At 42.7% G+C, this 64,023-nt stretch overlaps 1 protein-coding gene across 2 annotated transcripts; it reads right to left on the minus strand.

Moving 5' to 3' along the window:
- Window positions 1-6,551: 6,551 nt before the first annotated feature.
- On the minus strand, window positions 6,552-48,204 carry ATP1B3 (ATPase Na+/K+ transporting subunit beta 3). 2 transcript variants are annotated; one of them, XM_036431260.2, is made up of 9 exons: window positions 47,941-48,066; window positions 31,766-31,812; window positions 31,015-31,052; window positions 29,515-29,643; window positions 24,892-24,999; window positions 20,115-20,299; window positions 17,861-17,917; window positions 13,059-13,145; window positions 6,552-7,516 (listed from the first exon to the last, which is right to left on the minus strand). In XM_036431260.2, exons 2-9 carry the CDS (start codon window positions 31,780-31,782, stop codon window positions 7,346-7,348), a joined length of 792 nt encoding a protein of 263 aa, XP_036287153.1. In that variant the 5' UTR covers window positions 31,783-31,812; window positions 47,941-48,066; the 3' UTR covers window positions 6,552-7,345. The 2 variants fall into 2 exon arrangements, with proteins under 2 accessions (XP_036287153.1, XP_036287152.1); XM_036431259.2 differs by lacking the exons at window positions 31,015-31,052; window positions 31,766-31,812 and having other exon boundaries at window positions 47,941-48,204.
- Window positions 48,205-64,023: the final 15,819 nt, after the last annotated feature.

Below are 64,023 nucleotides of genomic sequence, written 5' to 3' on the forward strand. Positions count from 1 at the left end.
ACATTGGACCTCCTGGCAGTGGGATGGAGGCACCGAAGTGATGCAGACGCCCCAACGGCACTGCTACAGGCGGCAGCACCCCCACCCTCGTCCCGCCGAGGAGCCGGGAGCCGAGGGGCCCTGCCCCCGCCCGGCGTCCGAGTCACACTCCTGGGCTCCGGCTCCCGCTCACCTGCCTCCCGGAGGCCGCCCGCCCGAGAGGAGTCCGTCTTCGAAGCTGGTGCTGGTCAACGGGTAACTCCTGGCTCCAGGGCTTCCGGAGAGTTCTCCTCCCCCGTGAGGAGGCTCAGGACAGCTGCTACCTCCCTGCGGGCCCACAGAGGGCGCTGGTCGGATACATGGGGCCTGGCTGTGGCGGAGAGACAGGCCTGGCGGGGAATCAGGTGGCCCGGGATCGAGGGTTGTTCCACATCCCCCCTCCGGGCTGCATCTCCTCTGAAAGGCTTCTCAGCGCCTGGGGGGCCAAGGCATGAGCTCTCTGTAGGGCTGGGGGTTGGCCCGAGGCCGGTTCCTGCTGGGGCATCTGGGACCACCCTGTCGCCCTGACAAGGGGCAGAGACGAGCTGGGAGAAACGCGCGGGCACAGGAAGCTCGCACTGAAAGCCAGAGGGACGCCGGCGGCTGCGGCCCCTCCAGGTGCCCGGAGGACCACACCCCAGCATCTGCCGCAGCTGCTGGTAACCAGAAGCACCATCTCTTTTGTGCTGGGTCTTGTTTAGGTTTTGTTTGCAAAACTCCACAAATACCAGCTTACCCCCCAGGAGTGCCTGGTTCAGACGGAGTTCTGCTGGCGATACATGGGTGACTTCTACTTATTTGATAAATGTGGATGAGCTGCCGTTTGAGGAAATTTAATCATATTCATTCTACCCATAACATAATTCCTATGCATAATCCTATATCAAAATCCCACTTTTCCTGCCGGGTTTTGTGCTCAGTAAGCAGTTTGAGAACACACTCTGCGGTTGATGACTTTCGTGACCAGTTTTTGAGAGACATCACCCTCAGTCTCCCTCCTGTGAGACTGTGTGTGTGTGTGTGTGTGTGTGTGTGTACCCGCACAGACACTGTGGGTGGCTGGAACGCTCCAAGACTCAGGCACGGAGTTGGCGCCCATGTCACTTACATGTCAGGAATTCTCCAGGTTCGCTGTCAGCTGTGAGGACAGCCAGTGAAGACCTTCGTTTACTGGGCATTAGAAATCCTCTGAGAATAACCTTCCAAGGACTTCCATCTTTATAAATTCAGGGTCTGGTACAGTAGCTGATGTATGATGCTAGACTCTCAGTCTTCATTGAAAGAATGAATGTGTGAACTGTTCTCCCCAGCATCACATGTGGGCAGCTGTTAACAAGAGAACGTGTGCAGGAGAAACCATGGAGCATGGGAGGCAAAGAACAGATGAGTGAGAACTACAGCAAGCAGCCCACCTGGGACAGCTCCCCCGGGAGAAGCTGGCTGCAGAGAAGGAGTGTGACCATCCCAGGTCATGAAACCACCAAATCACTTGCAAAGAGAGGCTCTCAGCTCTGGGGTCCGAACCAGAGTTCCCCACACTACCCGCCCCGCATCTCTGTATCCAGGGAGGAACTGGATTGTCTGGCATCCGGGCAGGAACTCGGGGACGACTTTCTCCCAGACAGGGGTACTCACAGGGGTCATTGTTCCTGTGCTGGGACCTCCACTATCTGAGTCCCCCCACCCCCAACTCGCCCACTATCTGAGTTTTCATCGGCATAGCTCACACTGTTTGCTCCACCCTGGGGACTCCCTGCAACCCTGACCCATTCAATTCTGACCCATTCAATTCGCAACCCCACCCAACCTGTTTGCAGTGGCTTTTCCATGTGAATGCTCAGGCCTTAGACTTTGCTAAAATCCCAAACAAGCCGCAGCTGGTGTCAGCGCGCCCCAAACCTTCCAAAAAAAGGCCTAAGACCCGGCTCTAGCACAAGCCTGCCTTGCCTCACAGCTGGGCCTCGCCTGGGCACCTCCGAGTCCAATACAAGTAACCCCTGCAGGGCAGCCCCAGGCAGGGGCTAACTCTGGAACTCTCTGCAGGCCCTAGAGCCAGGTACAAGGTGGACAGCTTGACAATAGCAGATTACAGCCCTACACATCCACAAGCGACACACTCGGGGGGCAGACTCGGGGAGCACCAAAGCCCCACTGAAGCAAGGCCTGCTCCATAGGGGCGTTTCCTACACAGGAGCTCTGCCAATGGAGTCACCGCTGGTCCTCACAGCCAACTGGCCAGGAGGTCAACTCCTCCCAGTGATACCAACAGCAATCCAGGCTCAACTACAAGACTGTGCACACAGCCCACACAGGGGAGCACCTAGAGTGCCTGGCTCAGGTGACGGGGGAGGCTGGGCCACCGGGCCCCACAGGACCACCTGCTACACAAGGCCACTCTACCAACTCCAGGAGACAGAGCAGCTCTACCCAGTACAGAGAAACAGACACAGGGAAGCAGCCACAGCGAGGAGACAAAGAAACATGTGACAAAGGAAAGAAATGGAAGCAAGCAAACTATTGGGTACAGAGTTCAAAGCCATGGTTATATGAGACTTCAAAGATTTTAGTGAGAATACCAAAGACACGAGAAAGGAGCAAAGAATAATTTACAGGCATTCAACAGTAGAGGAGTCCGAGAATCAAATAAATGATTTAGAATATGAGGAAGTAAGAAACACCCAAGCAAAAGAAGAGCAAAAGGAAAAACCCCCAAAATATGAAGACAGTGTAAGGAGCCTCTAGGACAACTTCAAGCGTACCAACAAATGAATTATGGGGGTGAGATGAGAGAGAGCAGATGAGAGAGAGCAAGATATTGAAAACCTTTTTGAAGAAATAATGACAGAAAATTTCCCCTACTTGGTGAAAGAAATAGACTTACAAGTCCAGGAAGCACAGAGTCCCAAATAAGAGGAATTCAAACAGGATCACACCAAGACATATCATAATTAAAATGTCAAGGGTTAAAGACAAAGAATTTTAAAAGCAGCAAGAGAAAAGCAGTTAGTTACCTACAAGGCTCAACTACAACTGTCAGCTGATTTCTCAACAGAAACTTTTCAGGCCAGTAAAGTGGCAAGAAATATTCAAAGTGATGAATAGCAAGAACCTACAACCAAGATTACTCTACAGCAAAGCTATCATTTAGAATTGAAGGGTAGATCAAGGCTTCACAGACAAGAAAAAGCTAAAGGAGTTCATCACCACCAAACCAGTATTACATGAAATGTTGAAGGATATTTTTTAAGAGGAGAAAGAGGAAGGAGGAGAAAGAGAGGGAAAAGTTAAAAATATGAGCAATAAAATGGCAACAGATACACATCTATCAAGAATTGAATCTAAAAATCAAAATTAATAAGAAATCAAATGAGCAAAATAAATAATAGAAATAAAACAGAATCAGAAGCATGAAGTTGGAACAGACTGATTAATCTCAGAGTGAATGAGGGTGGGAAAAGAGATGAACCAAAGATCTTACCTATAGACACAGAGCAGGGTAATGAAGGCCTGGGGTGGGGTAGGAACCGGGTGGAGGGGGAAAATCAGGGGAGGGGAGACGTCTGTAAAGGGAGGGACAAAAAATATTTTAAAAAAACACACAGCCATATACTTGTAGCACACTTATAAACATCACAGTATTCTCTTCCAGCTAATATGGATTTTTAACTTCTGCTTGCTATACAGGCTGACCTTCTTGTCCTTTGGAGTTATTTTTTAGGACTCATGGGCCTTCTGCAATCCTTTATTGTCTTAAGAGTACAACAAGCAAGTGTCCTGAAGATCATGTTGGCAGGCATGGTTACTGCCATCCCTCTGGGTGGCTCCCGCCTCAAAGGAATTTATGATCAGTTGCAACTTGTCTCCTCAGAGAGACTCCACCGACCAGCTGACTGCTGGCAGCGAGCCAGCCCAGTGCACCTGGGGCCGAAGGCAAGCCCTCCTGTGACCTCGCACACCAGCCCCCTTCGGCCCCAGCACTTGGCTTCCAGAGGCCACTGCCCTCTAGTAAAAGCAGAGAGGACACCTGCCACTCAGTGCGCCCACCAGATATGGTTTTACTCTCGCTGTGGCTGCAGCTGTTGGGTGCAAGCTCCAGGTCAGGGACCTTGTTCTGATGCCCAGTGTATCCCAACCTCCTAGTGCAGGGCCTGGTACACACTAGGTGCTCAATAGACATTAAAACAAGCAAACAAACCCAACCGAGGCCCTTTCTTCTCAGTAAGTACTGATGGCCACTTTGCACAGCTCTCTTCACGCAAGAGGTGCCTGCCCTACACCTCCAGGGGGTGCCCTCCAGTCCGGAGGTCTTGAACCTCAAGAGGGGAGCCCTTGGGAAGGGATAAGTACATGGACTTCCATGCTGGCACTTTGTGCATAATTTTCTCCTTCAATCCTTACAGCTCTCGATTTACAGGGAAGAGAACTGCGTAAGGTTTGTAAGCACCAAATGCAAACCAGGATTTAAAGTCAACTCCTCCTCCCTCTGCCCCCAAACGAACGCTCACCGACAGGTCCTGTGGGAAGGTCTCTTCCAGGAGACGCCACAGATGCTGGGAGAGCTCCCAGGAGGCACCTCACTGCCAGGCTCCCTCCCTAAGGAGGCGGAAGCTGCCTGTCTACAGCCCCTGGTGCAAGCTGTGGTCTATGCACAAGCAGCCGACACCACACAGCAGGTTGCCGGATCTGCAGAAACTCTCATTGGGAATCAGAAGCCGCACTGGACACCCAGCGAAGCTCCAAGGAAAACCTACAATGTGGCAGAAATGGGATGCAACTGTCCAGGCCTCCCTTCGCTTCCAGCCACGCATCTGGCCCCAACCCAGCTCCTACACCCTGCCCCTCCTTAACCGGGACTGCTGTCACCGTGGCAACAGGCCACAGGTCTCAGAGCCCGTTTCCTCCTAATTCAACATCCGAGACCATTTTTTAAAAAAAATCTTTGTAGCCTCAGAATCCAGCAAATCATTACCCGACACACAGCAGGCCTGTGAGTTAACTCCCCGGATTTTAACAGAAAATGAAGAGGAAGACTTGGGTTGGTCAACCAAGGTCAGACAGCAGTCAGTCCGGGCGACGCCAGAACCACGCAGGCACAACTACAATTCAGTGACTTAGGGGCATTCCCATTTTTCTCTCCCAAACCCAACACTCCCTCACTTTGGATATTCTTGTTTCAGTCTGAGAACAGGCTTGCTTTTACCTAAGCTCATTAAAGCAAAGTAAACCCATAGACTACTTTAAAACACACCAGAGAGCCGAAACCGGTTTGGCTCAGTGGTAGAGTGTCGGTCTGCGGACTGAAAGGTCCCGGGTTCGATTCCGGTCAGGGGCATGTGCCTTGGTTGCGGGCACATCCCCAGTGGGGGGTGTGCAGGAGACAGCTGGTCGGATGTTTCTCTCATCGACGTTTCTAGCTCTCTGTCTCTCTCCCTTCCTCTCTGTAAAAAATCAATAAAATATATTTTAAAAAAACAAAAACCACACCAGAGAAATGTAATTATATGCTCAATCCTATGAATGTCACATAAGCCAGAGTCGACAGCTGCTGGGGATCTGGCTCTGCGCTGGTGTCACTGCATTTCTGACCCCCATTTCACTCTCAGGAGACAGGACCGAGGACAAGCGAAGCCCGCAAGAGGCTCTTCATGAACAACTGCAAGAATCGTCGCCTTCAGTTGCTGAGACGTCTGAAGTGAACCTGTCACTAAGGTCTGAGGGACAGCTCCGGATGGGGCCGAAGGGCCAGTGCCCGTGGAGGCCACCTCACCTCGGGACCCCAGGCCCTCCTGCCAGCCGAGGCCCGGAGCACCGTGTCCGAGCCAGCCAGCGGGGCCCGCTGCTCCTGAGTCGCACCAACACAAAGAAAACCTTGGAAATATCAGTTTTGTGTTTTAAGGAGAAAATAAAATAGGCTTAAAAAAAGGGGGAATCGTACAGTAAGCACACCTTTTCGGTAAAGGAGAAAGTACCTCCCATTGTGACAGAGGCTTGTAATAGACTCCTGAGGAGGAGGGAAACTTTCAATGACACCAACCAAATGCTAAAACAGAACTCTGCTGTTCGGTTGGAAGTTTTGAGTAAGTTTCATGTTTTATAGTTTACAATTCATGTTTTTTAACAGAGACAACAGTCTACTAAATAAAAGTAGTAACAAGGTATTTCACAATTTAAATCTTAGGAATTTAATTTCATTAAAACAGGCAGGTGCATAGCCCGAGCTGGTTTGCTCAGTGGATAGTGTTGGCCAGCAGACTGGAGTCCTGGGCTTGATCCCGGTCAAGGGCACATGTCCGGGTTGCGGGCTCAATCCCCAGTAAGGGGTGTTCAGGAGGCAGGTAATCCTTGATTCTCTCTTATCATTGATGTTTCTCTCTCTCTCTCTCCCTCACTCTTTGAAATCAAATAAAAAAAAGAATTTTTTTAAAATAGGTGCATATTCATACTGGGTAACCTAAAAATGCTGCTTCATCTATGGTCTAAAATATTTTTCATAACTGATTTAGTTCCAGCACTAATAATCCCATCACTTTTTCTTTACATGTTTTATAATGAGCAGTTTGTGTTCTTTTACTTTTTTAATGGAGAGAAATATTGATTTGAGAGAAACATATCAATTGGTTGCCTCCTGCATGCACCCCAACAAAGGCCTGGGCCAGGGAGGAGCCTGCAACCAGAATTGTGTCCTTGACTAGAATCGAACTTGGGACCTTTCAGCCCACAGGCAGACGCTATCCACTGAGCCAAACCGGCTAGGGCAACAGTTGTTGTTCTTAATAAAAAAGATCCACAGACTAATTTAGCATGTAAAAAATAATGTTACAATAAACCCAAGACAACCTTTCAAATCCGCTTTTATTTTCTTTTTTTTCCTCCTCAAACACAGAACTTTTCTCCCCACACGTTTCTTGCAGCTGTGAAGTCACTTCATGTTGGTCAGGTACCATTTTACCCCTAAAACTTGGTTGGCATCAACCAATATATGACAGTTAACCAGTGTTAAATCTATAAAATATTTACTTGGCACAGCACATTAAGCTTTAGACACTTGGCAATTAAACCACATAAAAAAATAGGACAAGACCCACATGTTCAGAATCAGGTGTTCACAGTCCCCGTCTGACGACTGTACAATGTTCCAAAGGCAGCAGAGCAACAGGCAGTTACTTCAGAGGACACCGAACACAGACCGGGAAGCACATTACAACGTTACCGCAGCGTCATGTACCACCCACCTCTCAGGTGGTCTCATACTCTAGAATGTCAGGTCCGGCTGATGCAAAATAAAGACAGACAACACATTTACTCTGTGGACATATTCTAACTCCTACTATGCACGCATTGTGATTTTGAAAGCAACTCGTCCTAAAAACTTGTCACGATCATCATAGTTTTTCAGGTTTTTTGATCCAACAATCTTGCACTCGACTGTTACTTCTTTTGGGGTACTGCTAGCAGTATAGTTGAACTGGACAGCAACTAATGGCTGCAGATAACTCGCCTGGTAAATAAAGGAAAACATAATCAATTCAAATTCAAAGTAACCTCATCTACACTTCATCAAGAATTGGTTTATTCTGTAAAATTTTAAAACCAAAATTTTAATCTATTAATTAGATCTATTATATCCCATTCACTACTATTCCCCCCTTAAAACTGGATGTCCATTTATTTTCACTTAATTTTTATTGATAAGAGTATTTATGGCTATAAATTTTCCTGAGTACTGCTTTATTTTTTAATAATTTCCATGACCTTGAGAGTCAATAGTCTTTTTTTTTTTTTTTTTTTAAGTATATTGTATTGATTTTTTACAGAGGAAGGAAGAGGGATAGAGTGTTAGAAAAATCAATGAGAGAAAAACATTGATCAGCTGCCCACTGCATACTCCCTACTTGGTACATGCCCTTGACCAGAATTGAACCTGGGACCCTTGAGTCTGCAAGGCCGATGTTCTATCCACTGAGCCAAACTGGTTAGGGCATGAGTACTGCTTTAAAAGTATCCCATGGGCTGTGATTATCTTGTTTCATTATCAGTATTTTTTAGATATCCTACAATTTTGGTTTGAATTTTCCCTTTCACTCAAGCATTGTTCAATAAAAATATTGACTACCTCCCTTTTTTGAGAAGGGCTCTTTAATTTTTTTTGATTAATCCCCACCCAAGGATATTTTCTCCCACTGATTTTTAGAGTGTGGAAGGGGTGGGGGCATTGATGTGAGGCATTGATGCCCTGAGAGGGAACTGAATCCATGACCCTCTGGTACATGGGCTGGTGCTCTAACTACTGGGCAGCTGGCCAGGGCTAGATTTCTCTCCCCCCCTCTCCCTCTCCTTCTCCTTCTCTCTCTCTCTTTATACACACACACACACACACACACACACACACACACACACAAATATATTTTATTTATTATTTATTTATTTATTTATTTATTTATTTATTTATTTACAGAGAGGAAGGGAGAGGGATAGTTAGAAACATTTATCAGCTGCCTCCTGCACACTCCCTCCTAGGGATGTGCCCACAACTAAGGTACATGCCCTTGACTGGGGTCGAACCTGGAACCCTTCAGTTCGAAGGCCGATACTCTATCCACTGAGCCAAACCGGTTATGACTAGGATGTATTTCTTAATGATAAATCTTTGTGACTGTTCTAGGTGTGCTTGAGGATATGTACTGTATTACCTCCATATTATTTCGTTTGATAAATGTGCATAAGATCCATCTTACTGATTACATTAATTAGGTCTCTTATATCCCTACTTATGATTCCCATGTAACATGGCACAAATATATTCAGTTGCCTGACTATCATTATGATTTCTAAATACAATTCTTCACTAAAAGGCACCAGGGCCTGATTCCAGGATTGGAAGGGAAAGTAAGAAGTGCTCCAAGAATCCTGGGGACATGTCAAAAGGATGGAGAAGCCAGCCTGAACCTGTCCCACCAGCCAAATCTGGGACAATTTTAGTGACCAAATAAGTGATTATAACAGATTATATATAACACTTGAATAAAATAAGAATCCATGAAAACATGATGATACACATAAATAAGGGATAGAGAGTAGAATGCCAACTAGTAAGTGAAAAAAGGAGATGGATTAGAAAAACATGTGGGCCCTAGCTGGTTTGGCTCAGTGAATAGAGCGTTAGCCTGTGGATCAAAAGCTCCCAGGTTCGATTCTGGTCAAGGGCACTGCCTCAGGTGCAGGCTCCTCCCTGGCCTGGGCCCTGGTCCGCACATGTGGCAACAGCCAATCGGTATGTCTCTCTCACATCAATGTTTCTCTCTGTCTTCCCCTCTCTAAAAATCAATGGAAAATTATCCTCAGGTGAGGATTTAAAAAAAAAGTAAAACTTCGTTAAAAAACACACAAAAAACCCAAAACACTGGGAACTGCTCTCTTATTAACTGATTTATGCAGGAATCAACAAATGCTAAGGCTATGAGAGAAACAATTTTACAAAAGGCTCAAAAGTATTCTCCCCAGATAATATTTATTGATTACAGTGGAGAAACCTGGTTGATACCAGTTTGTAAGCAGGAGTTCAAGGTTACTATCACCATTAATGGGACTAATCAACACCAAGTCTCTCCTGAGGGGTATTCTGAAAAGGACATAGCATTTCTTCTGAGGCAAACCTGCCAAAAATGTTCAACCTACCCTTAATCATGAAGAACACTAGGCAGGCTCAAACTGAGCAACAAACAAAACAAAGCTGAGAGGCCTGTCCCTGGTGTGAGAACAGCTCCAGGTCACAGTGACTGAGGTGTTAACTGTGATATCCTGGGGCCAGAACACTTTTCCTTCCCAATGAAGACACTGCTACAGAAATCTCAACAAGGCCTGCGATTGGGTAATAGTACTCTAATCATGTTAACTTCCTTTGATGACTAGGTCATGATTAATACGATGATGTCTTTATTTTTAGGAAATGACTCTCAAACATTTAGTGTAAAATAGCATCGTGTTTATAACTTTGTCCCAAATGGTTTGGGGAAAAAATTATATCAATATATAAATGGGGACTGATAAGAAAACTGAGGTAGCCCTAACTGGTTTGGCTCAGTGGATAAGAGTATTGGCCTGGGGACTCAAAAGTCCCAGGTTTGATTCCGGTCAAGGGCATGTACCATGGTTGCAGGCACATCCCCAGTAGGGGGCGTGCAGGAGGCACCTGATAGATGTTTCTAACTCTCTATCCTCTCCCTTCCTCTCTGTAAAAAAATCAGTAAAATATATTTAAAAAAGAATAAGAAAAAGAAAAAGAAAAAAGAAAACTGAGGTAAAATAGTAACATTTGGGAAATCTGGGCCAAATGAATTCTATGGGAATTCTTTTTACTATTTTAACCACTTTACATTTTGAAGTCATTTCAAAATAAAAAGTTTTCTATGTATACATACAGTATGATCCCAATTTTATTTTATTTTATTTTTTTATTATTATTTTTTAATCAATCTTTATTGTTCATATTGTTACAAAGGTTCCTCATTTCTTCCCCCCTCCACCAGGTTCCCACCCCACCCTCTGCCCCCTCCCCATCCCCCATTGTCCTCATCCATAGGTGCAGTTTATGTTCAGTCTCTTCCTCCCTCCCTTTCCCCGATAGTAAATCCCTTTTCAGATAGTAAATCAGTTATTTAGCATTTTCTCATATCAATAATACCACCATATGCCCAATGATACATTTCACACAAAAGACATTTCCAAATAGGTCAACCAGCCTCATCCAGGCCCCACCCAAGGCACTCACAGATCAACATAGATCAACACCCCAGCCCTATACTAACTCAATACATCCAGATCTAAGCCTTCATCACTTGATTCAGCAGACCCTCAAGTTCCCACAAAAGTTTCCAGCCATGTCTGAGAGGTAGCCGTGGGGCAGGGGCAGGCGAGGAGCGAGCTGTTCCAGGCCTGGCTGCTCCAGGCCTGGCCTCTGTTGCTCTGGTTCGTTCCACAACAAGCTGCTACGGGTCTGGTCACCACCACTCCTGACCTAGTTGCTCTGGACCTGGCTGCTGCTGCTCCAGGCCTGGACACACCCGACCCGGCTGCTCCGGGCCTGGCCGCTCCCAGCCTGGCAACCGCTGCTCCGGGCCTGGCCGAACCCGACCCGGCTGCTCCGGGCCTGGCTGCTCCCAGCCTGGCAACCGCTGCTCCGGGCCTGGCTGCACCAGACCCGGCTGCTCTGGGCCCAGCTGCCCCGGGCCCGGCCGCTACGAGTCTGGCCGCTCCCAGCCTGGATGCTCCGGGCTTGGCTACTGCTGTTCTGGACCTGGCTGCTCCCAACCCGGCTGCTCCCAACCCAGCTTCTCCAGGCCCGGCCACTCTGGGTCTGGGTGTTCTTGGACTGGCCACCCTGGGCTTGGCTGCCTCCACTTCAGGCCTGGCTGCCACTGCCCCAGGTCTGGCTGTCCAGTGCTGGCTGTTGTTGCTCTGGTTCTGGCTGCTGCTGCTCTGGGGCCTGGCCGTTGCTGCTCCGGGCCCGGTTGCCACTGCTTTGTGCCTGGGCACTCTAGGCCTGGCCGCCGCTGTTCCAACATTGTCCTTTTTTTTTTTTAAACGCATTTATGTTGCAATGTTGGCTGGTGAGTTGAGTTCTGACTTAGTCTTTGATTTTTCAAGATCTTCTTTGTATTCTTTCTTAAGTAATTTTACTATCTTTTGCTCTCACTTGATTTCTTCACATTGAGAACTTTGGTTTCTTCCTCCTTGTCCTGGGAGCTCAGCAGGTTGGCCTGTGGCACCCCTTTGTTCTCCGCGGGCTCCCGCGCTGCTCCAGCCTGTTGCCGGGGTCAGTGCCGCCCAGGAAGCAGCCCCCGGCCTTGGCTCCATTGCCCGTGCTCAGAAGTCGAAGGCTCAGGGGCACCCCCTCCCTGGGGGCCCCGTCGCTCGGCTCCCTGCCGGCGCCTGGCTGGCTGGTGTCCGGCAGGGCCTCCTGCTCCCTGTCGCATTCCTCCAGTCTGGAGCTTTTTTTTTTTTCTCCTTCCCACTAGGGGAGTCTAGGATCAGAGTCAACAGACTGTCCTCTGCGCGCAGTGCGCGGGACTCTGGGGGCTCCGCTTTTCGCCACTCCTCTGGGATTCCGCCTCACAGCCCCGTCTCCCCCTGCCCGAGCCTGGGTCCCCAGGGTCTGGTCCAGGACTGGGGTTCAGAGCAGTCCGGACTGAGGCTCAGCGCTGCCGGAGGCTTTGTTTCTTCCCGCTAGGGTAATCCAGCATCAGAGTCAACATTCAGTCCTCTGCGCACTATGTGCGTGCGACTCCGGGGGCCCTGCTTTTAGCTGCTCGCTTGGGATTCCGCCTCACAGCCCCATCTCCCCCTCCGGATCCTGGGTCCCCAGGGTCTGGCTCTTATCCGGGGCTCAGCGCTGCCGGTTCGGGGGTTCAGCCCAGGCTGGGGGTTTTATTTCCTTCCTGCTAGGGAACGCCAGGCAGCACCCAGGCCTCTCCTCCTCTCCGGCTGCGACCTCTCCACGCTCGCGTGCGTGCGAGCGCGCAGCATGTCTCCGTACCTTAGGCTTTTTTTCAGCTCCTCTGATTTTCCTTCTGGTTTTCTCTTTCCTTCTTGTTGTAGAATTTTCAGTCAGTCAACTACCTGTAGCTCTGGGCGATGTCCACTCTACATTTTAGTTGTATTCCATTGAAATTGTTGTGTGCTGTTGCGGTTAGGTGTCTACCCGAGCAGCCATCTTGGATCCTCCCCCTGATCCCAATTTTATAAAATGAATTGTCTACATATACTTAAAAAATGAAAGAAATTAAGACTTTTTTTTTCTTGACTACTCACTTCTCTATGTTCTCTAAATAAACACATCCTAAATAATTAAAGTGATAATGATATTTTCTACTTGAATATTTTGTTTTAAATTGCAGACACGGAATCTTCATTTGCCATCACTGTTGGTGTTTAAAAATAAGCACAAATGATGCACAAGTTACAAGACAGGTCTACCTGTCCCAGACAAGTGACATTTTTTATACAGATGTGCCTGTTCCCACTGTGAACTTCTAAATACTTACATGCAGTTTTTTCCCATAATATGGAAAATATTTTAAGTCTATGTTTCCCTCAGAAGGATAAACTGGTAGAGTTGTTGTGTTTTCACCCTAAAGTTGAAAACAAAAAACAAAAAAAAAACCTTCTTTAGGTCACACACACACAAAAAAGCAAATTAAAACATGTATTTATCACATAGCAGTATCAGTTATAAACAGTATGAGACTACAATGCTATTCCAAGGACATTACCCACAAGTGTAGTTTTGAGGAGACTTACTCATCTTGACTTAAACCCCCTGAAACAAACTGTCTTTATTCTTCTTACATTTCCTGTTGCCCTGTATGCTTTCCCATGAGCACCTCCTAACGTACAGCCAGATCTAGCCACACACTGTCCTCCGACCCCTAAATGCTAGTTCCTCGGCCACTTGGCAGCAGGAACACACCGCACATCTAGGACCAGTGCATTCCTGAAGCGGACAAGACGTCGAGCTTCCAGCTGGAAGCCACAACCAGAGTGTAGTGCTCAGGCCTGGGAGGCAGCAGGCCCCAAAGTTTCAGGTGATTAATAACCATGGTAACTAACCAGAGGGGGAAACGATGGTGATATGACAAAAACTATTAGGAAAACGTGAAGTAATCCAAGCAAAAAACCACACTTAATCAATATAAATACCACATTTCCCTTAAATTTATAAGCACATGTATATCAATCAAAAGTATTACAAGTCAACTGGGATTATATTCCATGTATTTATAAAAACAGATGAATAGGCAAATCTAATCCCCATCTATGCTACTTATTAGCTAACTCTGATATTCTTCTTCTTTTATTTTTAAAATACATTTTTATTCATTTCAAAGAGAAAGGGAGAGGCAGAGACAAAAACATCAATGATGAGGGAGAATCATTGGTTGGATGCCTCCTGACAGCCTTCTATTGGGGATCGAGCCCAAAACCTGGGCATGTGTCCTGACCGGGAATCAAACTGTGACCTCCTGGTTCATAGATCAACCATCAACCACTGAGCCACACTGGCCAGACTAGTATTCTTAAATTTATTAAAATCAGTGGTAAGTTTACAAAATAAAATTAAAATAAAGCCTAAATGCTTGAATTCTAGATTTGAGTGGTAATTTCCATTTTAAAAGCACATGGGGCTGAAACCGGTTTGGCTCAGTGGTAGAGCATCGGTCTGCGGACTGAAAGGTCCCAGGTTCGATTCTGGTCAAGGGCATGTACATTGGTTGTGGGCACATCCCTGGTAGGGGGTGTGCAAGAGGCAGCTGGTCGATGTTTCTCTCTCATCGACGCTTCTAGCTCTCTACCTCTCTCTCCTCCTCTCTGTAAAAAAATCTATAAAATATATTATATATATAAAAAAAAAGCACATGGGACACTGCAGCATAATTACTAGCTGTCATGAGCACATGTGCCTGGGAGGGTGACACAAAGCAGTGATGATGCTCCACAGGAAGGGCCAGCTCTGTGAGCCAGGGCACAGGGCGCTGGGTGCAGGAAGAGCAGCAAGAACAAGGCTGAGAGCAACCGAGATCTGTACCCCCTTAACATAAAAAAGTCAAAATTAGTATTTTATCTCAGAGGGAAAAAAATCATCGTTTGGTTAGAAGTGCTTTTCTGCACTGCTTTGTATAGCCTAATTCACAGAAACACAGAGGTGGTACCTAAAATATAAAAATTTCTTTTGGGTTAGTTCATCGTGCACCTCAGTGTGTATTTCCAGCCACACTTAGCTAATATTTACCTCATTCACCGAGGCCTAACAACCCTTAAGAGGGCAGGAGCCCCAGCTGGTTTAGCTCAGTGGATAGAGTAATGGCCTGAGACTGAAGGGTCCTGGGTTTGATTCCGGTCAAGGGCACATGCCAGGGTTGTGGGCTCGATCCCCAGTGAGGGGTATGCAAGAGGCAGCTGATAAATGATTCTCTCTCTCTCTCTCTCTCTTTCTCTCTCTCTCTTTCACTCTCCCAACTCAATTTAAAAAAAGGGGGGGAGCCGAGACCGGTTTGGCTCAATGGATAGAGCGTCGGCTTGGGGACTGAAAGGTCCCGGGTTTGATTCCGGTCAAGGGCATGTACCTTGGTTGCGGGCATATCCCCAGTAGGGAGTGTGCAAGAGGCAGCCAATCGATGACTCTCTCTCATCGATGTTTCTAACTCTATCTCTCTCCCTTCCTCTCTGTGCAAAATCAATAAAATATATATTTTTTAAAAAGGGGGGGGGGAGGGGGCAGGATCAATTATAGAGAGGGGAGCTAAAGTCAGAGATAAGGTCACAGACTCGAGACTGCCCACCTGTGACAGACTCTTAATTGTTCTCTTGTTCTGTTACCTAAATCATATTGTTGGCATGCTTCTACTTAAATGTGTATTTTATACCTTCCGTAAAAAGAAACATTTAGAGATGATGAAATATTGAAATGCATATCTGAATGATGACGAGCTACTGTAGGGGAAAGCATCCGTGTCATATTTTCTAAGCATATAAAATGGTACCATATTGGAAACAGCAAGTAACTAAGTACATGAGTTTATTAACAGCATCTAAGTTCTACTGAAAACAAAATAAAGTTTTAAAATTAAAGTATTTTTTTATACAATCCTAATAAGCTACTTAAAAAATACACATCAAATGTTCTAAGTAGTGATTATTTCTGGTTAGCATTTACCAATTTTTTTCTTTTGCACTTAAAAAAATTTTCTCAAATGAACATGATTCATTTTTTTAAAGAAATAAAATACTGAAAGAATGACATAAACATGTTAAAGGCCACCTGTAAGACATGCTCTGTCACCAGTGTTTGTACAGTGAATGTTTCCATCTGCTCCGCAGAGACACTTAAAATGTATGGCCTGCTGATTGCACCTGTGACTAGCCTAGCAGCAAAGTGCAGTTTTACAAGCTTTTCTTCCAATTCCGTGTGCTTTTCCTCAAAACAAAAACATTTCACAACTAAAAAAAGAAAAACCAAAGCAAAAACCCCACCTGCTTTGATTACTTTATGTACTTTACACATAACAAAAACCATCTGAAAGCCGAGTCATTAGACCAGGATCTTTCATTAGCATTTCCCCAAACTCTTCTAGAAGCAAAGGATACAGAATAAACAGGGGAAACCCACTTAAACTCCTGAGGGGAGAGTTACAGTATGAGGTTTTTGTGTTGGCCAAAGGTTTATACAACTGAAACCTGAGGAACGGGTTCTATAAGATGGTTTCCCTTGTTGGTGGTGGCTCTAAGACCACCATTCCAAGCTTGTCTCTGTAGTCTACTCACATACAAAAGCAACAGCTCCTGCACACACAGGTACACTGTCAGGAAATGAGCACTTGTATCTGGCTGAAGCCTAGCAACCCAGTCTCAGAACTTCTACAAAGACTAGTAAGCAAGGAGGTTCATAAGGAGTTACAAAGGACAGCTTCTAAATGTAGCTTAGAGCCACAAGGTTTTCTTCTGTCTTGAGAGATACCAGTTTCCTGCTGAGCTGGATATGGCACAGAGAGATAAAGGGAATTGCCTATGGTGACGTGTATACCTCCAACCTGGATGAGAAGCCACAAACTTCCTGATTTTTTATTTACTCAAAGGAGCTAGCAAGATTCTCTAATGCAGAGGTTCTTGAAGTGTGGACCCTAGACTGGCAGCATCACCTGGAAACTTTAGGTAAAATGTAAATTTTGGGCCTAACTCCAGACCACTGGGGTCAAAAACTTCAAGAATGGAAATCAACAGCTCTCTAAGGTTCTACTGAATAATATAAACTGAGAACCACTGAGCAAGAAGTTTCTGCCCAAATATAATCCCATTCATGATGAAAAGGAATTACAGATTTTTCCATAAGCAACTTGAGAAGTGATTTCAATGTAACATTTCAAGTAGAATATTTCTGACACAACTGGAGTTAGAATGTCAATATTTTGTACAATGATACAATTAAATTTAGGACTTAAAAAAGGTTTTCCCTCAGAACTCTTACTTATATATTTACATATTTCTTAGTTGCACTTGCAGCATGGAGAGAAAACAAAACAAAACACTGTGAGATGAAAACTGCACAGAAAGCAATCACACACACAAAGTTGGGACAGGAGAAAAAAACAATGCCTCTACCATGTTTCATTAAACCTTAGGTGTCACTGATGTACACCAATTGATGTACAATTTTTTAAAAATGTATTTTTTAAAATATGTTTTATTAATTTTTTCAGAGGAAGAGAGAGGGATAGAGTTAGAAACATCGACGAGAGCGAAACATCGATCAGCTGCCTCCTGCACACCTCCCTCTGGGAATGTGCCCAAAACCACAGTACATGCCCTTGACTGGATTCAAACCCAGGACCTTTCTATCCACTGAGCCAAACCGGTTTTGGCTGATGTAGTATTAAGAAAAAAGAAAAGAAGAAAAGAAAAGAATAAAAAAGAAAAGAAAAGAAACCCTCCCCCCACACACACACAAAAGAAACAAAACTACATAGACACTATTAATTGTAAATCCAACCCCAATTTCAGTGTTAAGGTAGAAAAAAGGTGAACCTCAGAATCAATGAACTGTAGTATATGGTCTTGTAGGGCAATGTCTGTAAATCAAATGCACATGGAAAGCAAGTCTTTTTAATTATAATGAGCACACAGAGAAGGGCTACCCATCAAGTTTGGTGAAATTTCCTTCTCCTAAGAATGGTGCTACTACAGAGGACTTTTATACTGTGACAGGAAGGGGGGAATGACTAAAACTCATTAGACTTTTAAAGAATTGAGACATACTAGAGCTTTAACAAAAGTTGACTTATTGAATACTGACCTTAGAATTACCAGTGCATTCTATTGCTGGTTTTCCTTGAGGCTTTAATCCAATTATCTAAGATTTGGGGGGGGGAGGGGGGGAGAAAGAGGAGAGAAAATGATTAATTAAGACATCACAAATGTAAAACCACAGGAACCAGCAGTGCAAGGGTTGAGATGAACAGTAATTCTGTATATTGAAACCTGTGCCTTTTATGTTAATTTCATTTTAGAGGAGCAGAATGGACTTTTCAATATAATAATCTTACCAGCTAGCTATCTTCCTACTGTACTAGGGCAAGTCAGTAAATACATCAGCTACCAAAGAATTGACCAAAACACAGTTGCTACTCTTAAATTAATAAACAACCAGACAGATACCTTTAAGTTTCATTATTTATATAAGCAAATAATGCAAACAATAAAAATTATAGAGGCACAATATAATTACCTTTCTTTATGAAAATGTTAGGTCACATTTCCATCATGTTTCCAGGGAGCCTGATCAGAGTTCACATCTATTCCATCCCACAAAAAGGACACTCTGGGGATAATCCCATTAAGACTCTCAGCACCATTCAGTTCTATGGAATGAGGCTACCTGCATGTTTGTAGTTGACATAACTAGCTCTTGCATGAATGATAACAGATATTTACTCATCTATTTTGTGAGGATTTTTGGCATTCTGAATTTATATGCATTTTATATGTGAATGCCTGTAAAATGTAAGTATTTCTCACAAAAGACATTACATTATGCTTACTTTGTTAATCTTGATTCTTAACAGTCTGCCTGGAACACCCTCAATCACTTACTGATGCCTAAGATGTGTCAGGCAGTGTTTCAGAACGACCTCTAGAGTGCTGTGGGAGGAACAGATGCTGTCACGGGCCTCTGGGGGAGGGGAATACGGCGGCTGGAGGGTGTCAGCATGGGTGTTTTAGGGTCTAGTTGGTCCTCCCTCCAGGGAAACTCCTTATTTAGCAGTGCCAACTTCCTAAAACTTAAGCTGTCCTTTTATTAAGGACGGTAGCAATTTGCTTATTGGATGGGATATGTAAACTCATGATCTTGAGAGATCTACACCTATTTATGAAACTACCCCTTCTCTGAGTAAATGTCCAGGAATGACATCACTTTTTCAAGGGGAGACCTTGTTGGCCTCAACAGGGTAACTATCAAACACAACTCCACAGGACAACATTCAGAGAGCAGCAGAGCCCGGGGGTTAGGGATCGCTTCATTGCAGAAGGGAAGCAGTGTCCTTTGTACCATGACAGAGTTTTATCACTTACATAGGAGAGAACGTTGGTTTTTTAATTTGCTGACGGCTATACAATTCAGGCACCTCTTCTGCACAACATAGCTAAATACCAGTAACTGGCTACAACTGAGCTCATTATAATGCAGCTTTATTTGTATTTCTACTATTTAATTGTACAGTGTATTACAAAAATGTGCTATCCTACTAAATCTAAGTCAAAACCTCATATATTCCCCACTAGAGGCCCAGAGCATGAAAAATTATGCACTGGAGGGGTGGAGGGAGTCCCCTCAGCCTGGCCTGGCCCATCTCAGTCTGGGAGCCCTGTGGTGGGAGGTGACCCGGCAATCAGGGGAAGGTGATGCCCCATCACACCTCTGCTGCTGCCACTGCCGGCAGTGCAAGCCTCAGCTGACCATAAGCAGCTGGGCAGCTGCCATCCGAGGCTTGCCTGTGCTTTGGGCCAGCCCTGGGTGGCTGGGGGGTTGAGGGGACTGGGGGACTCCTGAGCCAGGCACATGGAATGACTGGACCCACCTGGGGGCGGGCCTGGGTGTGCTGTGTGCCTGCCACCCAGTCAGGGTTGAGTGGACTGAGTGCCGCCATCTCTGAGGGCATGGCAATCAATTAGCATACTCCCTCCTTATTAGATAGGATGGGATTTTAAATTGCTTTACAACATGGTCTTCAAAGATGATATTGCACATTAGCAAAACCATGCTTTGGACATGACACCCAGAACACCTGTCTCCTGAAGCATTCATCTATGCCTGCCTGCATGCAACTCGCTCCAAAGGGGAAAAGCGGAAGTTGTTTTATTGCCTAAACTATGATCAACTTGTGAACCAATCTTGTTTGCCTCCTGTATTAAATTTTCCAAAGGTCAATAATCAGTATCACTATTAGCCCTTTACACAAGCTATCCTAAATGAGACATTAAAAATACCTGACAGCTTCTTCATAAGGGTATTAGAGAAAAGCAGCAACAGCAGCAAAATATGTACGTACTCTGTTCATTTTCACAAGAATACAAGGGTGTCCTTTGGAGTAGCCGAATTCAGGATCGCTCTCCCCACTGCATGCTTCCAGTAAGGCGAGAGGAAACTGACATGCTTCATAGACTGGGCCCTTCTGTTCAAAGAGGGCTCCATCCTGGCAGTTTCTGAGATTCTTCTGTGCTTCTGCAGTATAAGCTACAAAGGAAACATATATGTGTGCACAAATGAACCAAAAAAGATCTTAAACATAACTAGGAATATGTCCTCCTCTGGAAAACATTTTTGGAAAACAAAAATAGCGAGGCTAATTACTAGATAATTTTAGATGAAGATTAAGTCTGTTCCTTTAACTGTTAAGAGTTATCTACTGCTCTGAAGTTTATATCATTTCAACATTGGTACAAGCTGGATTATAGATCAGTATCTTTTGTCATCATGAGGTGGTCCCAGCCATGGCTACAGCATTATCTGAATGACACCTCTGCTCCTGGCCCAAGATAGAATAGTGAGGACCTAAAAGGGCTCCTTATGGAGCTTACAGTGCAGTGGGGAAGATAGATATTAAGTATAAAATCATAATCGAAGGATCTCAAGATAGACAGTGCTATGCCATCTACACTAATGGGACCTGCGACAGAGCCGAGAGCTAATGTTAACTTAAGAGAGAAAGGCGCTGTAGTAGAGATGGAGGTAAGTATTGACTCCAAAGTGGTAAAGGAGTAAAATGGTTACAACTTGGAGATGGGAGGAAAGGAGAGGGAGAAATGCAATCAGCTTGTCAAATGCTTGCTCTGCACTGGCACAGCCTTAGGCAATAATGGCTCAACAGTGAGCAAGCCTACCAGGGTGCCTGCTCTAAGTGAGTGCAGTGTGTTGGAAGATACTACTTAGCAGGTTATATACGATGCAGTAGAGCCCCAAAAGAACAGCCGGTATGTGGGTATAACTGAACTCGAGAATTTAGTCTTCATCCTGAAAGATTGCCCTGACGTTCCAGCAAAGAGACACGAGGCCTTTCCAGCCCACCCTTCAAACCTGCAGCCTTCCCAATCCTCCCTCCCTCCCCTGCTCTATTTTCCTCTTCACTACACTTACTACCTTCTAATCCACCCAGGGCAACAGTGCCACAAAGACATTTTTCTTTTGTTTATTGATGGAACCTACAATAGAAGCGTGCTTGACACAGAAAAAGCATTCATAAAAGTATGTGTTGAATGAATAGAACTGCAGCTAAAGGTGAGGCAGGAAACTACTATTTTTATTACAGACCTTTCTTGACTATTGGGTTTTTAAACCATGGTCATATCTCACAAAAAATAAGTACATATTTAATCATAAAAGGAAAGAGACTTAGGAAGGTAGCTAATGGAAGATGTGGGATTCAAAAGAGGGTTCTGGTTTAAAACAGGAGAGATGAGGGCTTCGCGTGCTGATAGGAAGGATCAGTGAGGCTAAATGTGTGTGAGGGCTGCACACGGCACTCCTGAGGCGGAGGGGGATGGGAGCCAAAGCCCGGCTGGCGCACGGGCGATCTTGGGTGACGGACGGACGCAGCTCCCTCCTCGGAGCAGGAGGGACACCAGACAAAACGGCTACAGCTGTCCGTTTGTTTTACTGATAATGGGGAACCTGAGGGAATTTCTATCCGAGTTTCAATTTACTCTTGAAGCAGAAATATAGGTTACTAGAGGCCTGGTGCATAAAAATTCATGCACTGGAGGAGGGGTCCCTCAGTATGGCCTGTCCCCTCTCACAGTCTGGAAGCCCTCAGGGGTGAAAGGTGACCCTGAGATGAGGGGAAGGCGACACCCCATCACACCTCTGCTGCTGCCACTGCTGGCAGCGCAAGCCTCGGGCAGCCCTGGGTGGCTGGGTAGCCGCCATCTGAGGCTTACCTGCGCCTCGGGCAGCCCTGGGTGGCCGGGGGGCTCAGGGGACTAGGCACAACCATCTTGTGGCTGTGGATGTCACCATTTTTTTTGCGATGGTGTGAGGGTCAATTAGCATATTCACTCTTTATTAGATAGGATTCTACCATGTGCCACTGAATGATGGGGGTCTGTTCTGAGAAGTGCAGCCTTAGGTTAGTTCATTACTGTGCAAATGTCATAGAGTTCACTTACACAAACTTGTATGCTACAGTCTACTACACACCTAGGCTACAGGGCATAGCCTATTGCTCTGTAGGGGAGAAAAAATGGTTTGTCCTGGCCTTCTGGGTTCTTGGCTAAAACATCCCTATAATAAAAGACAGATGAACAGGAGAAAAACAAGTTTAAAAACATCGCCGAAGCCAGTTTGGCTCAGTGGTAGAGCGTCGGCCTGCGGACTGAAAGGTCCCAGGTTTGATTCTGGTCAAGGGCATGTACCTTGGTTGCGGGCACATCCCCAGTACGGGGTGTGCAAGAGGCAACTGGTTGATGTTTCTCTCTCATCGACGTTTCTAGCTCTCTATCTCTCTCCCTTCCTCTCTGTAAAAAAATCAATAAAATATATTAAAAAAACAAACAAAAAAAAAAAACAAATAAAAACATCTATACCTCCTGTATACATGGGAAAGACCCAGGAAAACTGAGCAACTTGTCAAAATGGCTTGAAGCTACCACCTTAAATGCCGTCTTCAGCTGAAGAGAAAGAAGATGCTGGGCTGGGCTGTCAGCTATGGGAGGCCACCTGGGAGAGTACGGCAAACCAGGGCACGGTTGCTGCCGGTCTGCGTCTCTGTCTTCTGCATCGATGGGAGTGTCCAGAGAGAAGGTCCCCTTACAAATGGGGATCACGTGTACAAATGGAGAGGCCTTTTACCGAGGGCCACTTCGAGTTGGTTTGCTGAGCTGCTCCCATGGCTGCTGTTCCTCAAAATTAACCAACCTAAAGTAATCCTATGTCAGAGACATTTTGGTGTGACAAATTCTGTTTTCCTATAGCTCTTAGGCTACAAATTTGCACAGCACATTGCTATACTGAATAGTGCTGGCAACTGTAACACAACAGTATTTGTGTAATAGGTTGCCCTACCGGCCTTATGATGGCTACTGTATCACTAGGCAATAGGAAATTTTCAGCTCCATTACAATCTTATGGGACCACCATGGTAAATGCAGGCATTGACTGAACTACTGTTATAAATTCTAAGGGAAAAGGTAGGAAAGTAGAGGTTATAAATTATTATTCAGAGAAATTCTATAGACCTTGCCAAGTAGCAGAGCAAGTCCAAGAAGGTGACCAAGTATTCCAGTGCTATTTAGTCCTGTTGAAAATCTTCAGCCCTCCCCTTATGGCTCAGTGGGTTGGTTGAGTGTCAACCTATGGACCAGGAGGTCATGGTTTGATTCCTGGTCAGGGCACATGCCCAGGTTGTGGGCTCAATAGCCGGTCAATGACTCTCTCCATTATTGATCCTTTCATTCCTTTCTCCCTCTCTCTGAAATTAACAAAAACCTATTAAAAAAGAAAAGAAAAAAAAAAGATTCTTCAGCAGCACGTGGCTGCTTAGAGGCAGGCTCTAAGGAAGAACTTCATCCAGGAGTCTTATGGCTTCATCTAATTGCAATTCATGACCAGTAGATTAAGAGAGGCAAGGGATTTTAGAGTAATGACAAGAGTAAAAAGCCATGAACTAAGCTTGATAAGAAGGGAAATAGGGGGATTGGCTGGGATAAAAAAGGCCATGGTTTGAAAGTCCCAGTGAGGCAGAAGAATAGTGAGGGAAAGTTAAATAAGCAAACTAGAAGGACAGAGGCTGTGGTAGGGAAGCCTCACAGTGATTTTCGCAATGGAGTCCCACATGCTTAAGGAGGGCTGTAAGTGTGCAGCCAAGGAAGAGGTCAGACAATCAAGAAACAAGAGGCCAGGGCATTTGATGATTATTCATGTGATCATATGAATGTTAATACCATGGAATTAGGACAAGCAAAAAAACTGGGCCCAAGGCAGGAAAGATTTACAACTTATTAACTCCAAAAAACTCAAAATAATACATAGATTTCTTTTCTTCTTCTTTTTTTTCTTCTTCTTCTTTTTTTCTTTTTAAAGATAAGCAACTTTCCTAGTCCTTCCCACAAGCACAACACTGGATGCAAAAGATCCAAATACTTAGAAACATTATCTACACCAATAAAAGAGAAACATGCAAATTGACTGTCACTTCATAATCCCCACCAGCCAATCAGGAGAAGGCAAATTAAGAAGGCAAAAAATGGAGGCGGTCCCACCCCCCAGCCTCTCCAGGCTTCTGGGTAGCACGCATGCAGAGCGGAGCAGCCAGGCAGGGGAGGGAGCTACAGAAGCAAAGACTCCGGCAGGAGTGAAGATGGAAAGCGGTGGCCAGAGCAAAGGCCTGGGTCCCGGGTGCCGGAGGGAAACCTGTGCCGGCAGCCAGGGGAAGGAAGGCCTATTGCAGGAACCTTCGCTTTAACGGGCCTCCGGTTTTATATAATATAGCTTTGCTCTACTACTCAAATACTTTCCATCTTAATGCAGATATAAATGTTATGTCTCAATAAACTTACGTACTTCTTATAAGCTAAAAAAAAAAAATTAAAAAAAATTAAAAGCTTGTTTGGCTTAGACCCTTAAGTCTTTCCATAAGTTAGAATATTAGAATATCATGACTAATCATGAAATTACTTATAAGTCCTTAGTTGACTGTTTGACAAAAAAAAAAAAAAAAAAAAAAAAAAAGGCAAAATAAACTCTAAGAATGATGTTCTCAATGTAATCATAATTTTGTATTAGTTTCCATAACAACTAAAAAATTTTAGTTCACTCTAAGAAAAAACACTTACGCTTTAGAAACTTCTTAAGGTCTTCAATATATCCTTCATAGGACTCTCTTTTAGATACACTAAATGAATATTCCAACGCTGTCACTGGTTTTGGAAAAACCGTAAGTCCTATAAAGAGATAAAAGAAAAAGGGGTAAGTTAACTATAGTAAATTCCTTCTCTCTTTCCTCTTACTCCTAGAAGGACAGATCTCAGTAAGGCACATGAAAATTTGTGTTCACAGGTGGGTTGAAACTATCAAGAACTTCCCATTTCTGACTATTAAGGTCAACATTTACAATGAAGAGAATTCCAAATCCTCAAAGACATCTCAGACCAATTAGATACCTCTCTAAATCTGATTGGCTACAATTAATTATAATTGCTCTGTTCCTTAAAAGATGCAAGTTTTACTTTGTACTTTCTATATTCATTTTTCTATAAAATATTTTTAGGTTTTGCCTACTTGTTATTAATATATGGAGAAAAATTTTAGCAAATTAAATCTAAACACTTTTGTCATTCAAATTACAGCTGTATGGGAACATTCATTAAAAAAAAAAAAAAAAAACTTACCTTATTCAGTAAAAGAGGCCTATACAATTTTAACTCTATGATTAAATATTCTTCCTTTCATAATAAACATTGCTCTATAAAATGTTTCTCATACTGAATTTGGAGTAGAAACACCAAAAATTTATCAGGAGTCATCACCCTTCTGTATAAATCATGTTGCATGAGTTTATTAACAGAAAATGTAAGCATTATTTATCTGTAAGCAATATAAACAGGCCCCTAACTTTAAGCTTTCCTCATTTAAAAAGCATTAGATCACAAGTCCTGTCCATTGTTTTTATGCACCTAGTTAACACCTTTCAAATGCCTTTTTTTACAGACCCCTCTGCAGGGTAACCATCCTCAAGAAAACAAATAATTTTGTTAGTAATTTTGTTAACTATCCTGTAATCAATGCCCAGAGCCTTGCTTTCTTCCCCCTTCTTGTAATCTTCCTCACATTCCCTCCTTAAACTGCAAACTATCATTCTGGGGAACATCTGAGATCTTGCTTCCCACCAATCCCTTCAGTTTGAGCTAAAATAAACTCTTACTAAAATTCTCTACAGGTGTGAACGTTTCTTAGGTCGACAGTATAAATAAAACCTCTGACCATCTAATGTAGGGTATGTGTATGTCGGGTAGTTTGTTTTTCTTAAGATTTTATAGCAGGAATGAGATATACTATGCTGCAAGTAAAACAGTAACAGAGTCAAGGCAGCTTGCTTGTAACTATACAAACACCTAACTTTTGCCCTGGCTGCTGTTGCTCAATAGTTAGAGCATCAGCCTGCAAACCAAGGGTCTCAGATGCAATTCCTAGTCAAGGGAAGGCATGTACCTGGATTGCAGTTTCATTCCATGGCCTCCAGTTGGGACAAGTTCTGGAGGCAAACAATCAATGTGTGTTCTCTCTAACCCCCTTCTTCCCTCTCTTCTACTCTCTTTAAAAATCAATGGCAAAAATAACTTTGAGCCTAAACCGGTTTGGCTCAGTGGATAGAGCGTCGGTCTGCGGACTGAAAGGTCCCAGGTTCGATTCCGGTCAAGGGCATGTACATTAGTTGCAGGCACATCCCTGGTGGGGTGTGCAGGATGCAGCTAGTAAATGTTTCTCTCTCATCAATGTTTCTAACTCTCTATCCAGCTCCTTCCTCTCTTTAAAAAATCAATAAAATATATATTTTTAAAAAATAACCTGGGGTGAGGATGAACAACAAAACAAAATAAAAAAATAAAAACACTTAACTTTTAAGAATCCCCCCCAATAAAACATGCAGATTTCTATGTTATTTTAAAATTGTATTACTTTACATGACTAATTTCTAAGAGAATTTTAAAAAGATAATTCAACTTAAAGAAAACTCTGTATGAACATCTAAAACTGAATTTCTGATACCAGCTACTTCTGAAATTGTCTAGCAATGCTCTCAGAGTCCTAGTTCCTGCTATTTAACAACCTATTTGAAATTCTTAAGAATCTACAGCAGGAGAGTGCAGTACAGCTGCGTTTTGACATAGTAAACTCTAAATAAAGACCTTAGCTTACCCCAAACAAAGAACAATAGAATGTGAGGTCTATAGTAACTATTATCTCTTTCCAATTTACACCATTGGGATATGAGTGTGTGTTATGTCTATAGGGTATGGCTAGGCAGTACCTGTTTATGTTATTTACACATACATACATACATACAAACCTGCACACCAATTTGAAACTAGCATTTTTTTTTTAAATAAAACACATTGAAATGATGGTCATGGTTTAAAGAAAAAAACCACACAACTTAGAAAATACAAGTATAAGAAAAACAAAAATTGCCCATAATCCCTTTAAGAGGAGAAAATATTGTTTAGCAAACTAATGGATAGCCACCTAATATTACACACACACACACACACATTTATTTAAAGTAATGATACAGCCGAGACCGGTTTGGCTCAGTGGATAGAGTGTTGGTCTGTGGACTGAAGGGTCCCGGGTTCGATTCCGGTCAAGGGCATGTACATTGGTTGCGGGCACATCTCCAATAGTGCAAGAGGCAGCTGATCAATGACTCTCTCATCGATGTTTCTAGCTCTCTCTCTCTCTCTCTCTTCCTCTCTGTGAAAAATCAATAAAATATGTTAAAAAAAAATAAAATAAATGACACATTAAGTACCATAATACACTTGGTAAATAAGTTTTAAGAAACTGTTTACTTAACTATATTAAACATATTTTCTGGTTATATTATTTATGTAATTATAAACAGAGTTTAATATTTCTGAAATAGATCAGACTATGTTCAATGGTAATTAACAACTTTAGCAAAAAACTAATTATCTTAGAATTAGTCTAGGTTGAAAGATAACAGCTACGATGAGAGATAAGGGAAAATTAGCATGGAGCTCGTCTGATACTCATGCAAATAAACTGAAAGGGTTAAGAATTATTTATGATGTTTTAACAAATACTAGCTGCAAACAAAGGAAAAACCATTAAGTAAACTGAAGAAAAATAGTTGGGGAAATTGGTTCAGTTTGGCTGCTGGTAGGGTCAGAATCCATGCAGTGAGCGAGGATCCAGATCTGGGCTCCTGACTTGGCACTAAATGCTAACTGGGTAATTCTTTGTTGTGGTGGGTGGTCCTGTGCACTGTAGGATGTTTATTTAGCAACATGCCTGGCCTCTCCACTCACAGTGGCACCGCTCTGGTGTGACAAACAAAAATGTCTCCAGACACTGCCCAATGGCCCCTGGAGGGCAAATGCCTGCTGGAAGAGAACCACCGTTCCAAACAGAAGCCTCCGGCTAAATCCCCACCTCCTCAGGCCTGCCTGCCATCCAGATCCCACCCCTCCGTTCTGGCACATTAGTATTTCCTATAAAAATTGCCAGCACCTTGAAGACAAGGGCCATATCCAACAAAGGCAGAGCTAACGGCAATCAAAGACTGTTTCAGCCCCAGCCAGGTAGCTCAGCTGGTTAGTGTTGTTCCAATACCCTGGCCAGTGTGGCTCAACTGTTTGGGCAACATCCCTTGCACTAAAGGTTGCTGGTTGCAACATCCCGGTCAGGGCACATGCCTAGGTTGCAGGCTAGATTGCTGGTGGGGCGTGTGCAGGAGGCAGCAGATCAATGTTTCTCTCCCTCCCTCTTGCCTCTTCTCTCTTGAAAATCAATTTAAAAGTCTTTAAAAAAATAAAAAGATTCCCAGCCAGTGTGAGCATCGATCCATGAACCAAGACTGGGTCTGATTCCGGTTGGGGCTCGATCCTGAGTGTGGGGCAGGCAGGAAGCAGCCAATCAATTATTCTCTCATCACTGATGTTTCTATCTCTCTTTCTCCCTTTCCCTTCCTCTCTGAAATCAATAAAATTTATATTTTAAAAGAAGGATCAACCAATGAATGCATAAGTAAGAGGAACAACAAATCATTTTCTTCCTCCCTCACTTCTCACTAAAATCAATAAAAAACAAACCAAAAGCAAAACAACAACAACAACAAAAAACAGAAAAAGGAAAAGAGGGCTTAAATATAACCAAAAAACAGGAAGACAACATGATTTAAACAATGTTTCGGTTAAGATTTTTTTTCTGTATTAAAGTATCCTGGAGTTTTTCCCCCCCTTAAGATTGTTACAAATAAAGTAGAATCCTTTTGTTCTCAATTGATGTATCATTATTTAATATTTACTACTTCCATACTAAGCAATTAAACCATGAAGCATGCATTTTATAAGACCAAGGCTCTGACCTGAGTTAGAGCCAAAATATATACTTTATAAGTAAATTAATTCAGGACAAAGTGAACCTGCCACACGTGTTCATTAAGGTCATTCATACCTATAATTACATCAGTCAAATTTGGCTTTACTATAATTCTCAATATTTATTTCTGCTTACTTCTGGCAAAGGACGTAAAATTTATCAGCACAGGTCTTTGTATCAGTATGTAAATATTAAAGGTCTTTGTATCCGTAAGTAAATATTATACAACAAACAAAAATCAAATCGTTCACATTACCTAAGGCCAAGGTTAAACTATCTTATCTGCTATGTAAAACATTTGATAGAGATAAAAGCCACAAGTGCAAGCTCCTTACCTGGACTAGAAATCTGGTCTCGATATTTTGGAACTTCATCATTCAGAGTCTGAAGCATAACCCACATTGTGAATGTGAAGAGTGCAGCCAGGAACCCATAAAAGACTAGGTAGAAGAGCAAGATCAAACCTGTAAAAGAATATAAAATTTATGGAATTTTGGAAATACACATAATTGTGTGTGCATGTGTCCAGATAAAAAAACAAGCCAACCACGGCAAGGCCACGATCCCAAGCTTGCCATGCACACAGCCAAAATGTCTCCATATTCAGAATATGAATTTGCCCAAGCAAGGAGTATTTCAGCAGGTAGCACCCACCCATCATGTGATCCCCTCCTCTCCACTAATACGTCCAAGTACAAGTAGCTTCTACAGAGCATTCTCTAGTTCAAGGTCAGAGCTTTAACTTCCAGCACAAAGGGGAATGTTTCCCAAATTGGAACTTGATGCCCTTCAGAACGATAAAAGATGCTTTTAGGTGGGACAAATCCAATCTGTACATGTTTCTTTAAGTGGCAAACAGAAAAAAATTAGTACATCAACCCATATTTCACACAATAATTATTTGCATTAAGTGTTGAAAAGTGATTTAAAAGTAGCCAGGAAATGTGTAGGAAGGCAAATCATGAAGATGGTATCTCAATGAATATTGTTTAGGAAACACTGGTTGAATGGAAGGCTCATGCGAAAGTGAAGAGGACAAGGCCAGAAACAAGCACCCAACCAATGGGATTCACTACTCTACTGCTGAGCACAAAGCAAGACATAGCAGATGCAGGTCTCAACAGTAAGGGCTTAATCTTCTTTCCTTCACAATCTGAAAACACTATGAGAGATCTATCCTAAACCGTGACTTATTTTGAGAACACCTAAAAATAATTATTTCTCTCAAATGTCTATATTTGAAATTCTAATGTCAGATGTAGTCAACATCAGAATTACATATTATAATATTACAGTCACACGTTTATACTTTAACATTTAAAAATTGATCAATGAATACTGAACAAATCCTCAGGTATTACAGTAGTAAAGAACACTTAATTCCTCACTGTTGATTAACATCAGTTTTATTTCCCACTTGTAACAGCCTAGTACTTTGTTTTCTCACTCGATTCTAGCAGAGGGGCTAGAGCAGGGGTTCCTAACCTGCGATCTATGGGCTTCCTCACCCCCAATCTCTAGCAAGGACTAACTTCAGTGTTTCTGAAGTCTTCTATAATAATATATTTCTAAATACACACCTGTCCCCCTGCCTTCCAGCAGCTCTAAATGTTCTGATTCTCAAAAGACTCCATTCTCAAAGCAGATTGTGGCAAAAACTAGGTAACTTTTATTTCTACAGGCCAGGAAACTGCCTCCCTTTCCAAGTAACGGGGAAATAGCACACTTTCATTTTAATTTAGATTAGCATTCCCCCATCCCACCCTGCCCCAATTACCAGGAGGCCACAATAGGGAGCGGGAGGACAGAAGGAAGAAAGGAGAAGAGCATGTCACCTTCAGACAGCATCACTTCCCTACCACATGCAGCGATCCTGTTGCAGAAAAAAAAGGGAAGACCAATCTCAATGAAGTGATCAGTAAAGTACAGAAGGAAAAGAAACACATGCAAAGCCCAAAGGCTAGTTTAAGACATTAGAAGAGAAATGAGTCTTTCAGATCTAGATGTTTGTTGGAGCTACGGATAAAATTCTCCACATTGCAGACCAGAGTGAACAAATACATAAATTTATTGAGTGTGGGCTGTGCTCCAATAAAATCTCATACAAAAACAAATTGAGGATATAATAGTTTGTCAACTAATGCGGTTGATATTAAACTGGAGAAGTTCCAAACAAAAGTGCTGAGTTTAATTATTTAGCACTGTTTTTACGTCACCTCAAGATTTTATGATACCATTTTCAAAACTTGATTTTAAATTTCCAGGAAAAATACAGTAAATAAAATTTACAAACATGGTTACAAAATAAACAAACAGACAGCAGACATTGGTAAGTTGTATCCAAATATGGTTCCTAAAGAATCATTACACAATGAAAAATGTGTTCAAACTTCCTATAAAGAGTTAGGTTCATAACACAGGCACACAAATTATTAATAGCCATGTCCCAAGTCTGATGCCATATACTTGTGCATTAAGTTAACTTTGAACGTAGGGAGTGTACAAACAAGTAAATGAGTAGTTTCCAGCACTGAAGCAAGTGCTCCTAGATTAAATTTAACATCTAAAAAGTAAAATTAATCTCATTTATAAATCTCATACATGAAAAGACGACAACACTTCACCTCCTCTCCCCTAGCAACAAAAACAGAAAATAAAAACAGAAATTGTAAATTGCCACTCTTTCAGGGGTAAACTTGTAGTTAGATACGCAGATGCAGTTTCCTGATGGGCTTAACACAGTGATGGAGACCAAGCTGGGGTGTCCTAGGTGAGTAATGGGCAGACTCCTCGTGGGCCCCGAGGGAGGTTGGTACCCAGAGGGAACTGTACCTTGTTATTAGACGGAGCCCTGACCTCCAGGAAGAGAAGAGGGAGCGGGAGATTTGAGTTCAATGATGAGGTCAGTGATTTAGTCATTCCTACCTAGTGAAACCCCAATAACCACTCTGGACCCTGAAGCTTAGAGAAGCTTCCAGGTTGGGGAACCCATAATGGGGTAGGGGAAGACGAGGTCTGAAGGCTTCATCATGTATATAGGCACACTTCCTAGTGAGATGCTGTGACCTGACTCCCTACTCCTGCAAACTTCTTAGTTACCGGAGAGCAGACACCAGAAAGACAGCGCCTCTCCTCAGAGAATTCTGATAACTAGAAACTACTTCCCCTTGGCAAGTAAATTAGCATTCTGTTTCCAGTTTTAAAATGTAGAGTAGGGGCAAATATAACTTAAAACAAAACAAAACAAAACAAAACAAAACAATTACATGGGCCGAAACCAGTTTGGCTCAGTGGTAGAGCTTCGGTCTGCGGACTGAAAGGTCCCAGGTTCGATTCCGGTCAAGGGCATGTACCTTGGTTGCGGGCACATCCCCTGTAGGGGGTGTGCAAGAGGCAGCTGGTAGATGTTTCTCTCTCATCGACGTTTCTAGCTCTCTATCTTCTCTCCCTTCCTCTCCATAAAAAATCAATAAAATATACTTTAAAATAATAATAATAATAAACAATTACATGGGTAAGTACAAGTTTAAAATCCTTTCATGTTTAATTTTTAAAAATAACTTTTTGTTGAGGTATGATTCACATTCTATACATCTATTAGTGGAATTGCTAGGTAACTATGTGTAGTCTTTTGAGTAAGTGCCAGACTGTTTTCCAAAGTTTTTTTTTTTTGTGTACAACAGGAAATATTTGCTTTCGGAGAACAAGAAAAATAGGTTTATTTGCATTATGGTTATTAATTTGTACAGTTATTCAGTCTCTGGTAAGTTAATATTCAAGAAAAAATATTAATTTTATTAAGATGTTCTATTATTTTATGTTAACAATTATTAATTTCAGCCCTTTGCATTCAGCATGTCTCTATTGAAATAAACCTACATTTCTATAAACATTGAAGATTTTGGGTTTTTTTGTGGCCCACATAAACTTAAACCTTGTTTATTTGGCCCTTGTTAGCCTTTGAGTTTGACATGCTTGTCCTAGAAGGACTGGTAAAACACCTAAAGGAGTTTACATGTGCTACCTATATCCTCAATGCTGTGACAAAGTCAAAATACAAAGAGGAGGACCACAGAACCAATTACAAAATATATGAGAAAAAACTAATCCAATGAAGTATCAAATCCAACAAAGTAACTAACACCTGAGAAAAACTGGGTCATAACAGCAAATAGAGCAGGGAGAGAAGTGTACATATAATTAAAATATAAACCAGAAGGTGAAAGGATGGTATTTTAAAAATCAGCTTTCGTATTTTGATGCCGAGGGGTGGAACAATGAACTTCTCATACCCTCCTGGTGGAAATGTACCAAAACAAAACACAAAGCTATTTTATAAAGCACGGACCATTTTTCTAAAAAGTGGGCAAACTATACCTATGATAAAATTCAGCCAATATATTCCTAGATGTCTGACCAAGAAAACAAAAGCACATGTTCAGTACATAAATACTCACTGATGCTTTATTTATAATCACCAAAACCTGCCAACAACGCAAATGCACATACCAACAGATGAATAAATTCTGCCTTATCCATACAATAGAATACTATTCATTAACTACTTCTTAAAATAATTATGCTGAATGAAAGAAGTCAGTCCACTCCCTCCCAGAGTACACATACACTGCATGATTCCATGTATTTAAATTTTGAAAAAGCACAAACCAGTGTCAAAAAGCAGATCTATTTTTACCTATAGACCGGGAGAGACACAAAGGGGCTAGAGGAAATTTGGGGGACATGAATATGTTATTATATCGATTATTTTCATGAGCACAGTGTATTTATGTGCTTATATGTGAGTATATTACAAAACTCAAGTTGTATACTTTAAAGACCATTTATCAATTATACCTCAATAAAGCTATGGAAAAAAGCAAAAACTTGAAAAAATTAATTTCAAGAATTGACCAAAGAAAAAAATATCAGCCGGGACCGGTTTGGCTCAGTGGATAGAGCGTCCACCTGGGGACTGAAAGGTCCCGGGTTCGATTCCGGTCAAGGGCATGTACCTTGGTTGTGGGCGCATCCCCAGCAGGGGGTGTGCAAGAGGCAGCTGATGGATGATTCTTTCTCATCGTTGTTTCTAACTCTCTAGCCCTCTCTCTTCCTCTCTGTGAAAAATCAATAAAATATATTAAAAAAAAAAAAAAGAAAGAAAAGAAAGAAAGAAAGAAGAAAAAAAATCAGTGAGCTGAAGAATCAAACCAATGTATTCTACAACACTGGACAAAACAATAGAGGGGGAATGCATGTATGGAAATTGTTGAGACGTGGGAGCCAGAACCAGAATATCAACAAATCTAATAGGAATTCCACCAGGAAAGAGGATGGGGAAGAATGCTCAAAGAAATAACAAATTTTGTATCTAGATTGGCAAAGACTCAAAAATATTGGAAAACATTCTGTATCTAGACACAAATAGGTGATATTTCAGGACACCAAAAATAAAGACAAAAGTTCTTAAAGCTTCTAAAAAGATAAAACAGGTTACCTATGGCAAAGAAATATAACAGATAGCAGATCTCACTAAGTAAAAATGAAACAATATGTTCCAAACTGAGGAAAAATGATTGTGAACTAAAATATCAATCTACCAAGAAAACAAAAAAACATTTCCAGATGTACAAGGACTCAGAATTACCACCCTCAAATCCTACACAAAAGAATCCTATCCTATACAATAAAGAACTAACATGCTAAATTAGACCTGACTGTAGAACAATCTTCTGGAATGACCAGTGGGCTGCGAGGCAGCTGGGGCTGCAAGGGCCTATTCTTGCATGAATTTCGTGCACCGGGCCTCTAGTTGGCTACATAATACAAAAAACCCTAAGTGGGAAAAGGTAACCTCAAAATGATACATGCCACTTGCCTAAATTTAAAACACTCAGAGTTATGGAATTCTGTAAATCTATGCATAAAGTGTGTTTTTTAATGGATCATAAACATACAAAGTAAATTCATAGTGATTACCTTCTGAATAAAAGAGGAGTTAGAATTTCTTTCTTAATCAGTTCTAAGAAATATTTATATACAATAACTTTAATTGATTTCAACTGCACAACTCTAGTGTATGTTGACTACTGCATAACTTGTGAAATCACCACTACACTAAAAATGCAGAACACTTCCATCACCTCCAAAAGATTCTGTGTTCTCCCTGGCAATCACTATATCCCTGAGTCAGTCAATTATTTTTTTGTCACTATATTAGTTTGTATTTTACATCTAGTTAAAAATTTAAATTTGTTTCAATTTAAAAACAAACTAAATTCCCAAAATAGTATTATAGCAATATTTTAGTAGTAGTCTAATAATAATAATAAAAAAAATTCTGCAAGTGGGTTTAAAAGATTCCATTAAAGGCTATTTATAGAAGAAAATCTAAAATTAAAACATAATGGTTGAAAATAAAATGGCTCAAAAATAAATGTAGATGTGGTATTTTTACTGCAAGCAAACTAGAATTCAAGTCAAAAAGCATTAGTAAGGCAAAAATATTTTGTATCAACAAAATGTAAATAAAAATCAAGACAGCATAATAGCCATGAAGCTTCATGATGCTAAGTGCTTAAAATATATAAAGCAAAAGTAGAATTACAAAATTCAACACTATCAAAGTAGAGATTTTAACATACCTTTTAAAAACAATCCTCACCTGAGAATGAATGAATGAATGAATGAATGAATACACACACACACACACACACACACACACACACACAGTGTGTGTGTGTGTGTGTGTGTGTGTATCCCCTCCCCAGGATATATTTTTCTCACTAATTTTTAGAGGGGGTGTGGAGAAGAGAGGGAGAGAAAGAGAAAAATGGGTGTGAGAGACACATTGACTGGTTTGGGCCTCCCCACCCCATCCCACACCACCACCACAACAGACCAGGGCTGGGGATTCTGGAGATTGAACCTACAAAAGATACTTTATCTAAATTCAAAGTAAATATAATTTTTAAAAAATCATAAACTTCTAAATAATCCTTGGATTAAAAAGAACAATACGCCGGGACCGGTTTGGCTCAGTGGATAGAGAGTCGGCCTGCGGACTGAAAGGTCCTGGGTTCGATTCCAGGCAAGGGCATGTATCCCTGGTGGGAACATCCCTGGTGGGGGGTGTGCAAGAGGCAGCTGATCAATGATTCTCTCTCATCGATGTTTCTAACTCTCTATCCCTCTCTCTCTTCCTCTCTGAAAAATCAATAAAATATATTTTTAAAAAATCTGAAATACTAAAAATTCGAAATAATAATGTAGTCAGAGCAGAACATCAAGGAAAATCCATACCCTTCCATGAGGTACTTATTAAAAAACAAGACTAACATGAAAGCCAGGATTTTAAGTAAAGACTAAAATATATTCAAGGAAAGTGAGAGATTGAAGATAAAAGCACCATTTTAATACAAATGCAAAAAAAAAATCAATTTTCAAAAAATACTATTTTCTACACATACATGTTTTATAAGTTACCTAAGTGGTTTTTAAAATATTTATATTTTTATTGATTTCAGAGAGAAAGAAAGAGGGATAGCAAGGTAGAAACATCAATGATAAGAATCATTAATCAAGTGCCTCCTGCATTGGCCTCACTGGAGAATAAACCTGCAACATGCGCATGGCCTCCTGGTTCATAGGTTGATGCTCAACCACTGAGCCACCGTGGCAGGCACCAAGTTAGCACTATGTAAACAGCAAAAGGGAAAGCACTCACACAAACCACACGTTTATTTCAAACACTTACATAGAGCTTACACTGGAGATACAGATCAACAAAATATAATATCCAGGAAGGAATCCATATAAAAATGAGTATTTGCATGTAACAAAGCTGGCAAATCATTATCAGTGAGGAAATATATTGGGGTAAGTGATTACAAACAGCCCAAAAAATCGTTAAATTTGTGATGATGTTCATTTAAAACAAGGAGAATTTAAAAAATAAACTAATTAAGAGACAAAATAGAGTAAAAAGATGAGTGACTGAAAAGAAATGGAAACTGAGTAAACATAAAAATATGCTAAGTTGCAGTTTTTAGAGAAATCGGAAATTAAATGAACCAGATACATACCAGCATCCCATAAAACTGGCAACATTTTTAAAGTGATAATGACCAAAGCTCAGAAAGTTGAAAGGAAACAGTTTCTTTTATCTGCTGCTTGTGGGAATATAAACTAGTAAACTTTTTTAGAGGATAGTCTATTAATAATAAAAAATAAGCACACACACACACACACACACAAAAACAAAACAAACAAAAACACTACAAACTGCTGATTCCATGTCTCAGCATCCAACCTAAATAAATAGTTGCACACTGCAGCAATTTTACAAGAAGAAAAAAAAAGGAAAAATCTAAATATTCATCACAAAAAAAATACATGTATTTTAGATATATATATAACTACAATGTGGAATATTATGCAATGATTCAAAGGGATAAGATAAATCTGTTTACTGACATGGAAATATGGCAAAGACATAGTAAGTGGAAAAAAACAAAGAACAAATTCTAGAAGGTACATTTTTCCTATTACTCATATAAATGTAGAAAAGAAAATTACGTATTCCTATTCCTATAATTTCTACACACACATATACACACACACATATATAAATACATTGAAAAAGGACTGATAGGAAAATTGATAAACAATAATCTTCAGAAAAGACTCCATGATTGGGGGGAGGCAATCAAGAGAAACACAAATGTATTCATGTATTCCTTTTTCTCCAAGATTCAGTTAGGAATATTTACAAATATTCAGAAGAGTTGAACAAAATGTAAAGATCCATAAGCCCACTTTAACTCTCTATCATACTTATACTAGAGCACATGTGTCAAACACAAGGCCCGCGGGCCAAATCCGTCCCACCAGGCCTTGCAATGTGGCCCACACCGCGCTGTCATCATTGCACTCCGCTGCATTTCCATCACAATGACAGTTTATGACTGTTCAGTAAACCATTCGGCCCGAGATTTAGGCTGGATTTTAGATTTTGGCCCCTTCTCTGATTGAGTTCGACACCCCTATACTAGAGGCTGGGAGCACAGGGGGTGGGGGTGTTCCTCAGTGGAACCTGTACCCTATCCATTCCAGGGGGGATTGTCCGACCTCTCTCTCGCAATCCAGGACCGCTCTCTCCTAACTGCTCACCTGCCTGCTAACTGCCCCTAACCATCCCCTAACCATCTCTGCCCCCACCAGCATAGCTTTGTCTAGAATAGGGGTGTCGAACTCAATCAGAGAAGGGGCCAAAATCTAAAATCCAGCCTAAATCGCGGGCCGAATGGTTTACTGAACAGTCATAAACTGTCATTGTGATGGAAACGCAGCGGAGTGCAGTGATGACAGCGCGGTGCGGGCCACATTGCAAGGCCTGGCGGGACGGATTTGGCCCGCGGGCCTTGTGTTTGACACATGTGGTCTAGAAGGACGTCTGGAAGGATGTCCGATTTAATTAGCATATTACCCTTTTATTAGTATAGATCATATATATTCACCATTTATCTATTTTTTTAATGCATTTCAAGTTGCAGATGTCAGTAGACTTCACCCCTAAACACTTCAGCACCCATATTAACTAAAATTGAGAGAAAAAATTACATTAGTGAAACATACAATTCTCTAATGTACCAATAGGTGGCTTCTGACAAATGCATTTCCTTATGATTCAACCCCCTCTCAATCAACCCCATGCCATAAAGGCAAACACCAATTTGGGCTTTTCCCCATCATAGGTGTTGCTTGTTTTAAAATTTTGAGGTGAAATAATATAGTATGTATTCTCTTTAGTAAAGCTTTTTTACACTAAGCCTTTTTGTGAGTCGTCCAGGTTTTGTGTTACCTGTAGCTAGTTCCTTTTTACTGCTGAGTAGTATTCTATTGTGTGGACATACCATTTGTCCATTCTTCTGCTGATTCAGGACACTTGGGCTGTTTCCAGTTTGGAGCTACTATGAATATTCTTGTACAAGTATTTTAATATATGTTTTCATTTCTCTTGGGTAGACACACATAGGAGTAGAGTTGCTGGATCATGGGGGTAGAGGTATATTTACTTCTGTATGAAACTGCCAGACCTCTATTGAAAGTGGATATAGCAAGTATTATATTTTAGAAAGTATTACAGTTAATTAACAGTGGTTACCAAGGGGAAGAAGCTAAGGATGACAATAGACTTACTGATTATCCACATCTAAATTGTAACAATGCAAACAATGGTATTACTTTTGTTATATGAAAAGAACAAAGAGTCCACATTCCACTGAAGACCAGGTTCAGGTTTCTGAGGTCAGCCCAGACTACTCTTAAGTTCTAAAGCAGAGGTCAGCAAACCATGGCTGCTGCTGGTTTTTGTAAATAAAATATTGAGAAATAGCTAGGACCATTAGTTTTTATATTGTCTATGGCCACATTAAAGCTACAATAGCAGAGCTGGGCAGTTGCCACAGACGCCATGAGGCTGGCAAAGCCTAAAATATTATCTAGTCCTTTAAAGAAAAAGTTTGTCATCTCTCGTTCTAAGTCATTTATATAAGTTTTGTTTCTCATTTCAAAGTGACATTTGAAACTCTCATGCAACTTTTCTCTTATAAAGGAAGCTAAGATTTTAAATGAGTTTTCTAAGCTAAGATGGAGGTGTGGAACTAACATTTAGGTCTACATTCTGAGTCCTTGTCAGATCATCTTCTTAGTATATTTATGTACTTCTAAGATTCATAAGATAAAAAAAAAGTATTTATCCCAACAGGGGAATTATGCCTTCATGTACAAGTATGTATACAAATAAGACTTTCAGTGTGCAGCTGTACGAAGTGACCCACAATACTCCCAACTTTAGCCCAAGCAATAGGTGAATCACAACCTGAAACTAATTAAATGACAATTTGCCCATAAAAAAAAGAATAAGGGGAGCATTTGAAACTGTGCTCCTCAGCATATAGCATAAGTTTGGCTCAAATAAATGCATAAACATTCTCTTAAAAAGTAAAAATAAGGTGTACTACGTGCTAATTGTTGTAGGGATATAAAATGTAGATGTACATCATACTCTGTGAGAACACCTAGTTAGTAGGAGCAATATATATGTAGTTGCAACTTTAACCCAGGATACAAAGTTTTAGGTGCCATATGAGAAAAATGTGACACTATTTTCATCTGGGCATCATCAGAGACAGCTTAGGTAGGGCATGGCTGCCACTAAAACTAGGTCTGTGAGTAGGAAGGAATTTGTGATGCAGAGAATGGCTGGGAGAGGAAAGGAGTAGGGTTTCCATCTACACCCATCTGACTAGGATACGTGGTGAAAGGGAAATAGGGTGGGAAATGACAGGCTATAAGGTTGGGAAAATTGAGTTTTAAGACAGTAAGTAAGCCTGGAATGCCAGACCGTCTGGAACTTAAACCTTCTGAAAGCAGTAGGGATCCATAGATTGGGGGGAACAGGAAATGGCATGATCGAAGCTGCAGCCTTAGAAATAATCCGGTAACAGTGAGGTTATACTGGTTTAGGTCACAATGAGTACAACTGACTCCTTGGATCTTTTTGGGGATGCAAATGAGTTAAGAGCCAACCTTCTTAGAGTCAACAACACTATTGCTTTTTAAAAAGCTGGAAAGGCAATGGTCTATGTTAACTTGGAATAACTTTTAAAAAGTCACAAAAGCTCTTTATCTGGTGCTTTAAGATTTTTAATCAGAGAATTTATAAGAAAAGGCATGACCAGATCTTGATAAAGGGGCAGAGTTTGGTGGGAGTCTTAAAAGCTAAGAAATTTCTAACAGGTGGTTACTAAAATGAAGCTAGGAGAAAATTAATAACCCCAGGCTCCCTGAATGTGTGCTCTCACAAAATTGTGGGTGGGGGAGTGTAGATGTGCAAGATGAGTAGGTCAGATGTTTGAAAATGGAATTGGCATAATTTGGCCAGGTTTTAAACCCAGATGACAAAAAGAATACTGATGTTGTTTTTCAAAAATTGCAAATAGCCCTAGCCAGTTTGGATAAGAGTTAGAGTGTTGGCCCATGGACTGAAAGGTCCCAGGTTTGATTTTGGTCAAGGACAGGTACCTAGGTTGCAGATTCCACCCCAGCCCTGGTCAGGACGCATGCAAGAGGCAACTAGTCAATGGAAAAATATCCTTGAGCGAGGATTAACAACAAAAACTGCAAATATAGGAGCAACACAGAACTGCAGTGGAGGAAGGGGAAAGATCCAATTAGGCACTAGAATTAGCCAAGCCTCACTCACTCAGGTTTATGGGATATGTACAAAGCAACTGGAATCTGAGAGATAGATGTTAAACCAAGAAAATCTGTGAGTGATCCTTGGAGTTGTTTTATGAGATTGCAAAGAAAGACCAAGAAGAGAAAACAAGGCCAAAGACACCCGGGAAATATATGATTAGGAAACAGAAGAAGAGCAAACAGGAAGGAGCCAGGAAAGAAATGAGTAGAAAAGTATGGAGTTGGGTAAGAGTATATATACTAAGGGCCACACTTTATGTGCCAGTTGCTAGCCAAAGAAAAGTACCTCATGCTTTGGACAAGGGTCGGTTGCAAAGCCATACCTTACCATGGCACCAGCAAATACTAAAAGGAAGTCATAAATAAGAGCCAACTCCACAAATGACTCAGTAAGAGGTGACAGATATGTGGGAGGCTAAGTTTGAGAATTCTTTTCAGAAATATTAGTAATAGCTGATATTTCTCTCTACTGAAAAAGAGAAAATGATACTATTAATTAAGCCCTAATTAAGTTTGAGAGCAAGTAAGCTCTAAGAAAAAAAAAAAAAAAAAAAAAAAAAAAAAAAAAAAAAAAAAAAGGCAATAAAGCAGGAGCCGGGAGGCCTGAATAATAACGCTGGTTCTGTTATTCTAATCAGATGCAGGACCAAGGTCACAAACCCAGCTAAGTCTCCAAAAAGAAAGTGGAAGCTTCTTCAGAACACTGAACTTCTATGAAAAGCCATCAGTGCTATAGCAAAAAAAAAGTAGGGGGCAATGCCCAAACCTTGGGGGAAGTGTTACACTATGATACACCAAAACCACCCAGGACTTTAAAAATATGTTACAGAAGACTAACTACATGGGAACATTTCACAATAGTGTTCATTCATTCAATGCATTTTTATACATCCTAAATGCCAGGCAACAGGCTAGGTATTAGTGAATTAGGATGAGTAAGACATGAATAGCAAGTTTATAAATGGGAAACAGGTCATAAATGCTATAATAGAAAGTGCCATTATGGGAGCACTTGATCCAGTCTTAAGGCAAAGAGGGTTTCAAAAGGTCTTCCAGAGAACAAGCTACCTAAGCTGGTACCTGAGTAGCCATGCCAAAGTGAAGGAAAGAGACTCAGGATCTAGGACACTATGGAGTTTCCTAGGACAGAATTATGTGGAATGGTAGAGATGACAGGAGAGGAATAAGTCAGAGAGATTATAAAGAGAGCCTCTGAGGACAATGGAGATTTATATGAAGAGGTGCTATGAAATGAAACATCCAACTAAAGATTTCTAACATTTGGAAATCTTAATATTGGTTATAATATAAAAAAGCCATGTGGACTAGAGAGGCAAATTTGGGAGTCCTAACACAGAGATAAAGCCACCAGAATACATAAACTCCAGCAGAAATGTGGAAGGTGCCCACAGAGGTGATAGAGGGCCAAGGACACCCCCCACCACATCAACCTCTAAAAAGGTGGCAGAGGAATAAAAACGTTACCCTTAAATATTAAGTGATGGAACTAGGCATCTAACTGTTTATTTAAAATTTTTATATAGTATACATTTAAAATTTTTAATTTACATGTAGGAAAGACTATTAAAAATGTTAACAGCCCTAACCAGTTTGGCTCAGTGGATAGAGCATTGGCCTGTGGACTTAAGGATCTCAGGTTTGATTCCAGTCAAGGGCATGTACCTTGGTTGCGGGCACATCCCCAGTGAGGGGTGTGCGGGAGGCTCTCTCTCCCTCTCCCTTCCTCTCTGAAATCAATAAAGATAATTCTAAGTGGCTAAGATTTCAGGCGATTTTATTTCAACAAAATAAATGCATTTTAGAATATAATATAAATTTATCTTTCAAAGTTAAATGGTTTTTCTTCCTATTACACAATCAAGTAATAAATGACTGGTTCCTAGTCATTTATAATGATAAAGCAAGAACAAGATAGAAGGGTTTTTAAAATTCTTTTAATATAGCTAATTTAATACTATATTATAAATTTAAAATTCAATTGCAAAGAAAGAAAATTATTTCAGGGGTTGGGAAATTGCCTTTTAGTAACAGTAAAGCACATATTACAGTAATTGCAATAGTGTCTGGACACAACACAAAAACTTATCACTTTCCCCCCCTAGCCTGTCTCCTGCTGGGTGATGGCTTAGCATGCCTCTGCTGTTACTTCTGCCACACTCACCAATGACCTTCATTTATAGGCTGCACACAAGGTAAGGCAAGTCTATTACTTTTCCAATGGTGCACAGATCTGTAAAGTTTAATATGTCACATTCCACAGGACAAAGAACAATACCACAGAAAACTATGTAATACTGGGAAAATAAACACACTCGCCTCTGGGAACCCCTATAGTCAGACACCCAAGGTGAAGTGGTGTCTGATATCCAAAGCAGAGCATTTACTGAGGCATGACCACAATGGGAGCGGCTGACTGAGATAATGGCACTTCATTGCTCTATAATCATGAAAAGAGAAGGCACATGAACAAACTATAGGTAATAAATAGTTTGAGTCCAGAATCTTGATTCTGCTTGTACATCAGTAACTCGAGTTTTAACTTAATCCCATATAATAGAGAGCTAATATACTAATTAGACCAAACAGCAGAACAACTGCCAGGCAGGGGCTTCAAGGACCCAGGCCCTTGCACGAATTTTATGCAATGGGCCTTTAGTAGTAATATAAAGCATCTATTAAACTTACTGACCTTAAACTAATGAATTACAAATAAGCCCACAAGCAGATGTCAGTAGAAGAGGTCATGTAATGCCATAGTTTTTCTGGCCTTGGAAGGCCCAAGGATTCTGTCACAAACTCAGTGAATTTTGACAGTCAGATCTGTGGGTTCAAGTTTCTCACCTATGAAATGATGGTACAGGGCGAGGTTAGTGGTTTTCAAGCTTTTCTGACTCTGAGCCACAATAAGAAATACATTTTACATTGGGGTATCTATCTATACAAAATACAGAAAAGTTTCTTTGAACAGCATCTTTCCATAGATAGACTGAATTTATTGGGTAGAATAAACTTTGATATTTTTGCCATTCTATTTTTATTATTTTTAAATTGCTGTAATTGCACTAGCCAATTTGGCCTGCAGACTGAAAAAGTCCCCAGTTCGATTCTGGTCAATGGCACATACCTGGGTTGTGGGTGCAACCCCCAGTACGGGGCATGCAGGAGGCAGCCAATCAATGAGTCTCTCTCGTTATTGATGTTTTTATCTCTCCCTTACTCTCTGAAATCAATACAAATATATTTAAAAAATAAATAGCTGTAACCAAGTATAAGATATTAGTCAGGTATTCGAGTGGTTATTCAAAATCCTTACATCTAACACTTTTAAATAAAGCAATGTGATGTAATATGCAGTATTTTCACTGTATCTCAAATGTAAATGGCAAGCATGTATGCTTTTAATACATCTAATGGCCTTACGAGAGGAACCTCAGATTACAGGACAAATGCACTGAAGACTACAATATAAAAAATAAAATCAGGAGCATCTTAAATGAATGTCTTTATAAAATCCCTGGGGTAGAGAAGGCCTTTCTTTACACACCAGTAGATCCAACAACTTTACAAAAGATCAAAAAAAGATGTTAGCACTCCCATCACCATTTACATTAAATTCAAAAGCAAGTAGAAAGAATTTTGCACAAATGAGTTTTTTACTTTTAAAAGTTTAACATGTTTCCAAAATGCAAAAGTTACATACCGGCATATTATACTTGGCCTAGATATTCCAACAGAAATATCTCAAGGATACAAGTTTGTTAACATGCACACATAAAGATAAAGGGAATAGGAGGAATGACCAGTACATACACTAATGCATTAGTTTAAAAAAAAAAAAAAATCAGGAGTCACTTATTTCCCCCTGTGTATCTCCTGTGCATGCATGATGTATGCTTATTAATAAACTTGTTTAAAAAAATCACAATACATCTAACCATACCAGGGGTGGGGAATGCCTAGCACAAGAGCCGTATAAGGCCCATGATTTGGTCTAACCCTGCCAAGGCATTAGGGGTGAGTTAATTAAATGTTTGACCAAATATAGCAGGCTAGTTTTTAAGTTGATAACTTTGTATGGCCCTCAAATGTTGTAATAAATATCCAATGGCCCTTGGCAGAAAAAAGGTTCCCACCCCTGAATTATACAATAGGACACTAACAGGCCATTAAAAATGGTGATAAAGATCTTTATTAACATGGGAAGATGACCACAATAGACTCAAAAGATTATAAAACACTATCGTGTATTTTTGTTAAAAAAAATGTTACAAAAATTTCTCAACTCTGCCCAGTTACACACCTAAATACTAATTAATAATGGGCATCTCTGGGGTGATGAGATCAGTGGATCACACAATGCCTCTCTGAACATTAGAACAAGACACCTCCTTTCTGCAGGCAGACACCCATGCTCCAGGGCACACAGCCTGGTGAGCTGAGGGTGGATTTCAGCCTCCACACACCACTCCCCCTTGGAGGGATGCCCTTAAATTGAGATAATATGGATAATTGTCATCTATTTGTGCCATTCTGCACTGGCATACTATGACTATAATAAACAGAAATTTGCTTGACCAACATAATACTTATATTTTCAATTTTGAAAAAAGGTCATGCCCCCATCCTGTTAAAACTAACCCCAACTTGACTTGTACTGCCCTTATAGAATGCCCTACCTTTTGAATAATTTGTTCATGTCATCTATTTAAATGCATATACAAATAACTCTCTACCCAGCATCTAATAAAAGGTTAGACATAGGAGAAGAAAAGTCATGGTGAAGATACTTATCACTGGAAATGGGAAGGAGTGAGGACAGGAGGAAGGAAGTTAATCTACAGAAGCGAATCCCTCTAAAAAATTCCTTCAGCAAGAGTTACTAGACTCTACAGAAACAATAATTGTCCACCCCCCACCCCCCCTTTAACTCTAGATGCAAGATATATGTCCTCATAACACTACTGGGTTCCCAAAAGACAGCCATTTAAAATAAGAGTTGTGAGTGATCACCATGCAGTTAGGCAAGGCATCTGTAAAATAATACAACCGCTGGCCTGGGATTAAAGGAGAATTGGGTTCTTGGCTCGGTGGAATATGTAATTTTACACAAAGCACAATCACAACCTCTCCAGATCTCTCTTTTTTTTTTCCTCCCTCTCCTCTAACGTGGGGGTTGGGCTAAAAAAGCCTCCCAGGCCCCTTTCGGCTGGTGATAGGACCTAAGCCATCTTTCCCATCCACTCTGGAGGCGCCGATCGCAGTCAGCAGCAACAGTTTATTTTCTAAGCCATGCCTTATTTCCTCCTCTTCATGCTTCTCTTAAAAAAAAAAAAAAAATGGGCCCAAATAATTCTCAACTCTAGAAATTTATTCTCACTCAGAAAAAACACACACAAAAAAACCCACAAAAAAAACATCAAGAACCACTTACAAAATATTTTCCAAAAGGCCCACAAAGAGTAAAATTCGTTTGCTTGATTTAATTTTTCGGGGGGGGGGGGAGGCACCCTAGAGCAGCACTGCGCTGGTGGACGGCTTAAATATTTCTTTTAAAACAAAGAACTCATGCCTAGAAAAACGGCTAAGCTATACACACTCATCACACGTTTTGAAGGCACAGAAAAAAAACCCACAAAAAACATTGTGCCATTCAGATAGGATTTACTCCCCCCCACCAAGAAACAGGTTGTTGTTTTTTTTTCCCCCTAAGAAAATCCCTGTAGTTAAAAAAGAAAAGAAAAGAAAAAAGGAATGTGTCTTTTCACCGCCCAAACTCAAGTGCATTTCCGTGGACGATGCACTTGAGGGATGAACTCACCGCGGCGTTCATGCAACAACCCACACGCCGAGCACTCCCTCGCGCTCCGGGCCGGGGAGGCGGCGGAGTCACAAGAACGCGGCGGGAGTGGAAATTTCCTCTCGGCGGGCGCGGGGCAGGGGCTGGCTTCCCCGAACCGCTCGCTCGGCGCCGCTGGCGCCTCCTCCAGGGCCTCTCCGGGCCGGCGGCGGCGCGCTCCGTACAAAGGAGGAGGGAGGCCCGGCGCTCGGGCCCCCGCACGCTCCGGGCTCCGGGCTCCGGGCCCCGGGCCCCGGGCTGGGGTCCCGGCTTCCGGCGGCGCAGGCGGCGGCAGGCCCGGGCGGCACGTGCGCTCCGGGCCGGGAGGAGGAAGCCGGCGCGGGAGGGCCGGGGGCTGCCCGCGGCGCCCGGGGCTCGGCCGTGGCCGGGGGGCGCCGGCCCTCCCCGGTCCCGCGAGAAATGAATGGGCCGCGCGCCCCGCCTCAGCCCGGTTCGGAGTCCGGAGGCCCGAGGCGAAAACCGCTGCGGGCGGCCAAGGCGGCTCCTGGGGGGGCGCCTCCCGGTGCTCGGGGAGCCGCCTCCCGCTTCTTCGGTCCCATCCGACCCCGCCCGGCACCTCCCGCACCTCGCGGCCGCCCGGCCGGCCTCGGGCGCCCCCACCGCCGCCCGCTCCGCTCACCCCAGCTCTTGGCGGTGCGCCCCAGGAACGCTCCGGTGGTCGGGTTGTAGAGGAAGAGCTTCCACTCGGCCAGGCTCTGTTGGAAGGACTTCTTGTCTTTCTTCGTCATGGTGTGCGCGCCGAGGGCGAGGGGAGCGGCTGCCGCGGGGGTGGAGGCGGCGAGGAGCGCGGAGGCGCGTCCCGGCTCGAGCGGCGGCGCAGCCCGGCGACGGCGGCAGAAGGTGGAACGGCCGAGGACACCTCCTCACTGGCCGCGGGCGCTCGAACCGACTGCGCCGCGCGCCGAGCCGGGCGGCCGCTGAGGCCGCGGGAGCCTGACGTCTCCGCCCGCCGCAGCCAATCCCCGCGCCGCTTGCGCCCGCGCCGCCGCTGCCGCCGCCGCCGCCGCCGCCGCCTCCCCGCCCGCGGCTGGCGCAGCCCCAGGCGGCGAGGACGCCCCGCCCACGCCGCTCTAGCCCCGCCCACGCCGCCCTAGCCCCGCCCCCTCTGGTTCCGGGCCTGGCTTGGGAACGCTTCGGCCCGTGAATGGAGGAACTCCGCAAAGCGGCTTTACAAATCTCGAAGGCTCACTAAGAAGCAAATGCATAATAAGGAGCCAAAGGCGGCGTCCCCCACTCGCCCGTTTCTCGGGAGGAGGAGTCGGGGGAGACGCTGTGGCGGCCGTCGTCGCGGCATCTCGCCTGCGGCGGCGCGGAAATGGCCTGGGACGCCTCGCCCAGCGGGACTCAGCCCTGCGCTGCCCGGTGCGGAGCTCTCCGGCGTCTCCAGGCGCTCTCCTCTGGGCTCTGTGACGTGCCTCAGACAGGCTGCCTGCACAGTGTATTGTACATGGACTGTGATGCTCCCAGAAGGGCCGTCCTTGGCTTTTCCGACGGGCGGACGGGGATTTCATTCTAACTATGCCAGCCTTCATCAAACGGAGTGCAGTTTTCTTCCAGATTGGTCACGGAAGTCAGCACGCAGGACCTACTTTCCCCGAGGTGCCCGCCAACCACAACTCCTTTGCCTTTTCTCAGACATGAGGCGCCCCTTCTCCGATCAGTGTTGATGCCTAAGGAACGCGCCCGGCTTCCCCGGTTTTCCACGGGTCCTGGACGCTCCCCGCGGTCGGGGCTGCGGGTGCAGTCCACCTTTTCCGTCACGAGGGGGAGCTGACGAGTACCGTGCCCTGCGACTGCTGGGACAGGGTGAAACGTCTTCAGGAGTGTGGGCAGAAGGGGCAGGTTTCTGGAAAAGGACATGCAGCGCTGCCTCTGTGTTTTGTTTTTCAATACTAGCAAATTAAAAAGTACAAAAAAAGAAAGGTAGCACGCATCGTAATGTTTGGAATGGTGCATTGTCATCCATCTAAAAACGTGCACAGCCTGCCAAATGCTAAAGGATGTCTGACATTTCTCCTTTCCTCGCTTTGCTTATCAAAACTAGGAATTGGGAATTACATCTCCCACAAATGGAAAAGAGATAGAATACAGTATCATAAAGTGCTTCTCCCCCACCACCACTCCCTACACACACACACACACACACACACACACACACACTCCCCGGAATTAGAAGAGCTAAATTTATAATTATGACCTTGGGAATAAGCAAAATCCAGTTACTTTTTAGTCAGTGACATCAAAAGATTTGTAGAAGCATTTTGGAAAAACTGGCATGAAATGAGAAGAAAACTAATATTGATACAGTTGATAATAGGTCTTTTAGTTTTTGGTAAACCGGAAGATGCAGAGTCTGGAATAAAATACAAAACCCATCTGCTTTATTTATTTGGGGGGGAGGGGTGTGCGCTAATAAACACAAAGAGAAATAATTACTTTGCACACACAAAGAGCATGGTAAGAAATGAAATAGTGTTTCAAAGATATTGAATACTGTCAGACATTAGTAATTTGCATATTTTAGTGGTGATTAATATGATTCATTATTTAGTGATTTGTGATTTTTCAAATAAGGATCTAACTAAAAATATAATTCAGTAATTTCAAAACCCGGGTCTAACTTACTATAGTAACTAGATCCAACAGTTTTCAGCTTGGAGAAAATTTTATATCCTACTCCAAAACATGGGAACTGTTTGTGTCTGATATCTGATACCTGACGAGAAAATACCGAGCTTATCAGGGGATAGTGGACTCTGAAGTCTGAGCAGATTTAATATAACATTTAATCGGAGCTTTATTCCCTACAGGTCTATTTCACTATACCTAAATCTCCCTTTTCAGAAAGAAATGATTGTGGCCTCTATGGCCCAGCTGGTTAGTGCATTAGGCTGTTAATCGGAAGGTTGTTAGTGCATTAGGCTGTTAATCAGGGACACATCTGGCATTGTTAAGAAGTAAAATCCTTTGTGACTCTCTCCTCTGCACCTTCTCTCTCAGCCATTACCTGTGAGAGGCCTCCTCCACTAAAAGAGAAATTATTTTGTCAAGTAGATAGTGGAATTTAATATAAATTTTAGTGTAGGTATATTTCATGCAATATCTGGCACATACTTAGACTAAAAAAAAATTTCTTGTCCATCTCAAATTCTAATTTCATTTGATATCCTATATGTTTATTTGCTAAATCTGGCTATCCTACCTGTGGAGGATACCTATGAATTTCACTGTAATAATAGTAATGGTCATTTATACATACTGAAGTTCTAGGCCCTGTATCACTTGCTTAGTATCATTTCTTTCTTTGCCCATCTCCACTACCTCTGCAGTGAATGATGGCAGAGCTCTGGGGAGATTTCACAACGCTGAGGAGGCCGAATGAAAGGAACTGTTGTTGGCCAGTGATTGAGTGTACTCTCCAGCAAGCAGAATACATTTTCTACTTTCTGTGGGCACAAATAAGATATTTGGACTCTTACTTTGCTAAAACTCTTAGTTTATTCCTGAAGTTCAAACTCTCATGTACAGAAAAAAAGTATTTCAGTTCTTATAGCAGTATCTTATTTCTTACCTGGTATTATAACTGATGTGAGACTATGGTACTGAATCACTAAAGGCTATTATTTGTCTCTCAGAAAAGAGATATTAAGATGTCCTTAGAGCTCTAGCCAGTTTGGCTGAGTGGATAAAGTCCCCACCTGCGGATTGAAGGGTCCCAGGTTCAATTTTGACCAAGGGTCCCAGGTTCAATTCCGGTTGTGGGCTTGATCCCCAGTAGGGGTGTGCAGGAAGAAGCCAATCAATGATTCTCTCTCCCTTTTCCCTTCCTTTCTGAAATCAATAAAAAAAAAATTTTTTTTAAACCTGTCCTTCCTCACAAGTAGCAGCTATGATTATGTAGGCATGTTATTGTACCTGAGAAACACAGTCATGAATACAGACGTCTCTCCACAGAAAATGTATTTTTCCACACATTGATCTTAATATATATTTTTTTACTAATCCTCTAACAAACAGCATCTGTATATCCTTTGCAATTAAAGAGCAAACACTTGCAGTATTATTAATTAATTAATTTTTTAAATCATCACAAGTAGGATATTTTTCTATTGATTTTTAGGGAAAGAGGTAAAGACAGAGAGAAATATGATGTGAGAGAAGCACATCGATGGGTTCTCTCACATTCCTGCCAGGCCCTGCCAGGGAGAAGCTGCAAAACTGAGGTACATGCCCTTGACTGAAATCAAACCTGGGACCCCTCAGTCCACAGGCTGATGCTCTGTCCACTGAGCCAAAACAGCTAAGGCTCAGAAACTTGCATTATTGATAATTTTAAGTTAAATAACCAATGTTTTGACCCTAGCCGGTGTGATTCAGTTGGTTGAGCATCGTCCCAAACACCAGAAGGTCACCAGTCAAACATTTAATTAACTCACCCCTTATGCCCTGGCAGGGCCAGACCAAATGATTTTGAGGGCCTTGCCTGTGGGCGGGACATTCCCCATCCGTGGCCTAGAATGACAGCTGTACAGCAGGGCAAGGGAGAAACTAGTTTTGAATTGTCAAGAATGTCTTCAAGCAGAAAGTTGATTCCATGCCACAGAGATAGGGATTAAGGTCCTGGATAAATTTAATCATATGGTAAAGGCATACACTTTTGTTAAGAAGGAAAATGGAAAGCAATTGAAAACATCAGAAAACAATGTTCCAAATATAAAGCAAACTAAAATGTGGTACTATTTATTTATTTTAAAATATATATCTTATTGACTTTTACAGAGAGGAAAGGAGAGGGATAGAAAGTTAGAAACATCGATGAGAGAGAAACATCCATCAGCTGCCTCCTGCACACCCCCTACTGGGGATGTGCCCGCAACCAAAGTACATGCCCTTGATCAGAATCGAACCTGGGACCTTTCAGTCCACAGACCAACGCTCTATCACTGAGCCAAACCAGTTTCGGCCAAATTGTAGTTCTTGATATTACAGTAAGGTAAATACTATGTGTTGCTTATAGACTCCAATATCTCCAGGGAAGGGAACCTGGAGATCAGCTGGTTGAAGCTCCTCCGTTCACAGAGGCCTGAGAACTTCAGCCCTCCGAGAAAGTCAGTGAGATCCATGACTAAAGAGTTGTCAGCTCCTGGCGAGACCTTCTTTTATACTGTGCAGTTTTCTTAACTCAGAAACCCGCTATAAAAAAAATATCAGTGTTGAAAAATGCCTTAATAAATTAGTTTAAAATTTATGAAACCTAATAAATCTAGTGTAAGCCTAGATTGATTCTCCAGAAATGCTGTAAATAAAAAAATGTTGCCCTTCAGAGGTCAGGAATAACAGTGGTAAACAAAAGACTTTCCATATCCTGAAGTCTAGGACATCCTTCTATGAATAAAGAAATGTCGTACAAAAGAATAGCAGGTCCTATCTTTTCATATTCCATCTGTATTTGAACAAAGATATCTCGCAAATAGTGATCAGGACTCATTTCCCTCTATTCAAATCAGCTATGGGTTTCTGGTGTGGTTTGCCAGAAGAATCGTAGGGCAAAGTTGGAGCAATTCAAAACTTGAACCCAGTTTTCCCCTTGCCAGGACTGCATTCTCTGATAGTATTTGATAAATAACTAACACTATTTATTTTAAAAAAACTCTATTCCTTTCCGTTCGATGTTTTAGTGGAAAGGAATTGTGTTCTTGTAAGCAGGAACTATCTCTCACAATCTGACTAAGAGGAACATGAGGGAAAATTTAAATATCCCTTTGGGCAATATCTCAACAGTATTTCCTAAGAGACTTGATAATGTCTCCAGGGGCGTGGGAATTGAAGTTTCTTGAACTAATAATTATTGTGTTGCAACTGACTCACAGTATGACCCAGCAGCTTAATTGCTCCTACACAAATGCATTGTGTTCAAGGATACAACTCTGCCTTACTGGGGATATTACAAGGAAAATGGTCTTTTGGATAAATATTGGTTTGGGAGTTCAGAAAGCTCTCTAAATACATATTGTGTTTCAGCTTCCTGCAAATCGCATAAGCTTACATGAACTAATAACATTTCTGAGGCAAGAAACAGAAAACAAACTCCAGTGGATTTATAGGTGAACATAGCTTCAAGTCCAGAGGTCAAGCCTTTGGAAAAGGCTTCACCCAGTGCCTATATAAAGTAAATGAATCCTTTGGAAATGTCTTTAGTGTGAAGTGTATCATTGGGCATGTGGTGGTATTATTGATATGAGAAAATGCTAAATAACTGATTTACTATCTGAAAAGGGATTTACTATCGGGGAAAGGGAGAGAGGAAGAGACTGAACATAAACTGCACCTATAAATGAGGACAATGGGGGATGGGGAGGGGGCGGAGGGTTGGGTGGGAACCTGGTGGAGGGGGGAAGAAATGAGGAACCTTTGTAACAATATGAACAATAAAGATTGATTTTAAATAAATAAATAAATAAATAAATAAATAAATAAATAAATAAAGTAAATGAATCCTGCATGCTTGCTCTCCATGTATTGGTTCCATTACCATAGGATTTGTTTCAAGAAACTGGGCCTACTTCCAGGTTCAAATCCAGAAGAAAAGAGAGTCTCGACCTGCTCAACAGCTTAAAAGTCCCAAATTAGTCTCACCAGCCCTTTTGGCCTCCTACTGGCCTGACTTGGGTACTGTGTTTGTCCTAAACCAACCCTGAAGGCGATGGGGAGAGGGGATCCCTTGATGGGGTCATGATCAGGAAGGCTCACTCTTGACTTGGGGACCCCTTCAACCGTTCTCAACTACAAGGTTCGGAAGTTTGGAATAATGTTAGGAAATGGAAGGGGAGATAAGTCCTATAACCTTCCATATAAATGCCCTAAAAAATGAGTACCTCAACTTCTATTCATTCATCTAACACTTCTTCAGGGCAACTGTGAAGAACATGTGAGGTCTCAACTCCATTCTTTTTTACTCCGTTTCCAGGGGCCCCGTTAAGAGCAAGCACCAAAAAGTGGAGCTCAAACTGGGGGCAGAACTACGAGAGCGACTAGGAAAAAATTGGTCTCCCAAGAACTTCCATATTTTTAGGGCTCATTTTCTAGCTTTTGGGGAAAGGAAGAGAAACAGCCATTTACACATCCTACCTAGGCACACCTTACTGCTGTACCAGTGGCACTCTGGGGGGTGAAGAGACTGCTTCAAGTCCATTCTTGGGGCCTATCCGATCATTAAGATATATGAGAGACCCACTTCTGGGTATAAGATTTACAATAATATGATGACTCGGCAGTAACATTTGCAAACATACTCTTACTTTTCTTAATGGCCAAGGAAAGACAAGCACACTTCTTGGGAGAGTTGACTCCTTACCTAAATCGAGGGGAGAAGTAGTTACATCATTTAGTGGTTGGACCTGGGTTCCCAAATGCTACCCATGTCCTGGGTGGAATTAAGGCAGAACACTTAATCTCCGTAGCCTGTGGGTTATATAAAATAGGAAGTGTTCATATATTTTGGATGTTCCCGCTGACTGAACAGAAAACAGCAAGAGAAATAACAGCTGATCAAGCCTTTCTCCCTTTGAGAAAGCAGCCTTTGGGAAAACAGGTATAGGACAAGGACAACTGAAATGCTTTCAAACATGCTAGGACTGTGCGTGCCCTGTTTACAGTAATTCCGAAATAATTAAGTAAGTTGTTCCACATCTAGGAAATCAGGAAAAGAGGGAGGTCCTGGTGACCGTACCATGACCTGGTGTTAAGCATAGTGCTCCTTCTCTCTCTCTCTCTCTCTCTCTCTCTCTCTCTCTCTCTCTCTCTCTCTCTCTCTCTCTCTCTCTCTCTCTCTAAATCTGAGGACCCTGAGAGTGCCTTTCCTACAGGGAAGAAAGCTTTGGTGTTCAAAAGGATGCCCTGATCCTCCTGGTGTAACCTCTGGAACTTGTTTGAGGGTAGATACACCTAGGGTAAACTTGGAAGGTAAGAGAGAAAATGGAAAAGCGGAGATAAATTTGAAAAGTAGAGAAAGACAAACAGCAGCCCTTATGACCCACCCTGGCAACATGGTAGAATGTAAGATGCTATTTGATTCTTACCCAGGTTTGACTTGCTCTGTCGGTAAAACACATTTTGTTAGAAGCCCTTTGAGTGCTGTTGTGGGAGGAAAAGGCAGTGCAGGAGAAAGGTGGGACCTTGTTTCTAAGAGGAATGCATGTTGGCCAGGAGGAAACTCAGATCCAGGCTTTGCTCCCTTTCTGAGCCCATGCTCTTCCTCTGCACTCCGCTCACTGCCCGTGGCCTCTCGGGACGGATTCTCTCCCATAGGCCAACCCAGCAGCGATGAGCTTCCTCTATGTTCCCCAGATTTGCAAACAGAGCTGATCCCCAGTTACTTTGGGAGCTACAGAAAGCGCTAACTGACAAGTCTTGGTAAGAGGAGCTGAGCTAGGTGATATCTTTCAGGCACTTGGGACTTTTTGGATGAACCAGCCTCCTACAGTGAACGTATTTTGGTTTCTGGAGTTAATGTGGGGATTGGAAAGGGGTTTGCACACACTGAACACAATAGTCAATATCTTTATAGTTTTTCCCCCAGCGTCAACTCCTTTTGGACCGAGGAGGTAACCTGTCTTAGCAGTGGTCTGTCAGCCTTTGCTGACTGCAGTTGAGATTCATTTGCTGGTGTAATGGACTTGTCTTAGAGCTTTAGCTGGGCTCCCAACTACCCTGACTCCCACCTGCAAGGTCAGTGCTGCCTTCAGCTCTAGGAACCTTGCTCAGGGGCAGGAGGTCTCCAGAGCCCTGGTCTCCCTAGCTGTGGATAGAGTTGGTCTTTCTCTTTCTGCCACTGCCTTCACCTTGGTTTCGGGTTCCTAGAAATCGAGCACCTGCCTACCGCCTGTTCCTGGCTGACCCTGCTCTGCTCCAGGGTTGCTGGTAATTGTGTTTCCCTCCCAGTTCCTTAGTGAGGTTACTGCCCTCTCCTCCCTCAAATTCTCTAGAAATGTCTGACCTTGAGTCCTAAACTCCCACGGCTGAGTCATTCGCATCCATTTCCCCCCTCCCATCTCTATTTTGTCTTTGAAACAGCTCAGTAGCCCAGTTGCAATAGAGGATATAAAAGGAAGATTTTAGCCCTGACAGGTTTGGCTCAGTGGATAGAGCGTCGAACCTTTGGAATGAAGGGTCCTGGGTTCAATTCCAGTCCAGGGCACATCCCAAGTGAAGGGTGTGCAGGAGGTAACTGATAGATGTTTCTCTCTCATCGATGTTACTATCTTTCCCTTTCTCTCTGTTAAAAAATCAGTAAAATATATTTTAAAAAAATAAAAGATTTCAAATCTGAACAATATTTATTAAATTTAAAAAAAGGAAGATTTCATTTAGAAATGGTTTATCAAAGTATCTAGTTTTAGTATCAGGGTTATCCAAGACCAACACATGCAAAATGAGCTGTCAAGTTCTTGAACTTTTTTTGAACTCTGTAACTATTGATATTATCTGGGGGTATTTATGTTGTAAAAATTTTTGACAGAGCACCCCTATTTTTGTTAGGGCGTTCTCAGCTTCTGGTAACACGTAAAAAAATAAATAAATAAAGGAGAAATGCTTCATACAACAAGAATATATTTTTCTCATGTAGGAGGTCCCAGAGTTGGCTCAGCACTCAACATCATCGTAGAGAATCCAAATTCTTCCCATCTCCTTCTCAACGAGTCCATCGCGTGGTCCCTTTGGCCACAAGAATGATGGCGGCAGATCCAAAGGGACATGCCCCCAGGCAGGGAGGGAGGCGCAGGGCCTCCTCACATATCCCTCTCTTTTCATTAGAGAGGAAAACCTTTCCCCAAAGCACATACCCCCCTCTCCCTTTTCTCTCATCTCATTGACCAGAACGTGGTCCTATGGACCTTTAGCTTACAGCACATGTGTCAAACACAAGGCCCGCGGGCCAAATCCGTCCCGCCAGGCCTTGCAATGTGGCCCGCACCGCGCTGTCATCACTGCACTCCGCTGCATTTCCATCACAATGACAGTTTATGACTGTTCAGTAAACCATTCGGCCCTCGATTTAGGCTGGATTTTAGATTTTGGCCCCTTCTCTGATTGAGTTCGACACCCCTAGCTTACAGAGTGATAATCTATGGGTAAGCATTCCGCCTTTTACTAGGCCCTGGGACACTTCTTATCATCTGGGCTTCATCTCCTCCTTGAAGTCTTGGCAGTATTCAACCTTATGATTGAGGTTGAATTTGCTTTCTTTTATTTTGAGGATAGATCTTTGACTGCCCATTTCTTCTGTCATTATTGGTAAGTTGGAGCTTTCTAGTTATTATTTTAATTTTTAATTTTTATTTTATTCAGAGAGGAAGGGAGAGGGAGAGAGAGAGATGGAAACATCAATGATGAAGGAGAATCATGGATTGGCTGCCTCCTGCACGCCCCCTACTGGCGATTAAGCCTGCAACACAGGCATGTGCCCCTGACCAGAATCAAACCCGGGACCCTTCAGTCCGCAGGCTGACTCAGAAATAGGAAGCTAGGGCCAGCTTTCTATTTCTTTTTCTTTTTCTTTTTTTAAAAATATATTTTATTGATTTTGTACAGAGAGGAAGAGAGAGAGATAGAGAGTTAGAAACACCGATGAGAGAGAGAGTCATGGATCAGCCGCCTCTTGCACACCCCCTACTGGGGATATGCCCGCAACCAAGGTACATGCCCTTGACCGGAATCGAACCCGGGTCCTTTCAGTCCCCAAGCCGACGCTTTTATCCATTGAGCCAAACCAGTCTCGGCCAGCTTTCTATTTCTTGAGTCAATTTTGGTAACTTACACTTTTCTAGAAAGTCACTCCCCATGATCTGGATTTTTAAACTAATTGAAATAAAGTTGTACATAGCATTAAAAATATTTTTTTTAAATCTCCACATCTGTTTTCAATTCTAATGTTACTGTTTCTTTCTTTTCTGGATCACACTTGCCAAAAGCTTTCTACATTCTGATCTTATAAAAACAGAATTTAAGTTGATTGGTTTTGGGCTTCTGTTTCATATTATCTACTTTATGCTTGTTAATCCCATCCTTTTATCTTCTTTGGTTTATTGTTTTTCTCTAGAATTGAAAGCTAAGTTTGTTTATTTTCAACCTTTCTTACATCTGGATTTAACATTGTAATTTGCTACCTGAAAACAATTTTATTATGACTCAGAGTCAAAGATGCTTTGTTCTCATTGTCTCTGATTTCTAAATAATCCTACTGCCCACCCTGTGGGAGAATGATACCGCTTAACTCCATTCTTGGCTTGGCCATGGGACTTGCCAATATAATGAGTGGAAATAATATCCACATTTTAAAAGTCACAGTGTGGCTCCATTGTCTTTATTTTCCTTCTGCAACAATGTCCTAGACAGGACTGCCCCTTCAGCCTGCGTACCAGACGGAAGTGGCAGCTGATCTGGGACCAGGATGCAGTGTGAGAGAGAAATAAGTCTTGGCTTGTTCTAAACTCCTTAAATACATTAGTACGCATTTCTAAAGAATAGGAACAGCCCCTGATACAAGCCCCAAAAGACATTTGACATCTAACAGAACTAATGATGATTTCTTAATACTAGTCCATACTGTCTATTCAAATTTTTTCATTTGGCCCCCAAATGTCCTTTAGAGCTGGTTTGTACAAACCACAAACCAATCCAGAACCACACGTTCCATTTACTGATGTTTTTAAACGTTTTACCTCGAACAGTTTCTTTTCGAATTATAATGATTTATGGAAGAGCCCAGGCCATTGGTTCAAAAGGAAGTGCTACCTTCTAGATTCACAGGATTCTCACTATGGCTGCGCAGGTTGTCCCTGTGCGGGGCAACTCGGGGCTTGGTTGGAATGTCTGTAAGGAGGTTCTCCCGGAGTCCAGGAGACTTTTCCAAACAAGTCCGATCTCCCGGGGGGGTTACTAGAATCTCTATGTTTAGTCTTTAAAGACCCAACCTTGTAGAAGCATATACTTTCTCGAGGATACTGACCCTGCTAATTGTATCTAGAGGCTAATTTTAGTTCAAGCTGTTGTGACAATAAAAGCCTAAGAAGGCAGGCGAACTGGACTGCTTTTTACTTCTAAAGTAAAACAGGCCCTTAGCCCTCTCTTTCACAGAAACGTGTGTCAGTGTTCAGGGTCTGCATCCCCCATATATTTCATTTATGTTAGATATAAACAGTTGGTTAGATTCAAGCTAAACATTTTGGCTAGACTACTACATACATGATGGTGTGTATGTCATCTTGTATCACATCAGAAGACACATAATAACTGGTTTTCTCACCATTGTGATGCCCATGGAATAGAAGACCACAGGATGAAGGTGGTAACAGCCTGATCCCTCCATTGTATAGTTTTGCTTTTATTTCTGGATTCAGCAAATCCATGGAAAGGTGGCTTCAAACAGGAGATTTTTTTTTTTGCTCTCCAGGGTTGTCTTGGCAATATCTGGAGACATTTTTAGTTGTCATAATTATTTTCATGCTGTATTTAGTATTGTAATAATTTAAAAGACTTATAGGAGCACCACATTTATTTTTTTTTTTTTTTTAAATATATTTTATTAATTTTACACAGAGAGGAATTAAGAGAGATAGAGAGTTAGAAACGTTGATGAGAGAGAAACACCGACCAGCTGCCTCTTGCACACCCCCCACTGGGGATGTGCCCGCAACCAAGGTACATGCCCTTGACCAGAATCGAACCCGGGATCTTTCAGTCCGCAGGCCGACGCTATATCCACTGAGCCAAACCGGTCTCGGCAGGAGCACCACATTTAAGCTATGAGACACTGCTGCTGTAGCTACATCACCCTGAGTGTTGAAATGTTAGGGAAAAATATCATGACTTAGTTTTTTTAAATTGGTGGACTAAATCTTTCAGAAAAACTCTTCTACTGAACATAACTAAAACAGATGGGTGAATTATAAAAATCATCTTCCAAAAAGAAAATCATCAAATAGCTGGATGATAAAGAATGAAAAGGCCAAGACACGGGAAAGGATGTGAATGAGAGATTTTAACATGGCAAATAGGGAACATATAAAAATGAATGAACAAATAAATAATAAATAAATATAAAACTAAAGATAACAGCCACAGGTCTCCAATTTCCTGAGGCAGGGGCACAGTGCATGGCTGAAACCAAGAGGCACCGTTGGCTCTCAGAAAGAGCCCCCTGGGTGGCACCGAGGCACCATTGCTGATCAGAGAGACCAGAACGGCCAAGCTGTGTTCACAGCTCTTGCTCCTGAGCCAGGAGCCACAGACTCATCTCTGGAATGCCAACAGCGGACACCAGAGGGGAAGTCAGTCACCCATCCATCACATCCCCTTCAAACACATCCATTGTGCTGGTGGAATGAAGAACCCGTTTCATCCACCCAGTGGCTTACAACCCATTGGTTAAACAAATATGGATGGGTGAGGTAAGATGATGGGACAATGAGTGTCAGGTATCAGACTCTCAGTACTACTGGGATTCAGAAGAGGGAGGGATGCCTTCTAGAGGCGGAGGTCAGAGGGCGTTCATCTAAAGAGGTGGGACTGGACATAAACTGTGCACCTATGGATGAGGACAATGGGGGGTGGGGAAGGGGCAGAGGGTGGGGTGGGAACCTGGTGGAGGGGTGAAAAAATGAGGAACTTTTGTAATAATATGAACAATAAAGATTGATTTTAAAATAAATAAATAAATAAATAAATAAAGAGGTGGGACTGTGCGGAGGCCCAAAGTCTGGGAGGAAGCTCATTGTATGAAGGTATGGGTTGAGAGGGTGGGAAGCATGAGTGCAGAGGGCAGACTGTTTTATGCAGGACTCAGGGAAATAAAACTTTGAACGGTGGGGTAGGACCAGGCTATGCAGGCCTTTGAATTTAGCCAAGGTCCTACCTTGGCTAAAAATTTAGATGGGGCCGGGACCGGTTTGGCTCAATGGATAGAGCGTCGGCTTGGGGACTGAAGGGTCCCGGGTTCGATTCCGGTCAAGGGCATGTAACTTGGTTGCGGGCATATCCCCGGTGAGGGGTGTGCAAGAGGCAGCTGATCCATGACTCTCTCATCGATGTTTCTAACTCTCTATCTCTCTCTCTTCCTCTCTGTATAAAATCAATAAAATATATTAAAAAAAATTTAGATGGGATTTTATAAGTAATAGGAAACTACTCTGAGGTCTTCAGCATAAGTGGGAAGAATTGACAGCCAGGTTCTTGAATATTCGTGCTTAATGATTAGGCTCCAAAATCTACTCCCTCCCATTATAAGTTCCTAATAACAACTATAAAGGGATTATTGCGAAGATACTAAGTGAAAAAACAAGTTCAGAGTGGCGTGCGCAGCTTTTTGCCATTTATAATACGTTAGCCATGCAGGGCCTCAGATTTCACACATTTGAGACTGCCTCTGGGAGGACTCAGGAACCACCGGCTAGGGAGCACCATGCAGCACCATGAAACTTCTGAAAAACTAACAAGTTAAAAATGTTTCTTGCCCAGCTGGTATGGTTTAATGGTCCAACATCAACCTATGAACCAGGAGGTCGTGGTTCAAGGCCCAGTCAAGGCACATGCCTGCATTGTGACTCACTCCCCAGAGGGGTTGTGCAGGAGGCAGCCGATCAATGATTCTCTCTCATCCTTCATCCTCCCCCCCCCCCCCCCCCGCCTGCTTTCCCTGATATCAATAACAGTATATTTGGGGGGGATGTTTCTTGTGCTGGAAATGATTGGAACTTTGGGATTCAATGCAGATTTCTGAAGTTGGGACTTGCCTGTGGCTTCCTGGCGTGGAGCAGTGAGGAGGGAGAAACAGGCCGGGCAGATCCACCCACCGCTCAGCAGAGCGCCTGCCGGGGCAGGCCAGCCGAGCTGGTAAAAGCAAACAAACCATCACAGAGGGCCGGATTCCCCCTCTCCCAGGCCGAGTCTCTGACAGGAGAGTTTAAAAACGAACGCACAGGAGGCCGCTCTGTCACTGACAGCGGGTCCTGTGCTTCTCAGGGAGCGTGTGGAGCAGGAGACTTACCTGCCGCTTTCCCAGGCTGACCGGGCCGCAGCGGCCCCCTGGCCCGGCCACATTTCGGCAGGAGGTCCGAGGACCGCTTTTGTGTCTGGTGTGAGGGTGGGAAAGTGATCTGTGGGGCTCTTCCCGCTGGAAAGCAAACAGCAACACAGAGCACTAAGGTCATTCCTATATCCGGGAGGCGCTGCTGAGGCCTCTTATTCTGACAGCACTATGGAGGTCAGTCCCAAGGTCACACACAAGGACGAAGGCGGGGAGACACCGTCCGCCCGGAAGGGGGGCAGACAGACTTGGTGAGCCACACACTGGCTCTGGTGCCTGTGGGCGAGATCACCAAAAAGACGTGGTTCATATCTATCAACGAGTGAATCTAAAAATCAAGTGAATTATGCCGAAACCGGTTTGGCTCAGTGGTAGAGCGTCGGCCTGCGGACTGAAAGGTCCTGGGTTCGATTCCGGTCAGGGGCATGTACATTGGTTGCGGGCACATCCCCAGTAAGGGGTGTGCAAGAGGCAGCTGGTGGATGTTTCTCTCTCATCGACGTTTCTAGCTCTCTATCTCTCTCCCTTCCTCTCTGTAAAAAATCAATAAAATATATTAAAAAAATAAAAAAAATAAAAATCAAGTGAATTAAACATCTGAGGAACAGAATAGACTGGTGAATATAATGGAATCGGGAGCATAGAAAGGGAGTGGATTGATAACTATCAGGGGGAAAGGGCTGTGGGGGTGCAGGAAGAAACTGGACTAAAATCGTACACCTATGGATGAGGACAATGGCGGGGAGGGGGGAGGTAAGGGCAGAGGGTGGGGTGGGAACCGGGTGGAAGGGAGAAACAATTGTAATAATCTGAGCAATAAAGATTTATTAAAAAAAAAAATAGAAAGAGAACCCACTGCATGGCAAACATATTTGCCAGTGATACATAAGATAAGGGGTTAATCTGTAAAAAAGAAGGATTCCTTTGAGACAACATGGAGGGACCTGGAGAGTGTTATGCTAAACAAAATAGAACAGAGAAAGACAAAAAAATAAAAGAGGTGGGTGAGGCGAGGCATTGGCCAGATGGTCCGGATGGGTTTGAAATGGCCATGCGTTTGGACAGAGGGACAGGGAACACAAATCCTCAAGACTTCCAGGGTTTATAGTGGATTCAACAAAAAGGAATAGTTAGTAAACAGAGTCTGGTTACTATGTGCTTCAGAGCTAAGAGCTTTTGAGGAGAGAAATAGTGAGCTTGAAGCAGCAAGCAGATGATTCTCTGGGCACTGCTTGGAAATGGGGTGGAAAAAAAAAACCAGGACCGCCCAACACCGCTCCTCATCTCGCCGTTTATATACGAGTCCTTATTAGGCAACAGGAAAAAAGTCTGTGCAATTTCAACTGTGATGGGGGGGAGGGGGGGAAAGAGCCACACCCTCCTCCCAGGATTTCCCCCTTCACACACAACAACGCTTTTTTCCTCTTGGAAAGGAGACTTCTATCCATGGGAGAATAATTATATCACAAAGAACGCTCACAGGACGTGTGCCCCTTTCCCAAACTGCAGCCCATGGTGAAGTCAATGTCACATCAGAGCTGACCCTTTCTGCCCAAGCGACCATTTCTAGAGAACTGGTGACTTCTTCCCACCCCATCCCCACCCCCATGAATCATGTCC

The sequence above is a fragment of the Pipistrellus kuhlii genome, unplaced genomic scaffold (assembly GCF_014108245.1).
Source record: "Pipistrellus kuhlii isolate mPipKuh1 unplaced genomic scaffold, mPipKuh1.p scaffold_m20_p_11, whole genome shotgun sequence".
NCBI lineage: Eukaryota > Metazoa > Chordata > Mammalia > Chiroptera > Vespertilionidae > Pipistrellus > Pipistrellus kuhlii.

Bases quoted from the DNA above. Each gene is read 5' to 3' on its own strand.
- ATP1B3 (XM_036431259.2), bottom strand. From the start codon at position 48,049: ATGACGAAGAAAGACAAGAAGTCCTTCCAACAGAGCCTGGCCGAGTGG. The intron at 17,918-20,114 runs GTACGTACATAT...CCCAAATCTTAG, and splicing joins TTCTTGTGAAAATGAACAGA to ATAATTGGATTAAAGCCTCA. The intron at 13,146-17,860 runs GTCAGTATTCAA...TTTCAACTTTAG, and splicing joins AATGCACTGGTAATTCTAAG to GGTGAAAACACAACAACTCT.